This window comes from Dromiciops gliroides, chromosome 4, assembly GCF_019393635.1.
Source record: "Dromiciops gliroides isolate mDroGli1 chromosome 4, mDroGli1.pri, whole genome shotgun sequence".
Lineage (NCBI taxonomy): Eukaryota > Metazoa > Chordata > Mammalia > Microbiotheria > Microbiotheriidae > Dromiciops > Dromiciops gliroides.
In genome coordinates, this window is record NC_057864.1 from 492,239,140 (window position 1) to 492,311,024 (window position 71,885).

The following is a 71,885-nucleotide window of genomic DNA, read 5'->3' on the forward strand; positions in this document are numbered from 1 at the left end:
TCCGCTGGGCTCCGGGCAGCGGGCGGATGGCGGGGGGCGGTCTTGGCCCGGGGCCTCGGGGCTGGTGCCCTTTAAGCAGGCGGCGACGGCGGGATCCAGCGAGCCGCCCACTGCCCTTTCCTCCCCCGAGGGATCCTCCCCGGCCGGGCGGTTCCCGGAGGACGCGGCGGCCCGTGCGCTGCGCAGCCTGGGCCCCTCTCGGCGCCGATCGGGCGTGGGGAGGGCTGGGCAGAGGCCGGGCGGGGCGGGCCCGGCTGGCGAGCGGGCGGGGAGGGGCCGCCCGCCATGGCCATGGCCTTGGCCTTGGCCGAGGCTCCCTGGTAGGGGGAGGGGAAGGCTCGGGGCTGGTGCCGCAGCCCGGTGACAGATGGCCGAAGGAAGCTGCCCAGACCGCCACCTTGCTGGCCCCGGGTCCCAGCCGAGGGATCCTGGCGACAGCCTGGACACCCAGCCCTGTGGCTGGAGGGGGGCCCCCTTCGGAGCCACGGATGGCAATGCAGGTAATGTGCCCGGCCAGAGAGCCTCTTCTCTGGGGGTGGGGCGGGGTACGTGAAGGGGCAGGGGGCTCCCAGCTCCGAATCTCGGGGGAAGCGCGCATCTGCAGAGCGCCCCTGCCCAGGGCCTGCCCCGACACCCCGAAGCTCTTCCCAAGCCCAGCTGGGGGAGGGGCCGTTGGCCTGGGCAGGAGCTGCCACCTGTCTCGGGCTGCTCGGCTGCGCTCAGGCCTGGAGGACCGACCCGGAGTCTCTGGCTCTGGGTGCAGGGGCCGCAGCGGCCGCAAGAGGTCCCCCAGGCCCCCAGGCCCCCAGGCCCCGGCAGCAGATCTCTGGGCCCTTCTGATCCGGGATCTGCAGACAATCGAGGAGAGGCTCCGCCACGCTCGGAAGCAGAAATGCCAGCTATTGTTGCTGGCACTGAGCAGGCTCGGGCCAGTCCGATTCAGAGAGCTCTCCGAGGTTGGGGGGAAATGGAGTCAGGGGACTAGAGGTCGCACCCCTGCTCTGCCTGACACTCCCTGGCCTGTGACATGGGCCTGGCCAGTCAGAGCTTCTGAGCCTCAGGGTTTTCCTCCACCAAAGGGGGCTATGTACAAGGCTCCAAAGATACTTTGGGAATACTCCCCAGTGGACATGCTACTCCCCCCACAGAACTGAGGCAGGGGCTGTTTCACTTGTATCTTTGTATTCCCAGGGCCTCACTAAGCACCTGGAGCTAGCCAGGTGATGCTCTGGGAGGAGCGCTGGATCTGCACTCAGAAAGAGATGAGTTCAAATTCTACCTCAAATACTTGCAAGCCGTGTTCCCCTGTACCTCTCTCAACCTCACTTTCTTTTCTGGCTATTAATAGGCCCTTCTTCCCAGAGTTGCTGGGAGGATAAACACGTTTATCGATCAGTTGATTGGAGATCATGATGCTTCCACTCACTGCCTCCCTATCAGATTGTTGGGCAAATTCTTCAAGCACTGCAGGAATAGGGAGCAATGTAGCAATGGGGTGAGAACAGAGCAGAGAGACAACATTCTTATCATGGAAGATGAGGGGGCGGAGGATGGTCAGAAGGCATGGGTTCTAGGCCTGGCTCTGTTACCCGCTGTCTGTGCCATTTGCCTTCTCTGGTCCTCAGTCTCCCCATCTGAGTTGGCCCTTCCAGCTCTGCCATTTCAGGTGTGCTTCTGTCTCTGTCCAGCCATCTTCTGTTGTCTTCACCTCTATGATCCAGACAAGTGGAAGGAGCGTGAGGCTGGAAGGTGGAGGAACTAAGCTGTGTAACCTTGGGGCTGTTGACTTCCTTCTCTAGCCTTCTGAAATGAAGAGGGGGGGCCAGATGAGCATTAATCACCGCTGCCTTCCGGGTTTGCATTTATTATGACTCTGTGGTCCTGCAGGTCACTTTGTTTTCCTGAGTCTCAATTTCCTCAACTGTGAAATGGGAGGATTTGACTAGATCAGAATTTCTAGAGTAACCTTTCTCTTGTGTCATAGATCTCTTCAGCAGTCTGAGCAATCCCATAGATCCTTTCTAAGCATCATGTTTTTAAATGCATAAAATACCATCTAGGATTACAAAAGAAATCAATTATATTGAAATATAATTATTTAAAAATCTATTCCTGGGTGTCAGGTTAAGAATCCTTGAATGAAACAATTGCTAACGTCTCTTCCCATTCTTAATCTATAATCCTATTGAAGGGATCATATTTTTAAGGCCAAAAAAAAAAGAAAAAAGAAGGAAATCAGCATAATTTATCAATACATTGAAAAAGTCTGCAAAGAGGCGCCATGTGGCACATTCATGGACTCCTCCTGCAGAGGGAATGGGACCAGCATGCCTTCCCACAGCTCTTCCTTTGAGCCATTCAGTAACTTTCACTTCTGATTTTTTGGGTGTGTGATTGTTCTTTCCATTTGCATCATTGGAGCCATTGAGTCTCTTGTTCCTTTGGCTCTGCTGACTTCACTTGCATCAGTGCATATGAGTCGTTCCATGCTTCTCTCTAGTCACCACATTCCTCATTTCTTACAGGATGATAATATCTACCACATTCATGAACCACAATTTTCTTAGCCGTTTTTGGGGTGAGGGGGTAGATTTTATGGTTTTCTTTCAGTTTTATTCAGTCCAAGTCATGGCAGACAGCTTTAGTTTGTATTCTGATCAGATCTTTGAGAAGAGATTTTTTTTTGGAGGGCGGTGGGGTGGGAGGGGGAAAGGGCGGTAAACATTGGATTAGGGACAAGGCTTGTCCCTGTGACTGCATTGATGGAGGGACCTCCCAGGGGAGGACACTCACCTTCGCATCATTTGGAGTCTTAGAGAATTGCCTGGAACCTGGAGAGTCCAGATGACTTGTCCAGGGTCACACAGCTAGTAGGTAAGAGGGTCAGGACCTAAGCCCTGCTGGCTTCCAGCCAGGAGGCTGCTCCCCTCACACCGAAGTAAAATTCCATTCAAGTCAGCAGCCATCCTTCAAGCCCCACCCCTGTCAGGCTTTGTGTTTTGTGCCGGTGTGACCACAACAATCATTCAATCAAATAACAACCAGGAAGTGAGGGAGGAGGAGAGCTGCGTGTGCTGAGAAATAGACACAATGGTACCAAGTGACTTGGAGGCCTGGCCAACAGCGAGGGAGTGGGGAACCCAAGGGAAGGAGAGGCTGCCTCCGGTAGGGAGGATCCCTTGAGCCGAGGCCCAGATTCCAAGGAGTAGAGGTGAGCCCTGGAGAAGAGCCTCAAAAGTCGTCTCCTTGGATCCCTTCCTTTGATTGCTGGGGAGCCCAAGCCCAGAAAGGTCAGGTGAATTTGCCCTGGACACACAGCAGGATACTGGTGGCTGGGGGACTAGGCTCCAGGGCCCGGCTTGAGGCCTGCACTCATGACGGCCATCTTTCTGGGCTCCAGTGCCCATCCTGTGTGAGAGTGGCAATTTCCTGTTCCTCCACAGGGTAGAATTAGAATTTCGGGGGCAGGTTTTGAGTCGGGCTGCTGTGAATCTAGTTCTTGTGATCTTGTTGCTTCCTTCAAGGGGAGGATCTCCCTGGGAAGGCAGCTGCCGTTTGGTTTTCCTGCTGCCCTGGGCCTAGCTGGGCCCCCCCCCCCCCCCCCCCCCCCCCCCCCGTTGCAGTTCATTCAGTTCATGCTGTGGCCTGAGCTTCCAGCCAGTTAACTTTCTCTAGGCATAGTTGTGTGTGTCCCCCCCTCCCCCCCACCCCAGGCCCCAGCCTCCCAGGCCAGGCCCAGGTCCACCTTGCCCCTTAAAGTCCCCCGTATTAGGTGAGAGAGAATGGAGTCACTAAGGAGGGTGGGGATGGCCTCTTTGGGGCTCCTGCCAATGTTTCTACCGGCGCCATCAGCTCAGTCTCCACAGTCCCAGCTGGGAGAGTCAGGAACAAATGGTGGAGCTGAAGGAGGCCTGAGCCTGGCCAGCCCTCGATACTCCAGAGGACGAGGATCCTTGGTTGGGTTTTGTACTAATCCAGGCATCAAGGGCCAAGGGCCTGTCCAGGGCAGTGGAGGACCATGGGAGCTGGAGGGGGTCTTGGAGGTCAGTAGTCCACTTCCCTCATTTGACATTTGTAGAAACTGAGACCCAGAGACCTTGGGTGTCTTTTCCAAGGTCACATGGAGGGTAATCAGGATTCGAATGTAGGTCCTCAGACACCAAAACCAGAGAGGGCTGTTGGATGGAGATGGAAGGCTGGTTGCTAAGACATGAGGATTCGTGTCTTAAAGGAAGTTATTGAGTGATCAGCAATGAGCTTCCTGGCCATTGGGGAAGAGCCATGAGGCGCCCCCTGCCCAGGTAACAGGAGCCCCTCTCTCCAGTGCAGGTCCGAATCTGAAGGAGTGGCTGCGCGAGCAGTTCTGTGACCACCCCATTGAGCACTGTGAGGACACCCGACTGCACGACGCGGCCTACGTGGGCGACCTACAGACCATCCGCAGCCTACTGCAGGAGGAGAGCTTCCAGAGGTGAGTGCTCACCTCCCTTCCCACCCTGGGCTGCACCTGCCCCCCAAAAACCTGAGTGATGCCCCCCAGGCCTGGTGAGAGGCTGGCCTGGGGCTGTCTGGAACTTTCACCTTGTTTGTGGGAAGAACAAGCAGAATGAGGATTAAAGTGAGTGATGGGCTTAGAGATGGAGAGATGTGGGCTCAAATCCTTCTCTGTCACTCTCTGAGCCATCAGACTACAGATGACAGACAGCTGACCACCTGCATCAGAGAGTGAGTTTGCACACTGGGAGTTTTTACCCCAGTGAGATCACAGGTCCTAGACATGTATTACCCACCTAATGTAAGATAATACATCTGGAGTGCAAGGAACCTTGGCCATTATCTGCTCCAACATGTCATCTTACAGATAAGGGAACTGAGGTCTAGAGAAGCTAACTTACTAGCTGTGTGATTGGGCAAGGAAGTGTCAAAAGCAAGATTTGAACTCAGGTCTTCTTTTTTTTTTTTGGTGGGGCAATGAGGGTTAAGTGACTTGCCCAGGGTCACACAGCTAGTAAATGTCAAGTGTCTGAGGTTGGATTTGAACTCAGGTTCTCCTGAATCCAGGGCCGGTGCTTTGTCCACTGTGCCACCTAGCTGCCCCCGAACTCAGGTCTTCTTGATTCTAAATGCAGTGCTCTGTCAATTATATCACACATTATGCCACCTCGTCTGATAGGACCCCACATCTAGAGCTGGAGGGCATGGAGAGGGCATCATTTAACAAATGAGGAAAGAGAAGGCTTGGTGACACTGGGAGTACACCATGTCCTGATCCCCCCTGGCAAGTAAAAATAAAGATGGGGGTGATTCCCTTTTCATATGAATCCTTGTTCTTGGATGTGGAAGAGGGGTACCCTGAGCTACATGAGCAGCACCTAAGGGAGGCTGGGAAATCTAAGAGGCGGAAATAAGGAGGGGACAACCTCCGGGACAGTGTGAGAGCACTGAGGAGGGAGGAGGAGACTGAGCTCAGAGTGCATCCCCGGAAAGTATTTGAATTCAGCTGGGGATGGGGGGGGAGGGTATAGACTGGAATTGGATGGGTCGGGTATGTGTGTGTGTATGGGGGCGGGGGGGGGGGTAACGCTTTAAATACCAGCTGGGGTTTTTGAGTTTGATCCTAGAGGCATGAGGAGCTTCTGAAGATCTTTGAGCAGGGCAGTCAAATGAATGCTTAGACAAACCTGTGTTTTAGAGAGATCATTTTGTTGGAAATGGAGGGAATGCCCATTGATAGGGGAATGGCTGGAAAAGTTGTTGTATATGATCATGTGCTATGAAGAATGATGAGCAGGATGTTCTCAGAAAAATCTGGGAAGACTTACATGAATCGACACAAAGTGAAGTGAGCAGAACCAAGAGTACATTGTGCACAGTGATAGTAATATTGTACAATGTGAATCACTTATCTACTCCCAGCAATACAATGATCCAAGATAATTCCAAAGGGCTCATGATGAAAAATGTTATACACCTCCAGAGATAGAACTAATGGAGTCTGAATGCAGATTGAAGAAGACTTTTTTTTTGCTTTCTTTATTTTTCTTCCTCTTTTTTTTGTCTGTATTTTCTTTTATGACATGACTAACATGGAAATGTTCTACATGACTCCATATGTTTAACCTATATAAAATTGCTTGCCTTCTTAAGGAGGTGGGAGGGAGAAAATTTGGAACTCAATTTAAAAAAATTAATGTTCAAATTGTTTTACATGTAATTGGGGGAAAATAAAATATTTTTAAATTAAAATGAAGATTATTTTGGTAGCTGTGTGGAAGATGGATTGGAGTGAGGAGAGACTAGAAAGAAGCTAGGAGACCAATTTATCATGTCCATATATCGAGTCGTGTTATTCACATGCTGCAGTCTCCTAGTCTAATCTTCCACTGTACGTTTCTTGTGGGCAGTGGTCTTTTACCCCTTCTGTCCTGTCTTTTCCCCAAATCTGCCACTTGGCTGATGAGCATGTAAAAAGTTGCAACATGGAGCATGAGGAACTTTAGAAATGACCAATCCAAATCCCTCATTTTACAGATGAGGAAACTGAGGCATAGAGAGAAGAAATTTTCCAAAGGTCTTGCACTGATTAATTAAGAGATGATCCAAACCCAGTTGATTGAATGCCAGAGAGAATTACATTTTTTCCTTTAGATCTCCAGATTTTAGTACCATGCCTGACACCTACTGCAAAATTAATCTGTGTTGAATTAAATTCTGAATCCAAATGCGGTATTCTCTCTGTTCCACCTCAACTCTCAGGACTTTTTTTTAAACAGGGGAGGAAACTAAGGCCCAGAAGAGTTAATTGGGGGGGGGGGCACCTAGGTGGTTCAGTGGATAAAGCGCCAGTCCTGAATTCAGGAGGAGATGAGTTCAAATCCGGCCTCAGGCACTTGACACTTACTAGCTGGGTGACCCTGGGCAAGTCACAACCCTCATGGTCTCAAAAAAAAAAAAAAAGGAAAAAAGAGTTAAGTGACTTTTCTTGTTATAAGGTCACACAGTTTTTAATTAATTGAGTTATAGGTGACCCATTCCAATGTCGTGTCTCTGCAGCTGGTTCCCATTTCCTTTCCTCATGGATCACTGTTATTGTCCCTTCAGTAGGTGCAGCATCAGGCAGAGCTCAGTCCCAGAAAGGTGATCATCACCCAGCCCTACCAAAGGAATTATTCTCCCATGCCCATAGGATATGAGCTCAGGCCAAAGTCAACTCCAGTGAGCTTCGGCTGCAGCTGGGCCTGGACGTCATGTAACCTGAGAGGAAGACCTACTTCAGGCCATCTTGCAGCCAAAGCTTTCCTAGTGTTTGCTCTTCCTTGTTTGTCCCACCCAGAATCAGGCTGGGAGGTGCATTAGTTGCTGTTGTTCTCACCTCTGGAAGCCGGAACAGGGTGGGGGTGTCTTATCATGGCCTCCCTGCTAACTAGCCACGTGACCTCTGGCCCACAGGGTCCTTCTCTGTAAAAAGAAGGGGCCAGCCCGGAGGCAGGGCATGATCCTCCAGGGTTGTGCCCAGTGCCTATTTCAGGGGTCACTGCTTTGGTTCGAGAAACTCCTGATTGGATCTTGTTTTCCCTCCTCATCCCAAGACAGATGACTGATGAATTTGTCAATGAAATGTGAGAAAGGACAAGTGGATCGCGAGCTCTCCAGACCCCAGCTGTCCTCCCTTGCCTACAATGTGTCACAAAGATTTTTTTTCCATCCCCAGACCTTGTTTTCAGGCACTGTTCATGGTGTTCTGATTCTGAGCCATGCTGGGGGAGATAGAAGGAGGTGCAGTGTGGAAGCGTGTAGGCAAAAGGGCCTCTCCTACTAGGAGTTGAAAATACCCTGGACTCTGGGTCACAATCTAACCAGCAGTGAAGTGACCTTGAGTAGATCATCCACCCTTCATTACCTCAACTTCCCCAGCTGCCAAATATGCAGAGTATTTGCTTCTCACATTGTGCCTTGTGGCCGAGGGACCTCCAGAAGAGAGACTCAAGGTTAACAGACTTGACCAGCATGTGACCATGAACCCAGCACTTAACTGTCTGTGCTTCTGTTTCTTTATCTATAAAATGTTGTGCCCTGGGGCCTCAGGGCTCTCATGGACTAGGTGTCTCTAGGGAACTTGATCCCAGCTGGTTATTTTTTCCTCCTTTGTCCACTGAACCCACTTGGATTGTTCTGAGAAAGTCTCGAAGACAAAAACGAGGGTGGCCAGGTCTCCAGATCCTTCCCAAGTGGACATCTGAGCTGAGTCTTAGATGGAGCTAAGGTTCAATCTCCAGTTGACTCCTGAGCGCCATTTCCTACCTGTGCATATTTGGGTGACTTTCTCATGCTCTCTGAGCCTCAGATTCCTCAACTCTGACTTGAGGGAGTTGGAGCAGATGCCTTTAGAGGTCTCTTCTTGTTCCCAATCTATGCTCCTCTGGGTCTGAGATAGAGATAAGAAGGCAGAATATTCTGGTCATGGGCAGCTCTTTATGCAAAGGCACGTAGTGGGGAGATGAAATATGTGCAGGGCATAGCAAAGAGGTCAGCTCAGCTGGAACAGAGTGTGGGAGGGGGAGTCAATGGAAATGAGCCTAGAAAGATAGTTCGGAGCCAGATTCTGAAAGCTTTCAAAGCCAAATAGAGGGTTTTGTATTTGGTCCGAGAGGAAATAGGCAAGTGCCTTTATCTCTCTGAGGGAGCCTCCTCCAGTTTCCTCCTTTGTAAGATGAGGGGGCTGGGTCAAATGGTCTCTAACATCCCTTCCAGCTCTGGTTGATGCCCCACCTCCGACCTATCACGCCACAGCTACTCTGCCCCTTTTCAAGCTTTAAGGGTAGATTTATTGTTAATATCTGTAGAAAAAAAAAAGACTCAGTTTCCCTATCTGTCCAATGAGAGGACTAGGTGATCATTAAAGTTCTTCCCGCTGAGTTCTTTCTGCCTGGAACTCGTCTGTGTCTGTGTCTTCGTCTGTTTCTAGCCCTGGCCAAATCTTTGTCCAGTCTGGTTCCTCTCTCATTTTCAGGGCTCTCTCTGACAAAGCTAAACTCTGTGTCCACTCTCTTCTCAGCCGGATCAATGAGAAATCAGTCTGGTGCTGTGGCTGGCTTCCCTGTACCCCTCTGCGCATCGCAGCCACTGCAGGCCACGGAAACTGTGTGGATTTCCTGATTCAGAAGGGGGCTGAGATTGACCTTGTGGACGTGAAGGGACAGACTGCCTTGTACGTGGCGGTGGTGAATGGGCATCTGGAGTGCGCCCAGATCCTCTTGGAAGCTGGAGCCGACCCCAATGGCAGCCGGCATCACCGCAGCACCCCTGTGTACCATGCTTCCCGCGTGGGGAGGGCTGACATTCTGAAGGAGCTGATCAGGTAGGTGAAGAGGAGACTGAGGCTCGGCTCAGTGACTAGCCCAGGTCAGGTCAGAAGCTGGACCTGAACCCAGGTCTCTTCTAAATTAAAATGATTCTATAAATCTATTCATTTTAGCTAACCCAAGCAGAGTCCAGGGAGACTGGACCATTACTTGGCTCTCCCTGTCCCCAAGTGACAGCCTTGTGAACCATGAGGTTTCTTTGCCATGATAACTGACTCCATCTTTGTGACTTAAGATCTCTATAGCTTATACTTTATTAAGTCCTACACCACCTTAGAGAATGCTATAATGATAATAACAATAATATCTATTGAGCACTGAATATATGCCAGGCACTGTGCTAAGCATTTTACAAGTCCTCACAACCTCCTGGGGAGATAGGCACTATTATTATCTTCATCTACAGTTGAGGAACCTGAGGCAAATGGCACTTAAATGATTTGCCCAAAGTCACAGAGCTATGTATCCAAGGCAGGATTTGAACTCAGGTCTTCCTGACTCTAGGACCATAAATCCAAGTTGACTAGAAACTTTGAACTAAATAAGGATGCCACATTCAGACCCTTTGCCTTCTCCAGAAGGAAAATGAAGAAGTTGAACCAGATGGCGGAGAGTTTACCAAGAACTTACTTTGTCCCAGGGAAGGGATTTCATGGGACTCATGGCTTTAGAGCCAGAAGGGACGTTAGCACACCCTGTGCACACTTTCAGGCCATAATTAGTGAATAATAAGAGTGAGCTCCAGGAGCTCACGCTATTGAAGGGAAAAGCAGAGACTCCAGACATGGAACACATCTGGGCTCTTTGGGACAAGTCGCTCACCTCTCGGGCCCTCTCCTCCTCTCGGTGAAGTGAAAGGGTTGGCCCCAAGGCCTCTGAAATCCCTTCCTGCCCTGTGATTCTCCCTGGTACCCTTGGGCAGATCACTTTCTTTCTGTGGACCTGGGCTCTAGCCTGTGAAAGAAGTGGGGGTGGACAGGATGGCTAACCTGAGTCTGAGGTCCTATAACCCTGCCCCCGCTGGGGCCTCAGTTTCCCTATCTATAAAATGGAAGGGTATTGCAGGCTAATATTTAAGGTCCCATTTAACTCCAAATGTGCGATTCTTTGACCCCCGAGATCCATTCTCCCTTCTCATCTGTGCTCTTGTGATCTCCCACCACCTCTCCTTTCCATCCGATGGGGTAAGGCTCTCTTCTGTCACCGTCATCCTTGAGGTTGGCTCAGTGGGACTGCTTTCCTCGATTCCCTAGGAATAATAGCATGAACACAAGACTCCATAACAAGTGGCGCTCCTGTGCGTGCGTGCGAGGCATTGATTTATGCTGTTCTCCCCAGTGACAGTTTGCCAGCAATATTAAAAACAAGAAGGGAATTTTGGAAAATATTCAGGATTAAAATGAACTGGCCCCCAGCCAGTGTCTTTTTATGAGGGGATGAAGGGATGTCTCTTCCACAGCTCAGCTAATACCAGATTGTCATGTTGCCCAAACATACAAAGATCTTGGAGGATGCTTTGCTCTGAACCAGCCACCACGAGTTAGTTGGAAACCACGTCCCCTCCTTTCCCCCTTTGTGTAGGTCCCCTTTTAAAAATGAGTTTAATATGTGAGGTCAATGGAGAGATGTGTGTTTGTTTTCTGCCCTGGGTTGGGATGGTATTGAAGATTTCTAGAGACAGAAGGGAGGCGGGCTTTGAGTGCAAGGGCTTGGACCGAAGTTTCATCTAGGACACTTAGAGTCCACGTGACCCTAGTCAAGTGGCTTAACTTCTCAGTGCCTCCAGCTGCCTTATCTGTAAAATAGTGGTGACCTTTGCGGTGCCTTCCAGCTCTGGATCCCAGAAGCCCATTCTTCTCCAAATCACGGTGAGAACACAGGGAATAAGCTGCCACACATGGGCAGGGCTCAAGAGGGAAGACCGCGCCTTCGTTTTAACAGGGACACTTCATGCTTACCCAGATGAATGAGGGTGGGTGGGAGGGGGTGGAGGACCATGTCTTACTGGCTTTAATAACCGGGGCCTGGCAGCTGTGGTTACAATTCCTTGCTCTCCCCAAGGGGAGGCACTTTTGGAAGAGGCTTTGAATAGTGCAGAAGAGATCATAAAAGTGGATTGCATTCTGGAACTGTTGGCTTCCCCACTCCCATCCCCCATGCCTCACAAAAGCCCCAACTGAAAAGAAACAAAAATCTCTTTTGATGTGTGTGCTGAGCCTCTGAAGGCCTCATGCTCTGACTGTGCTGCACATGCATGCACACATGCTCCCACATGCACACACATGTGCACATGCACACGGATGCTCTCCTTCCGGCCACCATTTGCTGTTACAAAGGAAGTCCAGAGACAAGATGAAAAACAAACGCCCCACATTTTGGTCTTGCTGGGCGGGTCTAGCCTCTGCCTTTGCCGTCGCTGTTGTATTTGCTTAGGGCTTGAAGACAGGGCTTAGCTTTTGCCCTTTGAGAGCACGGAACGGTGTAGGCAGGGACACAAGCTTCCGAGCTTTCCTGCACCAGCTGTCACCAGATGTACAGTTTGGGATGGAGAGAAAGGACGCCTAATCCAAGCACTTTGCATATGTGTGCTCCCGCAGCCGGGCTGAGTGTGGCCGGGAGCCTCGGGCTTGGACTCGCTCTTGGCTCTGGCCCTTCCCTGGCTGTGGGCAAGCCTCTGTCCATACAGTGTAGACAACTCCCCTCTCTTGGTTGTCTGTGCCACACGCTGGAGCAGTTGCATCAGACTGAGGAGGAGACAGACTGAGATTCTCCTCCTGCCCTCCAGGAAGGGGGATCTTCCTATGTCCCCAGGCATCTCAGTCTGCTTTGGCTCATCTGAACCAGCAGGAAGCTTTCCCCACACCCATTGAAAGTAGCCTCTGGAAATTCCCCCAGGTGCTTTTAGCTCTTTTCTGGCTTCTGGGCACTTCAAGTATCTTTTGGTACCATTGCCCCTAAGTGTTCTCTTCTCCAACCTAAGTGTTGCCAGTCCCTTTCATGGATCACCCAATGAACTTGGTCAGAAACAGTGAATTCCACAGAATTAACCCCAGAAGGCTACAAATCATCCAGCATTTATTAGGCACCTACTATGTGCCAGGCACTGTGCTCAGTGCTGAGGATGAAAAGATAGGCAGCTGGGTGGTGTAGTGGATAGAGCAGTGGACTTGGACTTGGGAAGATCTGAATTCCAATCCAACCTCGAGCACTGAACAAGCTGTGCGACCTTGGGTGAGTCATCTAAGTTCTCTCTGACTCAGTTTCTTCACCTGTAAAATGAGGGTAATAATCGTACCTACCTGACAGGATCAAATGAGCTAATATAGGTTAGGAACATTGCGAATCTGAAAGCACTGGGTAAATGCTAGGCACTATTGCTATTACTGTTGTTTATAATGACGATGGTGCTCTGGAGGAAGAAAAACGAATGAGACGCAGGAACCGACGGGCAACAGAGGGTGGGCAACAGAGGGCGAAGTTTTCCGATGTCCTCGTTGTGGCAGGAGCTGCGGCTCCCGTATCGGACTGCACAGCCACACTGTGGCCTGTGGCTCTTCAAGGCGCTGATCCATGGTCGTCCGTGACTGGCGGAAGCCTACTATGGTGGCGGTGATTATGATCATGAAAAACAGTCCCTGTTCTCAAGAAACTCACAGCCTAATAGGGGAGACAGCACATCAATGATGATCTACCCATAAGTTATGGACAGCATAAATTGGGGATAACCTCAGGGGGAAGGCACTAAGTTTAAGGAGAAACGGGAAGGGCTTTTTGCAGATGTTCTTGTTGTTCGGTTGTTTCAATTGTGTCTGACCCTTCATGATCCCATTTGGAGTTTTCTTGGCAACGATACTGCAGGTGTCTGCTGTTTTCTTTTCCAGCTCATTTTGTAAATAATGAAACTGAGGCAAACAGGGTTAAGTGACTTGTCCAGGGTCACCAAGCTAGTGAGTGTCTGAGGTGGGATTTGAACTCATGAACTCTTCCTTGACTTCAGCCCCAGTGGTCTCTACACTGCTGAGACCTGAAGGAAGAAAAGCCAGGAGGCAGAGATGGGGAGGGAGAAAGTCCAGGCATGGTGGACAATGCAGATCCTCCGAGGTGGGAGACAGAGTGTCCTGTGCAAGGAACAACAAGGGAGCTGTTGTCACTAGAGCACAAGGCTCTGACTGTGAAGGGGAGTGAGGTGTGAGAGGAGGGAACGGGAGGGAGGATTCAGATGATGAAGGGCTTTAAGGGCCAAACAGGGTCACCTGATCGATCTTGAAGGTGATAGCGGGTCACTGGAGGTCATTGAGCCAGGGCAGCAGTGACCTAGTCAGACCTTTCAGCAAGATCTGACCCGGCAGATGTGAGGAGGAGGGATCGCAGTGGGGAGAGACTCGTGCAGGGCAGGCCACCGTCTGCAGGCTGGAGATGTGAGGGCCTGCACAGAGGTTGTGGCCGTGTCTGAGGAGGGGAGATGAATGTAGAAGGAACCTCATGGAGGTAAGGTCTGCAAGCCTTGGCAACTGACTGTGTGTGGGTGGTGAGAGGGAGGGGTGGAGTGAGCAAGACGTCGGGGCTGGGGAGCCCTCGATAGTAACAGGGAGAGAGGAGGGGGTGGATTGGAGGGACAGCTAGTGAGTCTGATGTGGCCAGGAGGCAATTGGAGGTGAGACTGCAGGACAGGAGAGAGGTTAGGGCTGCACAAATAGAGAATCCTCTTCATGGAGGTGATGATTACATCCATGGGCTGATGAGATCACCATGTGAGGCAGTGTAGAGGGAGAAGTAGAGAGAGGATGGCCCGGCTAAGAGCCTCCACCCTCCACCCTTGCAGGCTTCTCCTTGTCAGAGCAGGGACTCTTCAAAATGCTGATCTACGTTCTTGAAGACACATTCTTTGCCGTGGCTAGTGTCTGTCATGTCATCCCCTCCTGGTTTTTCTTCCCTAGTGGTGTGATCTTAGAGTCATTCATTTAGTATGGGTATATCCAAAGCTGATTGAGGCCAGAGTCAACCAAAATGGCTCCCGGGATCCTGGGCCACCACGGCAGCCTTGCTAATGGCGGCATGGATGGGGGGTGATGTGAAGATGGCCTCCTTGCTTGGTCTGCGTCCTTGGCAGAATAAGGGCCTCCATCAGGCACATGAGGACTTGTGACCTTGCTTCTGCTTCTCTCGTAGGTATGGGGCAGACGTGGATGTCAACCACTACCTGGCTCCGGGGATGCCGCCCCCTTCTTCCCGACGCCTCACGTCCCTGGTGGTCTGCCCCCTGTACATCAGCGCGGCCTACCACAACCTCCAGTGCTTCAAGCTACTTCTTCAGGCCGGAGCCAACCCCGACTTCAACTGCCACGGCCCTGTCAACGTCCAGGGCTTCTGCAGGGGCTCCCCTGTCTGCGTCATGGATGCCGTTCTGCGTCATGGCTGTGAGGCCGCATTCGTCAGCCTGCTGGTCGACTTCGGTGCCGACCTGAGTCTGGTGAAGTGGGAGGCCTTGAATACTGAGTCAAGAGGCAGAGTGAAAGTGAACCCAGAAGCTTTGCAGGTTTTCAAGGAAGCCAGGAGTAAGTACAGTGAGCCTAAAACCTACTGTTGCCTTTATGTCCTTTCATTTATTGAGCACCTACTGTGTGCATACTGTGCCTGGGGCTGGGATAAAAATGTGTATGACAGAGAAGCTGTCCTCAAGGGGCTACATTCTACTGGTTAGGGAATGAAGGACGGAGGCGGGAGACGCAGTCACATATAACTAGGATTCAAAGTTAGGTAAGATAAATCAATGCAATTCAACAAGCATCTACCATATATACCCAGTGATGTTCTGAGTCAGGTCAATGCAAGAGAACAGTCCAGGTAAAACACAAATACAGATCTGAGAAGGGAGACACTGGGGAAGGAAGGGCAAGATGCTGGCAGAGATAGGGTCATTCATATACAGTGGATGGACGCAGAGAAGGGGGAAGGAGGAGGAGAATGGGAAATGGGGAGTCACCCAACTGGCTGGAATATAGAGCCTGTGATGAAGAGAAATGTGAGCAAAGGCTAGGAAAAGAGGCACCTAGAGAGAGCATCCCCCTGCCCCCTACAAGCAGCCCTCTGCCTCTGACCCTGGAGTGCTGGGCTCTGATTGGTCAGAGTGCACCAGATAGAGCTGGCCCCGTCCCCAACACATCACTGCTCTGTGCCTATCTTCATGGGAGCCACCCCCCGCCCCAGCCCGTGCACCCTCCCCCCTCCCCTTGCTTTCAACCTTGACCTCTGCAAACAACAATGGAAATGACATCACTATTTCTTTCTTTCTTTCTTTTTTTTAGTGAGGCAATTGGGGTTAAGTGACTTGCCCAGGGTCACACAGCTAGTAAGTGTTAAGTGTCTGAGGCCGGATTTGAACTCAGGTCCTCCTGACTCCAGGGCCGGTGCTCTATCCACTGTGCCACCTAGCTGCCCCATCACTATTTCTTGAAAAGGTGGTTCAGTTGCCATTTGTCTGCACTCGTCATCCTCGTGACTTCCCTGATCCCATGGCATCCACTCCCTCAGCTGAGTTGGGTTTTCCTGTTAATAAATTGGATTGAGCTTCTGTCCTCAGGGAGCTTATATTCTTTGGGCAGGACAGCTGTATTTATCCCAATAAATAGAGACAAATGAACACAACATTATATTAAATGAACACAACATTATATTATATTTAGGGCTTGCGAGCTCATTAGTCTCTGGGGTGATCCAGAATAACTGGGAGTGGGACCCTGAGCTGTGCTTAGAAGGATGCCAAAGATTTTGTGTGAGTGAATAGGAGGTGCTTCCCAATACGGGGGGACAGGTTGAGCAAAAGCTCAGAGGTGGAAAACAGGTGTCGTATCCTGAACTCCAGATCGCTTTGTGCTCCAGCCTTGAGCTGCTTGTTACCATGCTCAGACAAATCGGATGCTGCCATCTTGGAAATGTGCCCCCTGCCAACCTTTGGATCTTTGGGATTCCTTGATGACTCCAGCTCTCTCCCCCATGTCCAGCGCATCCTCTGTCCTCCGCATGCCCATACCTATTGCCCCAGTCTTTTCCCTCCTCTATGGCTTCTCCTGCTTGCATTGCTTTCCTTGTCCACATGGCCAGCCAGCTTATCATGCAGGGCTAGGGATGCCCAAGCATCCTTGGCCCTGCTGGCCTATCACCACCATCACCAGTTTTGGCCCGTGAGGCACCAGCGCCATCCCCTTTGCTCTAGCTCTGGGTTACTGGGGCATTTAACAAAAACAACAAACAAAAACCTCTCTGACTTGGCTCCCAATGTGTTCATTAGCTTCAGCTGCACCTAGTCTCTGCCTTTATCAACTCCCTGCCTCATTTCCCCTAGAACCTCCTTTCTTCTGTAACCCTGTACTCCTTATCCTGTAACTCCAAGGCACCCTGATCCCACTACTTGTCACCGAGAAGATCAAGGCATCCAAAGGAGGCTCTCCACACTCTCTTCTTCCTGTCCCAAAGTCACAGCAGCATCTTTAAGTCCTCCGCCTTTCCCCTTCTGTCACAGAAGAAGAGGGAGCCTCGTCCTCCCCAAGGCTAATATCTCTCTTCCTTCCGCCCCTTTGAGGCCATTGCCTCCACCCTCCTCAAGGACCCTTCTCTAGCAGCCACACCCCGTCTTTCACTCATCTTCCCTCTTTATCTGCCCAATTCCCATCCATCCTTTAAAGTCCAGCACAGGTACCATCTTCTCTTTGAAACTTCCCTCCATCCATTAGTTGGTACCAGCCTTCCCACCCTGGCTTTTCTAGCATGGAAGCCCCCAGTTTGTAGATGCTCTTGGCATGTAATTTCCATATCATGGTCACTGGGGTCATGAACATTGGAGCTGGAGGGGTCAGAGAGGCCATCAGGTGCAAACCCCTCATTCCACAAATGAGGAAACAGAAGTTTGGGGAAGTCTAGTGACTTGCTCAAGGTGCTACAGATACATCCAGAGCCAGACCTTGAATCAGGTGTCCTGATCCCAAATCCTAGACTCTTTCACTGAACCATCTTGTTCCATGAGGGCAGGACCAGGTGTCCTCTAAACTTTCCTCCTATATTTAGTAATACATAATCATGATAAATATGTAATAAATATGATAAATATGTAATAAACGTTTATTAAGAACTGATAAAATATGCATGTTTCCTGAATGAATGGCCTGGAGAAGACCTCGAATGCCAGGACCGGCATTATAAAACGGAACCGGATGCAACAAGATTTTCTTTACAAAACATCGCCAAGCAGAGACATTGACAATGGAAACAAAACCCTTTCTTTGTTCAGCACAGGACCCTCACACTGAGGTTTCCATGAGGCCTTCTCACCTGCAGGCCCTAAGGATTGAGGAGGTGGGGAGACTGTGCTTGCTACAATCTCCCCAGTTTCTAGAGAGGCTTATGTATGAAATGGCTTTTTTTGTCCCCCAAAGATAGACTGTTTTGCAGAAGGGGTCTCCTTCACCAAAACGTGTTTGTCTTTCTAAATTATTTTTAATTAATTCTTTAAATTTTTCTGTTCCAAATTCTCTCACTCCAACCCCTTCCCCACCCTAATTTATTATTTTTCAAAGGTCACCGTGAACTGGCTTTGTGTGGTAGCCCTCCTTCCCACTGGTTCTGAGGTTCAGAGATGTATGAGGAGCGGCCCTGGGTTGGGCTCGTCAGCCTTTGTAGTAGTTAGGCCAGAGTCTGTTATTCAGGTCAATAAGGCAGCTGGGCTGACCCCAGAGGCCTTTGCTATGTTTGTGCATCAGCAACTCCACAAGGGATTCTCCTTTGCCTTGGCTAATAGGGCTGTGACCACCCACCCAAGTGGAGCCCATCAATTCCTGCTTAAAGCTGACCCTGCTGGTCCTTCACTTGGAAATCCTTGGGTTATTGGGGAGCCAGAGGTCATTCTATGTATTTGCAAGTCCGCAAGTGCATATTTTTTTAAGCGAGTGCATTTCTTGACAAATATTCTACAAGTCTAGTTAATTCCTTCAGCTTCCCACCTCAGTCCCCCTCCCCCTCCAGTCGTTCACATTCATCTGACTCTTTTGGAATAAGAACCAAATCCCCTCAAGGTCTCCTCCTAACGGCACAATGTGAGCCATGCTGTAGACATGGAATTGATCTCCGGGGGGATGATGGAGGTGGGGGTTGGTGTAGGATTCTCTCTGTGAATGAGTGACGCCTACAAGTGAAGTGGATCTGGAAGGTCATAGAGGAAGGGGCAGGAAGCAGAGAGTGACAGAAGCAGGCCTTGCTCCTCATGCTAACCAAGACGCAGAATTCTTCTCTGACTGTTGGGCATTTGATTGGCTCCTTTCTTCCTACAATAATCACAATCGTGATCACACCACCACGTTCTCCAAAGTCCTATGATCTCACCAGTGCCGGTTTTCCTTCTTGTGACACAGATTGCGGACCCGCTCACCCCACAGCTCCATCAGTGATCTTGTAAGGTTTGTGTTGTTGAAGAATTCATTCTGGGGCACACCCTCCTGAGCTGCACCTTGCACAACAGACCTTAGGGCCTCTGTCATTGGACCTTTGCTTGAAGCCTTCCTGGCTTGTCCAGGCCTTCCAGAACATGTATCTTTTGATCTAGGTTTTCTTCTATCCCATGATGAGGGGCTGGAAGGTGACTTTAATAATATGAATCACATTTACCATTGAAAGTTTGCAAAGTACTTGACATGAATTATCTCCTATAATCCTTATGACAAAGCCCCTGAGAGGTAGTTGCTATTGTTATCACGATTTTACAGATGAGGACCTGAGGCAAACAGGGTTAAGTGACACAGCTAGTAAGTGTCTGATGCTGGATTTGAACTCAGGTCTTCCTGACTCCTGCCCCAGCTCTCTCTATCTGCTGTCCAGTTGTATCTAACCACAAGCCATTGAACTTTAGTGCTGCAACAATAACAACAATTTTATCCAACAATATAATTACAAAGAAGCCTTGAAGAAATGGCTATCTTCCTAGTGCTTGGCACATAGTAGGTGCTTAATAAATGCTTGTGCATGAGTGGATTAAATCATGAATATTTGTTTGTGGAATGGTGATTCATGATTATGTCATTGCCACCAACATTCACAGAGGAGTCATCCCATCCTTCTGTGGGCCAGACTCATCAATCAGTGCAGATTGTGCAATAAAGTGGTGGAAACTATGCAGGAGGTCACAGACATTTTTCATCTATTGGATACACAGAAGACACTGGAAGCTTGGTGTCCTCGGGACACTGACAGACAACAAAGCTCCACCACACAAAGACAAAAGCCCAAACAGTCTTAAAAACTCAGTAAATAAATGGCCCAAATGGAACAAGACAATCATGACCATTGGAATTGTTGCTCACAGCTGCTCAGACAGAACTTAGGGCCAGAAAAACCAGGAGCAGCGTTCTTAATAGATGTCATCACAGGAAAGACTCTGAATTTCTTTCTTTTTTCCTTAAAATTCCATTTTATTTTATTTTCCATTCAAAAGTCTCTCCTCCCCTCTTCTCTTCCTCTACCCCACCCACTGAGAAGACAAGAAAAATAAAGCCCATTTCAGAAAGGTATAGTCATGCTGAATACATTCTTGAATTAGCCATGTTTGGAAGAGAGAGAGAGAGAGAGAGAGAGAGAGAGAGAGAGAGAGAGAGAGAGAGAGAGAGAGAGAGAGAGAGAGAGAGAAAGAAAAGGAGGAAAGAAGGAAAATTAATGGAAGGAAGGGAAAAAGAAAGAAGGAAGGAAGGGGGAAGTAGAGAGGGAGAGAGTAAGAAAGGAAGGAAGGAAGGAAGGGGGAAGAAACAAAGGGAAGGAGGGAGGAAGGAAAGAAAGAAAGGAAGAAGGAAAGGAAGGAAGGAAAAGGAAGAAGGCAAGAAAGAAAGAGGAAGGAAGGGAATAAGGAGGGAAGGAAGGAGGGAAGGAAGGAGGGAAGGGGAATAATAAGCAGAGTCTGTGCTCCAGTCTGATCTGGTCACATCAATGCTCCCTTGGGAGGTAGACGACACACCTCATCACAAGTCCTTTGGAATTGTGGTGGGTCATGGTGGTGTTCATAGTTCTTCAGTCTTTCAAAGGCTTTTAAGACCCATGGTTTCGTCCTCACACAGAATGAAGAGCTTTCAAAATAATAGAGGCCTAGTTGAAGACCTTGGAGCCCTGTGAAGATGGGCCTGGGCCCCTGGGCCCTCCCTGGTGCCTTGTTGGCCCCTGTAGTTGTCCTAAAGGCACTTTCAAGGAGCCTCTGACCACCTCCTTCTTCCATTACTCAGAGTCGGTTTCTCCCCTCCATCACAGTTCATAGAACACTGCATATAAAAAGAATACTAACAGATTAAAGACTTGTCCTCAGACCATTCTATTGGAACTGTTTTAAAAAAAATAAACTATGATAAAATAATCACCACTTATCAGTATTATCATTAATAACTAAAATCATTGTTAAAATCTAACATTGTGTATATTAATTAGTATTTTATATATATCAACATATACATGTCAACATATCACTTTTGAGAGGCAGCTTGGCACAGTAACTAGAGCATTTAGGTTGTAGTCAGTAAGACTTGGGCAGACAGGGGCACAGTGGGTAGAGCCCTGGGCCTGGAGTCAGAAAGACTCCTCTTCCTAAGTTCAAACCTGGCCTCAGACACTTCCTAGCTGGGTGACCCTGGGCAAGTCACTTCACCCTGTTTGCCTCAGTTTCCTCATCTGTCAAATGAGCTGGAGAAGGCCATGACCAACCACTCCCGTATCTTTGCCAAGAAAACCCCAAATGGAGTCACAGAGAGCAGACATGACTAAAGATGACTGAACAGTAAGACCTGGGTTCAAGGACTGCTTCTGTCATTTCCTAATTGTGTGACTCCGGGACAGTCACTGCACCCTTTTGATGCTCAGGAAACTTACTTGTTAAGCCTCAGGTAAGGATGCTTTGCAGTCGATGTTCAGGGACATAGTGATAATAATAAAAACAATGCCCAAAATGGAAAGACGTAATTACAACTAGGAAATTCCAAAGCTTGGGGATGTTGGCTGGGGATCTTAGCACATGCCTAGATTTAAGTCTTCAGTAGCAAAGCAAGGCTTGCAGTCGGTTTTTCTTTTCCTTTGACCAGCACAGCACCTCAGTCAGTCAGCAAGCATTTCTTTTTTTTTTTTTTTTTTTACGGGGCAACGGGGATTAAGTGACTTGCCCAGGGTCACACAGCTAGCAAGTGTCAAGTGTCTGAGGCCGGATTTGAACTCAGGTACTCCTGAATTGAGGGCCGGTGCTTTATCCACTGTGCCACCTAGCTGCCCCCCAGCAAGCATTTCTTAAATGCTGGCTGTGTGCTGGGCTCTGTGACAAGTACTGGGATACAAACAAAAGGCATAGAGCGGTCCATGCTCACCAGGAGCTCACATTCTAATGAGAAGATGGCCCATCTCCCCTTCATTCTTCCCAAGACACTACCCAAGGTAGGGCTGTGGCTCTGGGAGGTCAGGGCTGCCAAATGCCTGGATTCCATCTCATGGGAAGGAGATGGCTCAGTTGAGTGACATTTTTTTCTCTTTCCTTTTGCTCCTTTCTAGGTGCCCCCAGGACCTTGCTATGTTTGTGCCGGGTGTCCGTGAGGAGGGCTCTCGGCAAGTGTCGTTTGTATCTTATACCCTCTCTGCCCCTCCCTGATGCCATCAAACAGTTTTTACTTTATGAGCAGAGTTAAGATCCAGGATACGATCATGGGGATGCTTCTCAAGGAGAAAAGCAGGTGATCTAAAGAACCAAACGGTGTCTATTCATTACTCTCCATCTCACACCCTGAACTGTTAAGAAATGTCCCAAGTAGCTGTTGGTACAGAAACTGCCTTGGTATTGCTGAAGCTGCCCCACTCCGGTGCTTCTGTTGGTGTGGGCTGTGTTTTGTAAAGGATCTCTCCATGGACTTTGGTCTAGCCTTGGCTTATTTTCAGTGGTGGGGCTATTGCAATGTAGTGTATCCTTTTCCCTTGATACCCATATGTGGGATTTTCATAGCTACAGGTAATCAAAATTGGGGATGGAATGGTTATCAAGGGTATAGGTCAGGTTCCAGAGTTCAGCTAATGTCTCGATAAGGACAGCACGATTAGCAGCCTCATGACCTATATACTTCTGTGTATATATATTTATATTTCCACAGTGAAATATTTACTTCAACATCTGATGGATGCAAATAATTAATTTGGGGAAAATATATTTAACCAAAGGTGATGTTAGTCAACAAGAATTTATTAAATATCTACTACAAGTCAGGCACTGTGTTAAGTGTTGGGAATACCAAGAAAGGGAAAAACATTGTCTTTGCCCTCTAGGCATTCACCTTCTAATGAAGGAGATAACAGGGACAGATATAGGCAGAATAGGTCAAAGGTTGCTTTAGAGGGGAGGAATCAATAGGGCCTATTGATGTTCATTGTCCTTTCTTGAGAGATTGGTTGACATTTGGTATTTAGAGGTGGGATATATCACAAAATCACAGAATTTGAGAGTTGTCAGGAACCTCAGTGGTCATCTGGTGGGTCATCCAACCCCTATCTGAAAGGAATCCCTACTATTACATACTCAACCAATATGCGTATTTGTCTGCTCACATAGTCATCTGTACACACACAATTGGATTGCTTATCATGGCTGCCAAAGATGCCAAGGTGACCATGGCCCAGATTAAGGGAGACCAAGGTCCAGAATAAGAATGATGACATTTCCCTTTAGCTCAGGCCCGCTCAGATCCAATAGGGAAGACTGGGTTCAGTTCTTGGGGAAATATTTTAGGAACAAGATTGACAGAGTGGGGTGTATTCAAAGGAAGGCCACCAAGATGGAGAGGGCATATACCATTTGTCGACTATTTTAAGGAATTGAGGATGTACAGCCTGGAAAAGAGAGCCCTTAGGGAGGACATGGGAACTGTCTTCAAGTATTGGAACAGTCTCCACATGGAAGAAAAAATGGACCCGTTCTATTTGTCCAAACCAGGCATGATGGGTGGTAGTTGAAGAGGCAAAGTTACCCTCAATTTAAGGGAAACTTTCCTGATTGGAAGGGACTGTATGGAAGGTAGAGGACTTCATCTCACTAGAGGTCTTCATGTAGATCCGAATGGTCACTTTGGGGTCATGTTGTAAATGGATTTTCAGACATGGGTTGGATTAAACATCCTCTCTAGCTCCTTCCAACGCTGACGTTTGCTCCTTCTGCAGTCCTTCTTTTCCTTCCTTAGTGAGTCAGACTTACTTTCTTGGGTCACATCTTATGTCCCTTTCTCAACTGTATTTATGTAGAGTTGAACCTTGACCTTGGTCTCCCCTGAATTCACACATGGAATAGTCACAAACACTGAAATGTCAGTGCAGGTGTGGGAGCCTGGAGCACCTCCTGATTCCTCCACTTTCCATCCCCTAGACAAGGCAGCTCCCCCAAAGGATGGGGAATCGATATTCAAGCATCTATTAGGCACCCACTGTATACTAGGCATTGTGCTATGTGCCGAGAATACAGAGACCCCCAAATTGAACGATGCCTGCCCTCTAGGGCTTTATGTTATGTTGGGATTAGCCAATATACGCCGGTCTACAGGTGAAACACGTGGTAACACCAATAGCATTCACTGCCATCACATACGGGACAATCAGCCAAGGAACGATCTTTGATTAAGCACTTACTACATGTCCGTACTGGGTCAGCATTGGGGCTGCAAAGGCAGAAGTGAGAGTCCTTGTTCTCAAGGAGCACACCTTCTGTTGGGGCTGGGGGGTGGGGGAGATGGAAGGTCCAATGCTCTGCTGCAGAAGCACCACACCCAGGCTTGGTCATTTCAGGCAGAGGTGTGGATGCTTCCAAATGACTAGAGGCTCGGTGCTAGACACGCAAATACTTCTGGATGGCATTTGGTTTTTGGCTCTGACATCTTGGTGCCCTGAGAGACTGACTCTAGAGCTGGCAGAGACCTCTGAGGTCTTCTACTAGGTCCAGCTCCTCATTTTACCAATGGAGGAAACAGACTGAGAGGGGAGAAGGGATTGGCCCTGAGTCACACAGTATGACAGCAGTGACATTGCTATAGTCCTCTTAGGTACCGTTTACAAAGCACTTCCTATACACTGGCCCACGTGATGATCACATCAGCACCTATGTTGTCCATATGAGGAAACTGAAATTCAGAGAACATAAGTGACATGCTTAAGGTCACACAAGGAACAAGTGTCAGGGGCAGGATGTGAATGTGAGCCTTTCTCCCTCTGAATCCCAGACTCAACAGTCACACTCTTTGGGCTTTACTGATAAGCAGATTGTTGTTCAGGGATGGGCTTTGAGATCCAGATATTCTCTGACCTCCATTGTTGTCCATGGATTCCTAAGTATCCTGTGTCCTTGGGCACCTTTGAGTCTCTGAGGGTGGGATTGCTCAGCACTAAAGCAAACAGTGATTGATTCACTCAATCCAGAGAGAGAGAGAGAGGGAGGGAGACGGAGGGAGGGATGGGGTGGGGGAGAGAGAGAGACAGAGCCCAGAGTGCCTGTGTGCTCTCAGAGGGTACATGGCTCAGCTGGGCCACTGGCCCGTCATCTTGAGGGGAATCTGGAGACCTTCTGAGTGCATGATGGGCACTATAAATGTACTGGGCAATGATGGAGATGCTTGGAATTTGGATTTTGCAAACTTGGGGTTTTACTGTTGTTGACTAATGAAAGTGGGCACAGTCAACTTCTCTTTATTATATAATTGTGCAGTGGAGAGGGAGCCAGCCTCAAAGCCGGGAATTCCTCAGTTCAAGTCCACCTCTGACATATACAGGACCAGATGGCCCTGGGCAAGTCACCTCATGTGTCCATGCTCTAAGCATCCCTCTAAGACAAGGAGTGGTAGGAAAAATACCAACCTGCATTGGCAGAGTTTCCTCACGCAGGAGTCCCTAAGAACTTTAGAACCAGAGATTTGGTTTCTGGCTCTGTCCCTGTATTAGTGTTGGTCTGCACCTATGGTTCAATTGATGTAGGGAATTCCTGGTGTAGACACCTCCTCCCGGATACAGACCAACCTCTCATCTGAAATCTATAGTCCAAGAGAAGAGTCTGGGGCACCGAGAGACACAGTGACTTGTCTGGGTTCATTCAGTAACTAGAGTCAGAGGGAGGAGGCTGGCCCTCTCTTGTTGACATCAAACTATATTGGATTTGCTTCTATTTTCCCCAAATTCATTCATTCATATTCTTTCAACAGTCTTTTATTAAAGCCCACCAACTCTCAATCCCTGGGGGCCCACAAGCATGAATGGCCCAGTCTCTGCCTTCAGGCTATTTTAATCTTATAAAAGGTCCCAGGCTTTGGGTGGCCAGGAGCCCAGCATCTCCTGCTCCCTTGGGGTCATTAACACCTTGTTACCAGTTCGGACATTAGGGGAATTTAATTAAAATGTTGATTCTTCTAAAATGGGGACTTTTGCAAACCTGCCCAGACCCCAGTTTTTCCCTAGGTCTGTAATGTTTGGTGCCAGATATGACCAGCCTCTGTTGTTGAGCTAAATGCAAACTTTTAAAGGTGTTTTACCCCCTCACAGCTTATGAGTTTTTGAAGTTGACAGAATGAAAGGGTGATGTTGAGAGATGAAGGAACGAAGCATGCAGTGGGTGACATGGCTGAGGAACCCCCAGACAGACCCAGAGACCATCTGATCCATGCCAGGCTTGAACAAGGGGCCTGTCTGCCTCACCCCAGCAAGGAATCCTCTAACCCCTGAGTTTGAATTCACGGTCTATCAATCCGATGCATGCTCTGGGACTTTGGCAAAATCGTCTTCCCTTGTTGACACTCAGTTTTCTTATGGGCATAACAATACTCATGGAGATAAAGGTTGTGGTGTGTGCATAAAATCTGCGACCTGGAAATAGTCAGGAGGGTGTCGGGCGTGGCTATCAGGGGGCATTGTGGCCTTTTCTGTGGGGAGATCAAAGCACCAGAAATAACTTGTGTGTTTCAGGAATACAAAGTGCTCACTTGTGCCTCAGTAGGACCCAGGCCATGGAGTCTCTGTGGATGGAGCATGCTTGTTGTTGTAGAATGATAAGCTTTAGAAATGGAAGGTTCCCGAGGGGGCAAACCTGAGGCCAGCTCTCTACCACCCCATACTGCTTCTTCATGATTACTAGTATTACTATTTTTTTTTTTTAGTGAGGCAATTGGGGTTAAGTGACTTGCCCAGGGTCACACAGCTAGTAAGTGTTAAGTGTCTGAGGTCGGATTTGAACTCAGGTCCTCCTGACTCCAGGGCCGGTGCTCTATCCACTGCACCATCTAGCTGCCCCACTAGTATTACTATTACTGAACCTCACAACAACCCTAGGAGCTGGGCACTGCTATTATCCCCTTTTACAGGTTAGGAGACTGAGGCTCAGAGACGTTGAGCGCTTTCCCAGGACCACACAGCTAGTCAGGGTCAAAGTCAGATTGAATGCAAGACTCTGCTTTCTAAGCCTGATAAACCACGTACGACACACTGCCCCTCCTAGCTAATGAAGAAGTGAAGAACTAAGGAAAGTGTAGACCATCCATGCTATGGGACTTTTCTCAAATGGATCTCAGCTAATCCATGGGAGTCCCCAATGTGACAATGCTTCATTTTCTCCTCTTCTGATGGGGATTGAATCTTACAAACCATGAACTCTTTGCAGCTGATGAGAGAGATCTCTGATGCTCCTCCTCTACGGTGAGACAGGCTCTATCCTTTGGAACAGTAAGTAGTCTTTCCTGGGAATGCAGCCCAAGGGCCTCTGTCTCTTGAGACTGTGGGGTGAGGACAATCACAGGAGCCTACACTGGGGGGCTGGAGAGAACTCAGAGGCCACCTAGTCCAACCCCCTCATTTTTCAGAGAGGGAAACAGATCTATCCACTGGTGTACAGGCTGAGTTTATAATCTTGCCCACTCTTGCTACTAACTTGATTTGAGCATCAATGCCACACAAGGATCCCAGTCTGGCCCAAGAGGTGGTTTTTAGTGGTGTCCTGGCTGCCACCAGGGTCTTCGGCCAAACCAGAAGGCTGGCACAGTTTTTGAACTGTGCTGCAGAACTAAGGTGGGGCATGTGGCGCTTTACCCAGGGTGCCTAAATTTAGAGGGTGCCAGTGACACTTGAATTCCTTCAGGAGGCAGAAGCGATTGAGCTGAGGCTTTATTTAGCAAGAATCCTTCAGCTAGCAAGCTCTCCAGGGGTGAGCTGCCAGGCTTTGGCTCACTCTGTGCTTCACCCAATCTGTTTTACCCCAGGATTTCCACCTGTGGGGTCCAGTGTCCTGGGCTCTCCCTCCACCCAGCACCTGAGTTCTTCTGTCTGAGTCCCCCATGTGAGGTCTCTCCTTCCACAGCTAAGTTTTTAACAACATTGATGGGAGAGCTGTTGGCCCAGGGCCCACTTTATAGTTCTTGTCCAGGCCCCAGTAATGGAGTTGTGGTTTTGCCCCCTTCCCACTTCTCCTCCAGCGCCCAGCCCCCAATGCTCCCTTCTGCTCATCCTCCCTCATATCCTCCCTTCCCTAAAGTGCCCTGGTTTCCATCATTGACCTTTCCTGGTCCTTTGCTCCTGATCGAAGCTCCCAGGGCTGGAGGGCAGCTGCCCTCTCCTATGTGTGAGCCTCATTAAGAGGCCTCAATCCAGTCCGATTCAGCTGTATCAGCCCCCCTCAGAGGCTGGGGGGAGAGGGGATAGAAGCAGCTTCACAGAGGGGGCAAGTGAGCTGAGGCCTGAGGGAAAGCAAAGATCCCCCAAGGCATGTCAATGACCAAGCATTGATTAAGCACCTACTATGCGCTGCTGTGCTGGGCCCTGGAATGCATCTGTGCCTGCCCCCAAGGAGCTTCTGTTCCAGTGGAGAAATAAGTAAATACAAGTTGTGTGCCAAAGGCATGGAGACAGAAACCAATATGGCGATCCCCTAGCAGTCTGTGGGGAGCAAGGGGAGGGGGTACCGGAGTCTCGGAGTCTGGGAAGCGAAGGTTTTCCTGCTGGCTTGTGATTGCCTTAAAAGTAAATGTACCAGACTTACTTCCTTTCCATTAAGGGTCTGATCTGAAGGAATCTTAAGGGGGCAGCTTCTGGAAGTGAGATTGGGGATGTGCACCTAAATACATCTTCATCTTATAGCATAGATCGTAGTAATTTATTATAGCAGTTATTGCCTCTGTCTGAACGCACCCTCTGCCCACTCCTATTTATGCAGCCTTGGGAGTGCTGGCTCTGACATATTCCCTGGTAAATGTTGAGCTCCCAAACCAAGACAAGGTCAAAATGAATGACCCTTGGGTCAATGTTTCCCCTCCATTCTCCTGATTAACCTGCATCTCCTGGGCCTTCATCCTCAATATTTCTTGCACCCAGTTCAGAAGGGTGAGTCTGACCATCCTGTGTGTTAATGTGATGTCACTTGAATAAAGGTTGTGTTTCCCTGACTATGGCTTGCTGAACTCTTTTCTGGGAACTATTCATTTAGGCAGGGAGCCATGCTTATGCATGTGCTTGGTGAACACATTTCATCTAGAAGAGACGTCTGAGAAAGCTCCAATTCAAAAGGAGAAGGACTTTAATGTACTTAGGCCTGGTATTTAACTGAGCTTATTTTGGGGGAAAAGGCAGTCTTCAGTTAGGCATGGTGATGTAATCCCAGCTATGTGGGGAGACTCATGGATCACTTGAGCTGGGGGCCTCAGTGTTAGAGTTCTGCCAAATGCAGGACTGAGCTAAAGCTGGCATGATGATGGAGAGAGCCACCAAACTACCTAAGGAAGGATGAACCATTCCAGGTAAGACCCAGAGTGGGTCAAATCTCTTCTGATGAAGAGCCCACAAGCGGCCATTGCCTTTCCAGTGAGATGGGGGAAATTCAATCTCCAAAAACAAAGAAACAAAAAAGACCAGTTTTCAGCTAGTAGAGAAGATTCCTTTTGCTAGGGCTGGATTGGTGATTCTTAACTTGGGGTCCATGGAGTATGTGGACTGAGATGAGAAAAAATTACATCTTTACTAACCTTCAACTGAAATTTAGCATTTATTTCAATTATTTCAAGACATTCTTCTGAGAAGGGATCCCTAGTCTTCATCAGATTGACTGCCAGAGGGGCTCAAGATGCAAAAAACTAAGAACTTCTGGGGTAGGTGACAGTAGAGAGAACTCTGTGATTAAGGCAGGAAGATGTTAGCCAAAAAGAACATTTGCATGCAAGGAAATGCTGCTTAATTAAGGGAGCCATGGTCTAATGATGAATGCTACAATTTGTTGTGGGTAAGCTATCTGGAGTGAATGACTCAGTGCTAGGTTTGAAGGAATATATATATATATATATATATATATATACACACATACATACACACACGCATATACATGTGTGTATACATATACGTGTATGTATGTATGTATGTATACACACACAAGCATTTATTAAGCTCTTACTATTCTCTAGAGACTGTACTAAGCAGAGGGTAGGGAGGAGAAGGTACCTGTGCAGGTACATGGTGGCTAAGTCTGGCAAGTCAGAAGTAGAACATGGAGAGGTGTGAAGGATATCTGACCTGGACTTTTTCTCAAAATGGAGGTTCTAGGAGGAACTCACAAATAAGAAGAGAATGTTGTTGGGGTTGGGCATTCTTCCAGAGTGAGAAGGAAGTTGAGGTATGAGGATGAGGTTTGGGGAGTCCGGAATAGAACCTGGAGAGGCATGGATGGATGGATGGATGGATGGATGGATGGATGAATCAGTCAATAACCATTTATTGCTATGTGGTAGGCACTGAGAATACAAGTACAAAAAAGATCTTGCGGTCTAACAGGAGGGACAATAAGTAGTGACAGACATGCAAACATACATATATGTATGTATATATAACTACTCTGTATACATATATATATATATTTAACTGCTCTGTAGATATTTACCTTTATTAAACTTATAGTTATGTACTATATATAATCATAAATATAAATTTAATAAAGGCAAATATCTACAGAATAATTAAATTTATATTTATGCTCTATATAAATACAGTACATACACTGCATATATATACACATGTACACACATATACATGCATACAGGCATATATGTATGTATATATTGTGTACATGTGTATATACACGTATATGTGTGTGTATACACATACATGCACACACAATCATATATGGTGGAGGTAGGGAAGGAGGGCACCAGCAGTGGAAACATCTAAAAGGCAATGTTTGAGTTGTGTTTTAAAACAACTCTCTGGACTTGTGTTTTGTACCTATTTAAACTCCAACCAAATCTGGGCCAGGGTAAATGAGGCAGAAGGACAGGGAAGATGGACAAACTAAATATAAATAACTAATAGCAAATTGTCTGGAGGTAAGAGCAGGAAGCCATGCCTCTGACTAGCCATTTCGAGATTTTTGTGCATAGGGAGCATCCTGGCCCCAAGGATGGGACTCTGGCTGAATGAATTGTCTGAATTCTTGGATTCCAGACCTAGTCTATTATAGGTACAGGGGCAGCTGGGTGGCATAATGGATAGAGCACTGGCCCTGAAGTTGGGAGGACCTGAATTCAAATCTCACCTCAGACACTTACTAGCTGTGTGACCCTGGGCAAGTCACCTAAACTCAATTGCCTTAAACATCCTGGGCCATCTCCAGTCTTCCTGATATATACCTTGCCACTGGACCTAGAAGGCTCTGGAGGAGAGAGTGAAGTTGGTGACCTTGCACAGTCCTTCCTCTCTTAAATTCAATTTACTGAAAGTCATGACATCACCCTGATGCCATGGTCCTCTTCGAGAATGAAGGACAAACAACAAAACAAACAAATTATAGGTAGGTACAAGAAATGCCTGGGGGAAGCCATGCTAGAGTGTTCTTTGTTGAGACAGATGGATGGAACAGTGGGTAGAGCATTAGAATCAGGAAGACCTGAGTTCAAATCTTGTCTCAGACACTTACTAGATATGTGACTCTTTGTGATACTTCATCTCTGTGTGCCTTAGTTTTCACATCTGTCAAATGAGGATAATAATAGCATCTACCTACCATGATTGTTGTGAAGATAAATGAGAAAAAAAATTGTAAAGTACTTAGCACAGAGTCAGTGCAAACAGTAGGTGCTATATAAATGTTTGATGATGAGTGGGAAAAGCCAATGACGTGGCTAAATATTTCAATAGACAAGGACTCTAGGACATGAGATGGAAGAAATCCAAGGGATCCCAGTCCCTTGTGCACAGGGGAAGCTGAAAAAAAGTGCTTGAGAATTGATCTTTGGATTGACTTGTTCACATCATCCAAGAAGTTGAGAGGAGGAAAGGACCTCAGTAACCAGTCAGTCTAACCCTAACCTGAACAAGAATCCCCACAATAATATCCCAACAATGGGCACCCACTTTCTGCTTCATGACCTCTGGGGACAGGGAGCTCACTACTTAACCAAAGAGCTCATTCCTCTTTGGGACATTTAATGGTTAAAACATGTTCTCTCCAAACTAAAGTCCTCGTTTTTAGAGGATGGAGGCATAGAGATGCAGTGGCTTGGGGCAGCTAGATGGCGCAGTGGTTAAAGCACCGGCCCTGGATTCAGGAGTACCTGAGTTCAAATCCAGCCTCAGACATTTGACACTTACTAGCTGTGTGACCCTGGGCAAGTCACTTAACCCCCATTGCCTGAAAAAAAAAAGAGAGAGATGCAGTGGCTTTTAGGTGGCAGAGTGGCTCTGGAGCTAGGAATTTGCCTAAGTGGGAATCCTGTCTCAAGCTCTTACTACCTGTGTGACCCTGCACAAATCACATAACTGCTCTGGCCTCATCTTCCCCAAATAAAAAATGGAGATCCTAATGGCACCTACCTCCCAGGGCTTTGTAAAACTCGCTGGAGATAACTCTGTAAAGCACTTTGCAAACCTTAAAATGCTATATAAACACCATGATCATTATTCTTCAAGGCCACAGGCCAAGACCCAAACCGAAGTTTTGCCTGTTTGAGGTCTCATATTAACATACTAGGTTATGATCCAGTATCCCTCCCACCACACTCCTGGTCTCCCATTGAGTTAGTTTAATAGGTTTTATTTTATGAATCCTCACCTTCCTCCAGGTGTGAGATTAACGATCTTTAATGTAACAGTAAAATGATATTCAGCTCATTAATAGTAAAGTAGCCCCGGGTTGCCTGTGAAACGGGTCCCCTTCCACATTGTGTGAGCTGCTGTCCAGAGACTCATTCACCTACATACACTCTTTAGGACGCTCTCTGCTTCCTCCTCCCTCCCTCTCTCCCTCCCCACACTATTCCTGTTCCCTGGGAGGCTGAACTTGAGAGAATCTGAGAAAATGACCCCATTTGGGGTCACACATGGTGTGTGTGTATGCATGTGCATGTGTGTGTGTATAGGTGTATGTGTGCATGTGTGTGTATGTGTATGTGTACGGAGGCAGGGATACTGGCATTTTTTTATCTTTGCCTTGAGTACCTAGGCCAGTGCCTGACACAGTAGGAACTAAATGAATGCTTAGGGATAGAGTGCTAGGTCCAGTGCCTGGAACATCGTAGGGGCTTTAGGTGACCGTTGATTGATAAATGAATTGAAGATGACCATTCTGGGCTTTCCAGAAGGAGTGGTGGCCGGTGGGAAGTGTGTGCTCATTTTGCAAAGAGCTGGTCTTGTCTCAAGGAAAAGAGAATGCTGTCCACAGGGAGAAACCTCATTGGACTAGAAGTCCAGGGCAGCATTTCTTGTCTTGGCCCTCTCCCTGTCCCTAGAAGACTGGGGAGGTCATTCTGGTCCAACCCACTCTGTCTGGAGATGAACAATCAGAGGCTCAAAGAGGTTGATTGATGTGCTGTTGTGAGAATTAGAACCAGGATTTGAAGCCAGTTCCTTGGTCTTCCAAGTCAGGGTTCTTCCCGCTACCTCAAGTCCCTCCATCTTCCTGGGTCTCAGTTTTGTAGGACCATGGATAGAGAACACTAATCCAGTTTTCTCATTGTACAGATAAGGACTCTGAAGCCTAGAGAGGAGATGTGGCTGGTCTAAAGTCTCTCAGGTGGCAAACCTGGAACTCAAACCCTGGGCCTTTGGCCCTTTCCACTGGATCAGTTTCTCCACATGTCCAATGAGGCTTTTGGAATAAATGATTTCTAAGGTTCTTTTCAGTCAATCACCAAGCATTTATTAAGCATTTACTATGAGTGAGGCACTTTGCTAGGCATGGGAGATGCACTGATCAATTCAGTTAAACGTCCCTGTCTGCAAGGAACTTACATTCTACTGGAAAAGTCAACATAGTTAGGTCTATGAAAAGTACATTAACTATATGGTAATTTGTGGGGAGGCTTCCCAAGTCTAGAGAGATGCGAGAAGCTTCATGCAGAAGGTAGCACTTGAGGGGAAAGTCTTTCAATTTAAACGTTCTGTGATGATCTGATGACTGTGAATGGGAAATTAGAAACCCCACAGCCCTGCCACCAAATAGCTGCCTGGCTTTGGAAGTCTTTCCTTTACCTCCATGGCCTTTAGTCTCCTTCCTCGGAAAGCGATAGACCTTGGACCAGGTGACTCCAGGATCCCTGGGGGGAAGACAACTACTACTTTAGGGGAAGGCACCTGAAAGGCTTTTGTTCTCTGTGATGACAAGGTCCCTCAGCTTGCCAGACTGCCTATGAGGAAGAAGAAGAGTCATTCACTAGAACAGAGTTTTGACCTTGACTTTGGACTTGCTCAACCCTAGGTTTTATCTAATTTATTGGCTTGCTTAGTCAGCCTCGGTTTGGTGTTCAGGCTGTAGATAGTGCAATGTAAGCTCCTTGAGGGTAGGTAATGTCCTGAAGAGTGTCAAATTTCTGTCTCTTTAGCCCCAGTGCTTGACATATAATCGATGCTTAATAAATGCTTGTTGGATTGAGTTGAACAGACAAGGCCTCTCCCTGTTATTTTCAATGTTTCGTTCTATCACTCCTTCTACTCAAAGACTTTTCTGTCCCCTGAGACAATTAAAAAATAGAGACATAGTTTCTGGGTAATTTAATCATTTTATGAATAGACCAATGGGTTATTAATAAAAGGATAGTCTATGACCATTTATCTCAGACCAAAGACTCCCAATGGTGGTGGGAGGTCACATTTTTGTACCCTTTTAACTATAAGAGATCCATCACATGGCAATCTAATCTAATTGGCTGACATGATTGGAGGTGAGTTATATTAAGATAAAGTCTGGGGACATGTGACTTAGATCAGTCAAATCTTGGTCTAAATGACATCAGAGAAAGAATAAAGACCCCACCCAAGCTGATCAGAGCACGATAGTTTTCACTGGGGTATGGCTTGGACAGGTTTGATCAAGATGAATCTTACTTTCAAGAAGAGGAGGTCCTTGTAGTGAGGGAAGAGAGGACCAAGAAAGAAGGAGAGAACACTGGGTACCCCAACAAGATAATTATTTCTCACACCCCCACCAGTTGCTAATGCCCTCCCCCAAATCATCTTATATCTATTATGTGTGTACATGTACAGACACATGCACATATTTTGTCTCCTCCAGCTAGATGTAACCTCCCTAAGAGTAGGGACTATTTCAACCTTTTCCTTTGTGTTTGCCAGTGCCTCGAACTCTGGCTAGCACATAATAATTGCTTAATGACTAATGATTTTTTTTTCTTGTGGCACTTTTCAAGGTCAGGGAGAATTATCAACAGCCTACATGTGAAAGTTCCATAAAATGTTTGAGGCCCTTAAATCATTGTCTGCCTTCTCTACTTATTACTACACTGGGTTCCCTCTAATAAAAGCATGTACTCCTTTATCTCTTCTCTACTTTAATTCTCCTGAGCCTAAAAGTAGATCAATTTCCACCTGAAAAATCATGCTCATTTTAGAAGCCCTCTCTCTTATTCAGAGGAAAGCAAACTCTTGGGGGGGGAGGGTTGTTGTCATCAAGGTGTGAACCCTGCTTGCATTACTGAGCTGGGCTAATTCAAACATTTCCCTTTCTTGAAGGCTGAGTGGGCTGCATCCTATCAGGCTGAAAAGTATGTGGGTTTACCCTGGCTAATTAGATAGAAATCTACAGTTGTCAATTGCCTTTAATTTTTCTTCCAGAGCTGCTTATTTATACCCTATTCATCTTGGAAAGGTCTATGCATTAAATTAGTTTATATGAGAATATTTTTTGTGTCCAAGGTCAGGGAGTCCCATTCACAAAGGATTGGTGCATGTTTCAAAATGAAACCAGATTTTGTTTCTCAAATATATTTAGAGAGACCTGAGTCAAATTTATAAGACTATGAGACATTACTCAATTGGTAAGTGGTCAAGAAATGAAGGCTATATCTATAGTCATATGAAAAAGAATGTTCTAAATCACTATTTATTCTAGAAACATGAATTAAAATAACTCTGAGGTACCACCTCATACATAGCAAATTGGCTTAAATAACAAAAAAAGAAAATGTTGTTAGAGATGTGGGAAAATAGGGACATTGAAGCACTATTGGTGGAGTTGTGAACTGGTCCAACCATTCTGGAGAGCAATTTGGAACAATGCCCAAAGGTATGAAAGAAAAAGGAAAAGGACTTAAACATACAAAAATATTTATAGCAGCTTTTTGTGGTGGCAAAGAACTGAAAATTGAGGGGATACCCATCAGTTGTGGAATGGCTCAACAAAGTGGTGGTATATGATTGTGATGGAATACTACTGTGTTATAAGAAATTACAAACCCAATGCTTTCAGAAAAATCTGGGAATAATCATAAGAACTAATGCAATGTGAAATGAGCAGAATCAGAATGTTGTACACAGTAACAACAAAATTGTCTAATGATCAACTGTGAATCACTTGGCTATTCTCAGTAATACAAAGATCCAAGACAATTCCAAAGGACTTAATGATGAAAAATGCTATCTGCCTCCAGTAAAAAGAACAGATGGAGTCTGAATGTAGACTGAAGCATACTTAAAAAAAAACCTTTATTTTTTGTCTGTTTTCTTTTACAACACAGTTTAAATGGAATTATTTTTGCATGACTGCACATGTATAACCTCTAGCAAATTGCTTGCCATCTCAGATGGAGGGGAGGGAAGTGAGGGAGAGAATTCAGAACTCAAATTTTTAGGACAATGATGTTAAAATTGTTGTTTACAAGTAGTTGAGAAAAAATAAAATAAAAATTACACGTAAAAATTCAACCAGAGCTACCAGAGCAGATTTTATTTCCAGCTTCATTCCAACAAGCCTGAGGGAATATCTCCTAAACGAGTCTTGTTCAGAAACTTCAAGGAAGATGGCTGGTATCGTAGAGGGAGGTATGGGTTTGGAGTCAGCATTTCTGGGTTCAAATCATGGCTTGGTTATGTTCTACCCTGTGAACCCGAGTCACTCATCTGGCCTTTCTTGGCGTTCAGTTTCCTCATCTGTAGAAACAAATGACCACAAAAACAACTCTGGACTAAGCTTTGAAGAGTGCTTCCAGGTCTGGACCTGCACTTTCATGACCGTAGGTGACCTCTAAGGCAACTTCCAGCTCTCAGTATGAGCTCCTCTGAACCACCATGAAATCCTGGCCTTCTCTTCCTTTGCCACCAGCTGCTCTGCCTGGCTTCAACTCCACCATCAACATCATGCCCCATGTCTGCTCCCCTCTGCCCCGGTTTCTTCTTACTCATTGCCTTCCCCCATTACATTATAAGCTTTTGAGGGAAATGACAGTTGTTCTTTTTTCTTATTTGTATGCCTAGTGCTTATTAAGCACATAATAAGTGCTTAATAAATGCTTATCATATTGTATCATTGGAGAAGACAGTGGTGGAGACTAAGATGGAATCAATGGAAAGTCAGGTATGACAATTGTTTTCAGCATTGTAAATTGTGTAATAAAGTAGATGCCAGAAGATAAGACTCACATTGGACCTATTAGTGGTTCTGGAAGTGTCTGGCTATTTTTTATTATTTTTTTTTTTTTAGTGAGGCAATTGGGGTTAAGTGACTTGCCCAGGGTCACACAGCTAGTAAGTGTTAAGTGTCTGAGGCCGGATTTGAACTCAGGTACTCCTGACTCCATGGCCGGTGCTTTATCCACTGTGCCACCTAGCTGCCCCCTGGCTATTTTTTAAAAATCTGACTTGGGCAAGGTGGAACTCAATTATGGAGGACATACTTCCAATGAGCCTGCACGAGAGCATGGGATCACAGACTGAATGCTGGAAGGGGCCCCGAAGTCCATTTCATCCAACACCTTATGAATTACATGACAAGAAGCCCTGGGAGACAGTGATCCCACTATAGCTGCTTGTAAGAAAGATCTTCCAAAGGCTCCTGGGCATAGAAACCCAAAGGATTTCAGCATGGTTGGGGGCAAGAGATTTGAGTCTGCCATCACTGTGATCAATGAATTTCAGACCTTCAGCTTCCTCTAATAAACTAGTCACTTAGCTCTGGTGAGAACTGATGCTTTCCCAAAGTTGTGCCCCCTCAGCATATTCTATGATGCGGCAGCAGGCATCTCGTTACCTGTAGCGTGAGTATCTTTACAGGACAAGATGGAGATTTATCCACTGAGTCTCTGGCCCACAGAAGCTGCCTTTAGAAAGCTTGGTGAATCCCCATGCTGTTTCCAGGTGGAACTCAGTCAACATTCCAGAGAACTACAGACTCCTCTCAACCTGCATTTCAGTATTATGGTTCTGGTTCTTTAATATGAGATTTGACCTGATGCAGGGCTGAGAAAACGCATTATCTTATTTCAACCCTGACATTTTTATGGCAGAGAATTTCCCAAGCTGTGGGAAAGGCTGTTCAGGTCGTTTCTTTGGGAAACACTTTAAGGAATGCAGGTCAGCTACTTGGAAGAGGGAAGAAAAGATGGAAAAATCATGAGAGAGGGGTAATAAGAAAGGAAGACGAGAGAAACGAAATGACAGAATAGAAGGGAAGATGATAAGAGTAAAGAAAAACAGGGAATATGAATTCTAACCATAAAAGATCACTTATGTCTACCATGAGTCTGTTGATTGTCTTCTATATCATGCACAATTTGGGTTCTTCAGTGATTAAGTGATTCACGAGGGTGGGAGGGGGGAGGTGTATGGATTTGATAACACCTAAGGTCCCTCTATGATTCTGCCAATACTAAAACCTATGATCATGCATCACCAAGAAAAAAACTCCACACACTTAGCTACTCTAATTCTCAGGCAAGGGAAAGAGTCCATCTACGGACCAGCCAAAGCTCATTACAGAAGGATTTGGCTTTGGCACAGCATCAGAGAAGTGACTGGAAGGCCCACTGTTTGTAGCCTTTGTCCATGACATCCCAAGGCAGGTGAGTGGCTGAATGAACTATGAGGGGGTCTCTCCCAACATTTCCCATGAAATGGATCTTTTATTTGCATGAGGAGCTCTCTGTTTTCCTTCGCTGCTGTGTTGGCTGGCTCAGTGTCCTCTCTATGCCCAGCCGCAGAATCGTGTTTATCCAGCTGGGGGTGGGGGATGCAGGGATGTCAATTTTCCGGTACTTCAGGCCCGATGTGGTGCTGTGTTGCTATCCATGCTGATCTGAGGTCTCCTTCCTGTTTCACTTAGAGCCTCTCAAAGAATAGTTGGGCCTGATTCTTAATCCTGCTCAGCGCTCCCAATCTGGAGAAGCTCGGCCCCCTGCTCCCCCTTATGTTTCAGAGAAAGCAAACACCACCTTGCTGAGTCAACCAGTTCTATTCCCCCTGAATAAAGGAAGTTCACACTGACAAAGCCACTAAGGAGCTGAGATCTCTGCTCCATCTTTGTAGCAGCTGAGGGCAGACTACAGTCTGATTCCCTGGGAGATTCATGGGAAGGGCCCTCATCCTGGAATCTCAGAAGAGGGGGCCCCAGGGCTGGATGTCCCTGGATGCACAACCTGCTAGTTCTCATCTGACAGCTTCCTTTCAGCCTCCCAAAACACTCTGAAGGGAACCTTCCTCTCTCCTTTTCATTTCCCCCTTTCTTTTCCAAAATCATAACACTCTTTGGCATTTGTGTCATGCTTAAATTGTTTTCACATCCATTATTCCATTGGATAATTGGGAGGTAGAAGGCTAAGTCTTGGTTTACTATTTTACATCTCAGGAAATAGAAATGAAATGACCAGCTCAAACTCACATAATTAAGTGAAGAGTTGAGATTGGATTTCAACTAACATGATGTATCTGAGTTCAAATCATCATCATCATTATAATAGCTAACATTGGTATAGTGCCCTATGTCACACAGCTTATACTTTCTATCCCATTTGAGCCTCACAACAGCCCTGGGAGATGGGTGCTATTGTCATCACCTCCACTTTACAGATGAGAAAACTAAGGCAAATAGAAGTTAGATGATTTTCCTAGGACCACATTGTTAGGGCATGTCTGAAGCTGGATTTGAACTCAGGTCTTCTTGACTCCAGACCCAGTACATCCACTGCGTCCTTTAGTTCCCTTCTCTCTGTCATGCTGCTTTCCCCTAAAGGAGCAGGACACTGGAGCTAGGGTGAAGGGGCAGTTGGAATTCAGAGAACTGATTCTACACCAAGTCTCACCACTCAGATCATGGCTCCCCTCATATACCTGGTGCTCTAAGAGCATCATGGGACAATTCAGAGAGTGCTGGATTGGAAGTCAGAGGACATAGATTTGAACCCCATTTCTACTACTTTCTTCCTGTCTGAATTTGGGCAGGCCACTTCCTTTCTCTGGGCCTTGGCTTCTTCCTTCCAAAAATGAAGAGGTAGGACTAGAAGGATATAAAGAACTCTGAATGCCAAACAAAGGCATTTTTACTTGATCCTGAAGGTGACGGGGGTCACTGGAGTTTATTGAGAGAGAGAGAAAGAGACAGAGACAGAGAGAGAGACACACACACACACACACACACAGAAACAGAGACATAGAGACAGAGACACAGAGAGAGACAGAGAGAGAGACAAAGACACAGAGACAGAGAGAGACAGAGACAGAGAGAGAAACAAAGAGACAGAGACAGAAAGAGAAACAGAGACAGAGAGAGAAACAAAGAGACAGAGACAGAGAGACAGAGAAAGAGAAGCAGAAAGACAGAAATAGAGAGACAGCAACAGATACAGAGACACAGAGACAGAGAAAGAAACAGAGACACAGAGACAGAGAGGCAGAGATAGAGATAGACAGACAGAGACAGAGAGAGACAGAGACACAGAGACACAGAGAGACAGGGACAGAGAGACAGAGATGGGGGGAGTGACATGGTCAGACCTGGGCTTTAGGAAAATCACTTTAATGGCTGAATGGAGGATGGATGCGAGGGCGACAAGACATGGGGCAGGCAGACCCCCCCCCTCCTCCCCGTAGCTATTGCCATAGTCTAAGTAGAAGGTGGTGAGGGCTGCACCAGGGTGGGTGTGTATATGAGAGAGATCGTGAAGGTCGATGAGAGGCCCTGGCACCAGCTTGGGACTGGGGACTGGGGGGGGGGTAAGACAGAGCGAGAAGTTCAGAATGACTTCTGGGTTGGGAGCCTGAGTGACCAGGAGGACAGTGGTGCCCTCTACAGTGATGGGGAAGGTAGGGGAGGTGGAGGGTTTAGGGTGAGAGATAACGAGTTTACATTTCAACTGCAAATGCTTGGATATTATGAAGAGAAGAAGTCAATAACTCTTTAGCCATCTCAGTGGCTTGGAATGGAGTCAAAGCGATCCACCCCTGGCTTGTAATCTCTGCCATTACAATGGAATAAAATCTGTCCCAGCACCCATCACGACAGCATGTGCCCCCAGCACTGGTTTATGGCTGACTCTGATGTTCACAGACTCCCCAAATAAGAAGAGCCATTAGAGTTCATCCTTATCAACCCAGACCTGAGTCAGAATTTTCTTCAGCAACATAACTGAGAGGTGGGCACGGGGCTCTGGCTGAAAGATCCCCAAAAGGAAGGAGAAGCCTTTTCTTGCCAAAGCAGTCCATTCCCCTGTTGACTTGTTCGGAAGGTCGTCCTTTCCTTGAGATGAAATCGACTACATTTCACCTTTCTGGGGTATGGGGAGAACTGGAGATTTTCCCCATAAGGATGGTTTGAAGGAACTGGGGATATTTGGAGAGGCTGGGGAGCAGGTGCAGTCCTCACATGGAAGGGAGCAGATCCTGATTTCAGAAGGGCTCATGGAAGGTCCCTGTGCCTCTAGTTGGAGCTTACACAGACTTTCTGTGACTGGTTTCAGTCTGCCAGGCACATGATGAAGAGACAGATTGTGGAGATGGAAATAGGGTGTATTCAAAAGACAGTAACTAGCCAAAGCAAGGGAGTGTGGGGATCCTTCCCTTCTGGGAGTGAGAAGAGGCCTCAGGGTTCATCTCCTACCGGGGCTTCCACCATGTAGCCCATGAACTCATACTGGCCATTGCCTCAGTCTCTCTTTTATTTCTTCTTTATTGTTTTAAGTCACAGGAGATTGGATATAGGGATGACTCAGTTCTTCCTGATTCCAGGCCTGGAACTCTATCCACTGTGCCACCTGGCTGCCCCACCCTGCTCTGTGTGTGTGTGTGTGTGTGTCTATCTCTCAGTCTTTCTGTGTCTCTGTCTGTCTCTGTCTCTGTGTGTCTCTTTCTGTGTCTCTCTGTCTCTGTCTCTCTCTCTCCTACAAACCATGTGTGAATGGGGGTGTGAGTCAATAGCCTTTGAGAAAGATGCCATCAGTCTCTCTGGGGCATTCCTAGAACTCTGAGGGGAAGATGCTGTTCTATCCCTGGGAAAACAAGTCTAGAGTATTCTATACAAAAGCAAACTCCTTGAAGGAAGTGACTTTTTAGCTGACTATCAGCTCTGAGCCTGATACCAGTGCTTAATAAATGCATGTCAAATTGCCTCAAACTGAGAGAGACCGTAGAACTTAGAATCCGAGTCAGAAGTAGAGATATACTATAAAGTCATGGAGGGCAGAGACTGCCTCCTTTTTGTCATTGTGACCTCAACATTGAACATAGTATTTTGTACCCCACAGGTGCTTAATAAATGCTTGTGGATCATGGAACACAGAGCATAGCATGTCTGATGAACACAGACTGTAAGACCCTGGAGGGCAGAGGCTATGGAGTGTTGATCTTTCTATTCCCAGCATGGATTCCAACATTTGGCTCATTATAAATGCTTAATAAATGTGTTAAGTTGGCTCAAGGGGCACAGGCCATAGGATGTCTGAGCTGGGAGAGCCTCTAGATATCCCTTATCCAAGGGCCTCCTCATACAGCATGTCCAATGATCTCTGCCCAAGGAGAGCTGGGCTGTCCCATCTTGGCCGCAGCAGTCTGCCTGCACCTTCACCTCCCTCAGTCACTGCAGAACCCTCCTGGGTTTCTTTGGGTGCTAATCTTTGGCAGATGTAACTCGAGCCCTTTTCCTGGCTTTCATCTTGACAGCCTCGCATGCAGGGCCCAGAGCACAGCCCGTATCCAGCTTCCCACCAGCTTTGCACAAACTTTCACACACTTTTCCAGCCTCACACACTGAGTCTCACAGGGGTAAAGGTATGTCCAGCTCAGCATCCTTCAGCATACGAGTAACATTTCAATTCAATACTTGGCTCTCTTTTAAAAATGAAAAATGACCTGGTCTTAATGCATCCTTCTCCCCAGCTTATTTAATGCTTTCTGTTACTCTGTTTTCATCCAGTGCTGAGCTTAACTCCCAGAAAAAAGGCAGCTGATTCTCCTTGTTGTGCAAGGAAAATGAAGCATGCAACATTACCACCAACTGACATTTTTGTTAATATCTTATTAAGCACACCTTCTCAGAACCATTCCCTCAAAAGGAAAATTGGTGTGGGAATTCCCTTCACCTGCTCCATCAATCAGCCAACCAAACAACAGGCATTCATTAATGTTATGTACTATACCAGATTCTAGGGATACAAAGCTAGAGATGAAACCATTCCTAACTTCAAGAAGCTTATATTCTAGCAGGGAAACAACATGAACCCAGATATAAGAAGATACAAATTAGGTACAAAGTAAATACAAGATGAGTAAATAGAAAATGATGACAAAGATACCATGTTGCCATACTGTGCAAAGCAATGAATAAACAAGTATGGGTTACAATCTTGTCTTATTTATAAATGAAAGCTCCTGCTAGTCTTAGGAAGTTGCTTAAGGCACGTAAAGTTTAGTGAATTGTCCTGCCTGGTCACACAGCTAGTAGGAACATTGTATGGTGGACGACCCTTGGCTCAGGAGTCAGAGGATATGATCTAAGAGGCCAATCAGATACTTACTGTCTGGGTAACCCTGGGCACTTAAGCTACCTCATTTCCTGGGCTTCATGTTTCTCCTTTGTAAAATGCGGGGAGAGGTTTGGACAAAGCAGCCTCTGGGGTCTCCCCAAGCTCTCAATCCACATTCCTCTTTTCTTAAGTGTCAGAGGCAGAACATGGAGCCCTGTCTTCTTGACTCCCTTCACCCACTAGCCATTAAGGCTCATCTTCATACCCACAGGACAGATAGTCACAGTTCCCTTGTGATTTATAGTAGATCAAGTAGAGGTAGTTCAAGGATTGTTATTGCCCTCCCCCCATTACAATTGAGGTAACTGAGGCTCTGAAAGCTAGACTGACTTGTCCAGGATCACGTGGCTGGTAAATATCAGAAGAAAGAGTTGAACCCAGGTTTCTCACCTCCAAGTCCATCTAGATCCCCCTTACAACATCCTGCTTCTACTATCTATCTATCTATCTATACACACACATATGTGTGTATAGATAGCAAACTCCTTGAAGGAAGTGACTTTTTAGCTGACTATCAGCTATATATATGTATATATATATGTACATGTGTGTGTACAGAGATTTACTTTATTACATCAAGGATCCATGATTTCCTCAGGGTGGATGTTCCTTTCACTGCTGCAGATCACATACCCATTACACCCTAATGGACTGTCTTGGAGAGTTACTAGTGCTAAGCCTTTCCAAGCTTAGCCAGGCTAGGACAGAAGAGTAGATCCATTCTCATTCCCACCCTCCTCCTTGTTAGAACTTGTGAAGGATCACTAGCTTGATTCTTGCTAGCAAAGGCTTCAGGAGCCCACAGTCAGTTCTGTTCAATAAACAATTCAATCAGATTTGGCAAACATTTATTAAGCAGCTTCTATAGACAAGGCACTGTGCATGGACCTGGGACAACAAGGACCACAAGACAATGATTTCTTCTCTTTAGGAATTCTCCTGGGAGATCAGTCTGAGTGGGGGAGGAGGAGGAGGTGCAGCTTGCAGAGCAAAAAGCCAACATAAGGTACTTTGAGGAAGGTGAGAATGTTAACAGTGTGTGTGTGTGTGGGGGGGGTTCAGAGAAGACTCCAGAGAGGAGGTGACATCAGAGTTGGGCCTTAAAGGAGGAGAAGGGCTCTGAAAGGTACAGATGAAGAGAGGGGCATTCTGGACACCACAAATGGCTGCTCTGCTGTATTAGGGGGAGAGTGTAGTCTGGTTGGCCTGGAATAGAGAGTGTATGAAACAGGTTTCAAGAAGTGAGTTGGACCTCAACTGTGAAGGGTCTTCAGGGCCCGTCAGAAGAATTTGTATTTTATCCTAGAGGTGACAGGAATGGCAGAAGGCTTTGGAGTTGTAACATGGCCAGTTCTGTTGTAGGAAAATCACTTTGGTAGCTCCATGGAAGGTGTGAGAGAGAAGTGAGATACAGTTTGGGGAGACCAAGCAGAAGGATACTGGCATATCTTGGGGAGAGGAGATACAAGGTCGGACTAGGGGGTTGGCTATAGGAGTGGCGAAAAAGAAACAGATATGAGAGTTGTGGAAGTGGAATTGAAACAGATCTGGGCATTTGGTTGGATATGGAGATTAAAGGTGTGAGAAATTAGTTTTGTAATTAATATCTTGGAGATATAATCCTGACTCCTCCCCCCCATTCCAAAGTTTGGGTTTTTTGTTTTGTTTTGTTTTGGGTTTTGCGGGGCAATGGGGGTTAAGTGACTTGCCCAGGGTCACACAGCTAGTAAGTGTCAAGTGTCTGAGGCCAGATTTGAACTCAGGTCCTCCAGAATCCAGGGCTGGTGCTTTATCCCCTGTGCCATCGAGCTGCTCCCTAAAGTCTTTCTTGATAAACTAAAGTCAACTCTCCTTGGTCCCAGTCAGGGCTATAAACTTTTAGAATCTGGATAAGATAAGGATGACCCTTCCAAATTCTTGTTAGGGTAATACAAATTTGATGTGGGGTGAAGATTCCTAGTTAACCGCAGATTGAGAGGTGGTCTGTGATAGGCCCTTCATTCCAAATTAAGCTGACCAATCAGAAGTGATTAGGCATCCCTCAGGAACAACTCCTCTTTGAATGGCATATAGTCTGTGATTCCATCGCCGTTAGGGCTCTTTGGTCTCCAAGTGACCATCCTTTCATTCATATCTTGCTGGCTTATTAATAATATTATTAAATTACCCAGAAACTATGTCTTTCCTATTTTAAGTCATCACAAAGGAGACGCAAAAGTCTGGGAAGAAACTGGGGGCCAAAGCCATAACAGAATGAGTTTCCTTGTGGACATTCTAGATTTGAGATGCAGATTGGACATCCTGGTGGAGTCATCCAGCAGACATCTGGCAAAGTAGGACTGAAGGTTAAGAGAGAGACTAGGATAGGATACTGAGATCTGGATGTCATCTATCTAGGGGTGAACATTCAATCCATGGAAGATGAGAAGGTCACCAAGAAAGAGTGGAGAGTGAAAAGAAATATGATCCCAAGACAGAGCCTTGAGGGACATCTACCCTAAAGGACAAGGACTTGGATGAAGTTCCAGCAAAAGAGAAATGGCCAGGAGTATCATGGAAGACTGGGGCAGAGTGTATCCGGGAAAGGTCTACGCAGTCAAAAGGAAGATGGTCTACACAATCAAAAAGTTGAAAACTGAAGACTTCTCTGATGATGGAGCCTGGGAAACGTCAATTGGTTTAAGCAACTAAGGGATTACTGATATAGAAGAGAGGTGACTATTAAATCCAACCCCAATCTGAGTAGGCAATGAGTGTAATCAGTGCATGTAGGAGACTGGTGTTTGAGGGTGAAAGCGGTGGAAGTTAGAGAGGGACAGCAAGGTCAAGTGAAAGTGGTTTTTGTTTTCAGGATGAGGGAGATCTAGTCTTGTTTGCAGGTCATACAGAAAGTGTCATGAAAGTGAGTTATATAGGGGATGATAGATGGGGAAAGATCCTAGAAAATAGAGGAAGGAATAGAATCCCAGGCTTGGTGAAAAGGTGGATCACCTCTTGCCTAGAGATTAGAGCAAAGTAGAAGAGAGGACATTATGATATGAAGGAGTTTTTTAGTTATGGCATATGGGAGGTGAGGAAATGTGTGATAAGTGGCCTTAATTTTTCTTAGCAAAGTAGGGGGTAGAGTCATCCACTGAAATACAGATGGGTTATGGAGAGTTTAGGGACTTGAGCAGAGTGGAGAAAGTTAGGAATGGCTGCTAGGAGGAATGATAGAGACTCGACCAGAGGAGAATAAAAGAATTGCTGTTCATCAGTGCTGGTTGGATAATGTGTATCTGCCCTGCATCTAGTTGGTTTGCTTGTGTGATTTACTCTAGAGGTGAATGTGAGAGCAGGACCAGAAATTTGGGTGATGTGTGGTGGTCTCAGGGATGAGTAGTGGCAGGGGAGGGGGATGGGGCAACTCCCACTTGTCATCCTCATTGGAATCATTTCTCTTTGCCTTACTAATTTCCTTCCTTCGAGATTCCATTTCTTCTGAGTTGACTTCCCTCATCAAATTTTAGTCAATTATTATCTGCCCTCCTAAGATCTTGAATATATGTCAGACTACCTCTGGATTTCTCCTCCTTTTCTGTCATGAATTCCACAGTAGATTGTTCACTTGCCCCCACCATTCCAATAATTTCTCCTGAAGAAACCAATCCCTTTCTGCTGGTGAAAAGCAGGTCCAGGCTAGAAGGTCTATTTTCACTTCTACCACCATCTGAAGGATGAAATTATGATTAAGTCAAGAAATTGTTGGTTGCTCTTTTTACTCTGTGAGAGTGAGTGAGTGAATGAAGCATTTATTAAGCACTTACTTTGTATAAAACCCTGCCAAGGTCTTGGGATACAAACATCAAAGCTAGACAGTCCCTGCCCTCAAGCAGTTTATGTTTTAATTCACCTCACTTGTTACCCATACTTTGTGCATTTGTGTAGAAGATAATGGACTTTCTTGCTAGTTTCTTCCTTGAATTTTGTCTTCTGTGAATTTCTCAGTGTTTATGTGCTGGCCTTCTTCCTACATGGGAGGCTCTCTCTAAGATTTCTGACGTGGTGGGTGTACAGGGCACTTTCCTCTCACTCTCTTCTGTTTGTTTTGATTTGTCGGAGTAGGCCCATCCATTTTTATTGGCCTTTGTTCAGTGGATTCCATCTCTGGACAAGAGCATGGTATTCACATACCTTAAACCATCGCCCAGCAATCCCAATTCTTGATTCTCAGACACTGTTTTCATACATTGCTGCATAAATTGCCATTACCTTCCTGGTGGTCTTCTTTCAAACACTCATCATGAACACTGCAATATGAGATGACCATCAATTCCATGAAATGTTGCTTCTTTTTACCCTTGAATGCATGAGAAAACCAACTCTACCATTGCCTTCATTTGCCTTTCCAAGGAGAACTAATGAGTCATATTTCCTGTTAGCTGTAATTTTTCATGTATTCTAATTTTATGAATACCTTCTTCAAGAACAAAGATGAGAGTCAATGGGTATGCTGAGCACAGAATGGCATCACAAAGAATGAAACTGACCATATCTAACAGAAGGGAAATGAGTAGTTACCACTGTGGAAGTCAGTTCTCCACCAGAAATGATCAGAGTCTCAACTTAACTGATCTTACAGTTTAGCTGTCCTGTCAAAAAAGGTCATACAGTGAATTTTACGTGACTCATTCTGAGTGACTTCAATTTGTATCAGTGATTACTACAGTGATTTCTAAATGCTTAAAAAAGCCCCACACATTTTCTTTTTTTTTCCTTAAAGAACACTTAATTAAAAAACACATTTTAATTTAAAGTTTTGAATTCTAAATTTTATACATCCTTTCTTTCTTCTCCTTCCCTCTCCCTCCCTGAGGCAATAAGCAGTTACAGGTTATACATGTGCAATTATGCAAAACATTACCATATTAGTCATTTTGTATAAGAAAACTTTTACAAAAGAAAAAAATGAAATTAAGTAAAAAAGCAGCATGCTTCAGTCTATGTTCAATCAATATCAGTTCTTACTTTGGAGGTGGATAGTATGTTTCACCAATAGTCCTTTGGGATTGTCTTAGATCATTGTATTGTTGAGAATAGTCAAGTCATTCACAGTTCTTCATCAAACAATACTGCTATCTTTGTGCACAACATTCTGTTCGTTCTGCTCTCTTCACTATACACCAGTCCATACAAGTCTTTCCAAGCTTTTCTGAAGTCATCCTGCTCATAATTTTTTTTTTCGAGGCAATGAGGGTTAAGTGACTTGCCCAGGGTCACACAGCTAGTAATATGTCAAGTGACTGAGGCCGGATTTGAACTCAGGTCCTCCTGAATCCAGGGCTGGTGCTTTATCCACTGCACCACCTAGCTGCCCCTGCTCATCATTTTTTATAGCACAGAAATATTCTATCACAATCCTATACCACAGCTTGGTTATCCATTCCCCAATGGATGGGCATTCCTTTGATTTCCAACTCTTAGCCACCACAAAAAGAGCTGCTAGAAATATTTTTGTACAAATAGGTTTTTTTCTCTTTTTTGGGGGGGTGATGTCTTTGGGCTATAAACCTCACAGTGGTATTGCTGGATCAAAGGGCATGCATAGTTCTATAGCCCTTTGGGCAGAGTTCCAAATTGTTCTCCAGAATGGGTAGATCTTTTCACAATTCCGCCAACAGTGGATTAGCGTCCCAGAAAAAGAAATATTTCTACAGTTTTCTTGGTCTGCAATATCAGACTTTTACTGGTCTACAACCTTACCTTTGTTATATTTCTAATGCTTAGCATGGTGCTTGGCACATGCTGAACATTTAAGAAATACTTGTTGACTGTGGATATTTTTTGTGGGATCCATCTTTTGACATTTTTAGAAAATTAGGTAGGTCACTTTCATTTCCTCAGTCTTTTGACACATCTCCCTTTGGTTATCTCCTATGTCTGGAAAATAGTAGGTACTTAATAAATTCTCACTGAATTGAATTGTGTTCTCAAAGATTACAGGCAGTGGCTTTGGGATTGTGCCTCCATGTTTCCAGCTTCTGGTCTCTTTGGTTTTGTATATGAACACTTTGAAAATTCAACTCAATCAGTTTAGTGCATTTACGTTTCATCAGGGGAAATAACACACATGCATGTGAATACATGGAGGAAATGCACAAAATAAGTAGGAGGGCATTGGGGTGGGGAGGAGTGGGAGCAGCTGGAAGGCCTCCTGGAGGAGGTGGCCAACGGGCCCAGCTGGGGAGGGAGCCGGGGAAAAGCAGAGATAAGAGACACTGAATATTGAGGTTATGAGAAGTCATGTGACTTCCATTATGTGACAGACCACAGCAGAATGGAAATAGTCTCTTTACCATCTCTGGTCTGGCACCTTTCCCGCTGTATCCTGCTGCTTCCCCAAACAAAGATTTATTGAGCCCCTGTCCTGTCCCTAGCTCTTGTGGAGGCACAATGGAGGGCACCAAACAGGCCCTGCCTTCCATCCCATGCCTGTCAACACACATTAATTAAGTGTGTGCCTCGGCTGAGTCGGGGGCTAATGGACTTTCCATTCCTATTTGGGAGAGGAGGCTTGCAGACTCAGAGCAACTGGAGAATGGGACAACACCTTCACCAACGACGAGAGGAATGGCCAGAGTAACTCCTACTGGGGTGGCGTGTGGAGGTTTGCAAAGCACCTTCTTGTTTTACAAAATTAAGTGATAGATTGAAAAGAGTAAGATCTAGTGCCTGTACAGTGGAGAGCAGTGGGAGGAGCTCTGGAAATGGAGTAAGAAGGCTTGAATTCAAATCTTTCCTTTGACTATGCCACAGGACTCAGGATGGAAGACGCTCTTCCCCTCCAGAACTCATGAGAACCCATGAGCTCTGAGTGCAGACTGAAGCAGACTTCTTTCTTGAATGTTCTTATTTTATTTTTTGTCTGTTTTCTTTTGCAATATGGCTAATATGAAAATATGTTTTGTATGACTTCACATGTAAAATTGAGATTAAATTCCTTGTTTTCTCAAAGACAAAGAGGGAGGGAGAGAATCTGGAACTCACAAATTTTTAATTGTTAATTTTTTTACATGCAATTGGGAAATATTTAATGAAGATATATATATATATATATATATATATATATATATATACCCAATCTTTCTTTTCATATTTATCAGCTGTGTGACCTTAAGAAAATAATTTTTCTCTCTGGTCCTCAGTTTCTCCATACTGACTGCTGAGGTTTTTTCTACATATATGATGCAGAGAGAGGGTGATCATTGTTGACTTGTTGGGGGAGGCAGGAATGGTTCATATGACTCTGGATGTGGGCATTGGAGAGCTCCCATTTCCAGGGTGCTTTGGGGTTAACAAAGTTCTTCTCTCCCCCCCCCATCAAAAAAACCCAAAAACCTGTGAGTTCTTATCCCCATCATTTGACAGGTGAGAGAACTGAGTATCAGAGGGGCAAAGTGACTAGTGCAGGGTCACACAGCCAGTAAGTGTCTGAGACCAGATTTAAACTTCAGTTGTCCTGAGCCCGAGTCCAGTGTCCCAACCCTGGTACCATTTGGCTGCTTCTAAGCAGTGGACAGTAAACTTGAGGCAGCTGGTGGTGCAGGGGATCGAGCCTTGGGTCTGGAGTCAGGAAGAACTAAATTCCAATAAGAAGCTGTGTGACCCAGGGCTGGTCACTTAGCCTCTGCCGGCTCCCATTTTTCAGTTGTCAAATTGGGATCATAAAAGCACCTTCTAGGGGTGGCTAGATAGCACAGTGGATAAAGCACCGGCCCTGGATTCAGGAGTACCTGAGTTCAAATGCGGCCTTGGACACTTGACACTTACTAGCTGTGTGACCCTGGGCAAGTCACTTAACCCCCATTGCCCCGCCAAAAAAAAAAAAAAAAAAAGAGCACCTTCTTCCCAGGGTTGTGAGGCTCAGATGAGGCCATGTTTGTAAAATGTTTAGCACTGTGCTTGGAGCCTACCAGGTGCTTCATAGATGCCCAAGCCCTTCCTCTCTTATCAGGGCCAACCCTGGTCATTTTAATGACACAGTCTACAATAATACTCCACTGCATTTCCATGCTGCCAGTTGCTCAGCTAGTCCCTGATTAATGGGCATCCACACTGACCACTGACCACTGACCACAGGTGAAGCCCCAATCCCTTCAGGAGCCCTTTCTTCCCCTCTCAAGCCCCTCTTGGAAGCAGGACAAACATATTGGCTTCTTGTTTCCCACCAGTGTTCAGAATGTAAATGACAAAACCCCCATTGCTTCTATTCAATAACTGTAAGTCTTTGGAAAGCTGGACAGCAGGGAAGCATTTAGAGGGAAGAGAAGGCCCAGGGCCACTTGTTTTCTTGGCTCTGGAAAGAGCTTAACAAAGGCTGAGTCTTTGCTTTGCTGAGCAGAGCCAACAGAAACACCGTTAAGCTTTTAATAACTTGTGAGTTGTTCTGTCATCAATGAAATAACACAAACAGGGGAGGAACTGAAAAGCGAGGAACATTCCTGCTGAAGACTGTAAGAGATATTTTCTTGGTTCCCTGTAGAATTATGTAGCCTGCAAATTCCTCCCGGCAGGTCCTACAGGGAAATCATATTTTTCAGCTGTCTCCACTGTAGGTATGTGTTAAAATAGGAAAAGAGAGAGAGAGAGAGAGAGAGAGAGAGAGAGAGAGAGAGAGAGAGAGAGAGAGAGAACATATGGAAATGTCTGTCTAATCAAAAAACAAACTGAGACCTGAAAACCAAATTCAACTGTTATTGACATCACTCACCTGGAAACAGACCTGCTAGGAGAGGAAATCTTGTAAAAGTAGCAGGGGGGGGGGGTGGTGCCATTGTGAGGAGCCATTTTTAAAAATCTCCAGTCTCCAAACAAAGTCTGCCTGCAGGAATAGCAATTCTGCCAACTGTGCCCCCTGTACAAAAGGAAGAGGGTGGAAGAATGGATCCTGGGTACTGCACCAGGGAAGGTAGAATAAAGACTGCCCTCCTTTGCTCCTTCCCCACCTGGTTTTCCTCTTGCCCCCTCTCTCCCACCCTCTTTCCTTTCCTCCCTCTCTTCCTTCCTTCCTCCCTCCCTTCCTTCCTCCCTCCCTCCCTTCCTTCCTCCCTCCCTCCCTCCTCCCTTCCCTCCTTCCCTTTCTCCCTTCCTTCCTTCCTTCCTTCCTTCCTTCCTTCCTTCCTTCCTTCCTTCCTTCCTTCCTTCCTTCCTCCCTTCCTTCCTCCCTCCCTCCCTTCCTTCCTCCCTCCCTCCCTCCTCCCTTCCCTCCTTCCCTTTCTCCCTTCCTTCCTTCCTTCCTTCCTTCCTTCCTTCCTTCCTTCCTTCCTCCCTCCCTCCCTCCCTCCCTCCCTCCCTTCCTTCTTTCCTCCTTCCCTCCCTCTCTTCCTTCCTTCCTCAATTCCTCCCTCCCTCCCTCCCTCCCTCCCTTCCTTCCTTCCTTCCTTCCTTCCTTCCTTCCTTCCTTCCTCCCTCCCTCCCTCCCTCCCTTCCTTCTTTCCTCCCTCCCTCCCTTCCTTCCTTCCTCCCTCCCTCCCTCCCTCCCTTCCTTCTTTCCTCCCTCCCTCCCTTCCTTCTTTCCTCCCTCCCTCCCTCTCTTCCTTCCTCAATTCCTCCCTCCCTCCCTTCCTTCCTTCCTTCCTTCCCTCCTTTTCTTTCTTCCTCTATATCTCAGGCTTTCAGAGTTGCAAATCAAACCAAAGGCTTCCATGATTGCTTATCCTTGTCCCCAGTCAGCCAGGGTCTATGCTACCCTCACTTGCAGGCCAGTCAGCCAATCAGTATACATTTACTCATCATCAGCTATCCTCTCAACACTGATATGACCCACTGCTAGAGAGCCCCTCTCCCCAGCAATCTGGAAATGGGTCAACCTGGTGCTTCTGGGTCATTTCCTTTAAGATTATTTTTGTTTCCAGGAATCTTCTGTAGTCAACAACATAATTATAGCCAGCCTTTATGTAGCATTGAAAGATCAGCTATGTGGCACAGTGGATAGTATTGGAGCTGGAGTCAGGAAGACCTGAGTTCAAATCCAACCTCAGACCCTTACTACCTGTGTGACCCTAAGCAAATCACTTCACCCTGTTTGCCTCAGTTTTCTCATCTGTAAAATGAGATGGAGAAGGGAATGGCAAACCCCTACAATGTCTTTGGCAAGAAAACCTGAAATGGGGTCATGGAGAGGCTGACATGACTGAAACAACTGAACAACAACAAGAATATAGCATTGTAAAGTTCATAAAGGGTTTTGCTTTAGGGGCAATAGCAGAACTGACCAGGCAGAGCAGATGACTGAGATAAAAGGTTCAAATGAAACCTGGTGGCAATGGAGGGGCTTAGAGCTTAGCAGGCCAGTGGGGACTCTAGGATCTGTGGCCCCGGACATCCTTGGGAGACTGAAAAATGATTCTGAGGTAACCTATAAAAGAAGTCCCCTGTACAGACTCAACCTGCCTCCTCTCTCCCCTCCCCCAGCCCAGCAGCCAGAGCTGCAGAAAGAGGAGGAGGAGGAGCGCCAGTGTCTATGGGGGAATGTCTATCAGAGTGTGTGCTTGGGGGAAGTGGGTTTTCAGCCATTTTTGGTGTAACAGCCCCAGAGCAACTGCTCCAGTGCAGCTCCTCCAGTGCAGCCGCTCCAGTGCAGTTTGCTCCAGTGCAGCCGCTCCATGACTCTCCTTTCCTCTTCCCTTTCCAGCTCCTTAGTAAGGCACCGCATCTGCAGGGATAGTATTCACAGCCCTAAATCAATGCTCTCAATGGCTTTTGCAGAGAGCTCCCATCTCGAATCCTGGAATAACACAGGGATTCTTTCTACATCATCACACTCTGGACCATGGTGAGGCTTTGAGGGCTGCAGGGATGGGACCAGGACAGGACAGGAAGGGGTTAGGGAGAATGACCTATTCCCTTTTTAATTGAATTTCAGTCCCACACTTGAGTGCCACAGGGAGGGAAATGGAAAGGCTAGTGCTTGGTTTTCCCAGACTCCCCTTGGGCTCTCTCTTCCCCAAAGTCATTCCCCTTGAAAGGCTTCATGGCTGGAAGGGGAGTCAGAATGCATCTGCTCCGCTGCTCACACCAGAGGAAGATAACCCTTCGCCTATGACAGGCTGGCAGAAAGCAGACAATAGAAAACCATATTTACAGTCTAAATGCTCTGGGGGCAGGGGGATAGGAAGGAACTCACATAGAAGGTGGTGTTTGAGGCAGAAGTGACAAGGGATGCACTCTGGGATTGTCCCCAGGATTTTTCCCCTGGGAATCCCCGCCAAGAAAATGGCGATTCCCATTGTTCCTTTTCTGACCCTGATGGGAGAGAACTCCACCGGTTTGACCCCACAGGTTGGAGTAAGGCTGCGGTCCTGGACAGCCACTGTTTTGGAATTAAATTCTGGACAACTTGGCCTTGAGGCTGCAGCATCACGGAGTCTAAGCTCAATGGGGAGTCCTTTGTCAATGCCTTGTGACTGAGGAGCTTGGACTGTATAACAGTGACTCGGCCTTGCTGAGTCACAACGCAGTGAGAGGACAAAGGAGGCTCCCAGCCCTTCCTTGCTCTCCTCCCGGCTTCCAGAGGGCAAGGTAGCGGCCGATTGGAGGAGCAGCCTCAGAGGGGAAGCTAAATTGGTCCTGAGCATCAGTTAGGAGAGGGGGGACCCCCTGTTCCCCACCTGGCCATAGTAGTTGTGATGGTATGGCCACCTCAGTCCTCGGGGTTGTATTCTGTCCCAATGTTAGGTGAATAAGTACTATGAGATGCAAGGGCCCAGGGGAATCTGTGAGTTTGGGAGGACCTGAGGTCCCAACAAAGGTCCCATTCGAGATGAACAGATGTGGTCTTCATAGTCACTGGAGCAGCAGTGGCCACTCACAGTGGAATGAAGACAGTTTTGGGTAGTGTAACCCTCAAAAGTCATCAGCTATAGCTTCAAGAGGCATGGATCCTCAGAGGCCAGCTGGGGTACTTATCTAGCAGGGAGGACACACAGATAGTAAGTGTCAAGTGTCTGAGGCTGGGTTTGAACTCAGGTCCTCCTGACTCCAGGGCTGGTGCTTTATCCACTGTGCCACCTAGCTGTCACTGCTTGTGTTCTTAAGGGAGGAGTGGGGAGGGAGGAAGAGAATTTAGAACAAAAGTTCTAATACATTTTAATAAATCCCTAAAAGCCTTAACTCTTGCTGAATTTATCAGTAAATCTTAGTCAATTTACCCCCCAAAACTGGGGGGGAAGGCAGATTAGGACCCACATTAGATTTTAGACCTCACATATCCAAAGAACATCCTTGGTTCCTCCAACCAAATTTCATATGGCACGAACTCTTGTCCCTCCACCTTCTTTTGGACACTTTCTAGCTTATTGGTGTCCTTTCTAAAACATGGTGGTCAGAATGGAACTACTTCAAGAGTGGCCTTCCCAGTGCCTGGTGGAATCATATGAACTTTTACATCCACCTTGGTCCTCCAGGGTTTTACTATAAGTCACATTGATACAGTCAAAACCACCTGGATGCCATTGACATCCCTCAAGCATCTGGACCTTCCTAGTTATGCACATGCTAGACATGGCACTCAAGGTCTATACGGTTTGTTAGTGTGGACACTTACACAAGTGGTGTTGAAGTTTCCTCAGCCTGTGATTTATCTGGGACTGGTGCATAGTCTTACTGTCCTGGTTCCCAGTCCAACTCAGTCACTTCTTGTTGGCCACATCTCAGAATTTCCAGAAGACTTGAAGGGTTTTTTGGGACAATGGGGCAGAATGCTTGAAGGCCTGGGCTAAAAACATAGAACATACCAAGTTCCTGTTTCATATGGGATTTAATCCCATTTGTTTCATAATATGGTGAGTTTTTAGTCACTGGGTTTTGTCTTGGAGTAGACTCATGCTTTTATCTGCATAAGGAACTCCCAGTGTGGAAACCCCTATGCATACAGATAACTCTCAGGCCTGATTTAAAGTCAGAGAGTTGCCTGGGGCACTAACAAAATAAATGACTCCCCCAGGGTCACCCAGCCAGTGACTGTCCCAAGCCGGATGTGAATCTAGATTTCTTACTCCTATAGCCACCCTACCCTGCTGCCTCTCCCCGGCTGTTGTCATGTCTAAATCAGATCCAAATTAAGGTCATTAAGAGTCATTATTAAAGGATAATTGATTGATTGGAGGCGTAGAAAATGACCTGGACTGACATTCAGGAAAAACTTGACTGTGGGTCCCACCTCTGGCACTTTGTGGCTGGGAACAATTCAGCCCACCTCTCTGTGACTCAGTGTCACAGAGGCGCTTTTCTGTGTCTGAAGCTGGTCCTCCCCACCTCTCTTCCAAACTCACCTGGGGAGCTCTGAGCTCTGCAAGGCTGCCTGGCATGTGACAGGTGGCTTTGCCCAGGCAGCCTCCAATTAGCCCTCCCCTCTGCCCGGCTGCCTCAGCCACCCAGAGTGGTCCAACTCGTTAAGCTGCTCCACGAGTTGAACATTCCATCCTGGCCCCTTGCAGCCTTGGTGAGTGGCCACCTTCCCCTACCCTCATCCCTTCTGCACTGAAGAAGGCAGGAGGCTGAAGCAATAGCCTCCAGGGAGGCAGAGCCTCCTGTCCTGAGGCTAGGGATCATTGACTTCCACAGGGAAGAGAGAAGTAAACATATCTTCCCACAGATGGCCTGGAATTTCAAGCAAGGATAAACAACTGCGAACTGGCATTGTCTGCCGGCTGTGCTCATTCTGCAAGAGGTACCAGAGAAAAAGGGCGCTAGGGGGCGCCATAGTGCACGAAGCCCTGGGCTTGGAATCCGAAAGATTTGGAGTTCAAATCCATCCTCAGACTCTTACTAGCTGTGTGACCCTGAGTAAGTCACTTAATCCTGTCTGTCTCAGTTCTTCATCTGTAAAAGTGAGCTGGAGAAGGAAATCTGCCAAGAAAACTCCAAATGGGGTCACGAAGAGTCAGACGTGACTCGAACGACTGAATAGGAACCACAAATGAGAAGAAAAATAGCAGCTGCCTCAGACCTGGGGGTGCTTCAGCAGGTTCCGATGGAAAGACCACGGGGTTTGGAATCAGAGGAGCTGAGTTCAAACTCCCCCTCTCCTTAATTAAAGAATGACAACTGACTTATTGGAGGCAGTTTAGTAGGATCCTTTGTCAGATGAGGGGCCAGGACCCACTGACCTCTCAGGTCCTGTTCAGCCGGATGCTGAGAGGACACTCCGGCCGGTGGACCAGGATTCCCCAGCATCCTTTAGAAAGGTCCCTCTGGTCCTTGGCTGGGGTCAAAGGGCTTAGCTTAAGCCCGGCTCCGTTGGAGCTGAGCCCCTGCTGCTTTTCCAAGGGAACAACGTTAATTTCCACTTTTACTAACTCTCCCTTTGGCAAACACTCCTCCCTTGAGCCTGATTTTAGAGCTGCTCTGGTTCCCCTCAAAGGAAAAGGGAATAAATTGCAAGCAGCGTTTTATGGATAGGCTCCGAATCAAGGAATGCCTTTGCCCCAGGATCTGCTTCCCTGCAATGGGGAGCCCATCAATCTTGGGTGGGACCCACATTCCAACCGTGGCTGTAAGGTCTGCGATGGAAATATAGCCTTCTCTAGAGCTGCGGTCCCGGAATGTTGTCCAAGTCCCCGGCCCTAAATTTATCCCCTTGGACTCCTGCCTGTGCCTCCCATGAACATATACAGGGCACTTTCTGTGGCCCAGATATGGAACTCTACCCAGGGGACACTGCGACACAAAATAGGTCCTACCTTGAAGGAGTTTTACTTACATGTTGGGGCGGGGGGAGGGGGTAGGAGGAGGGAGGTTTTCCAATTTGTACACAGGTAAGTAAATAAAAAGTAATTTCAAGAGGGCGAGATCCTAGCAGATGGAGAGGTCAAGAGAGGCTACGCGTAGGTAGGAGTTTCTGAGCTGAGCGAAGGATTCTAAGAAGGAATGAGTTCCAAGAATGGATAACGGCATGTACAAAGGCACGGAGGTGGGAGGTGATGTATTGTGTTCCCAAAATAGCTCGTAGGCCATTTTGGCTGAAGTCCAGATGCATGAAGTAAAGGAAAATAAAATGTTTGGAAAGGTCAGCAAAATCTTGGCTGTGAAGGGTTTTAAATACTAGGCTGAGGGAATATTCCTTTCCTCCCCCCAGAGGCAAAAAGGGAGCCCCTGTAGATGCTTTGACCAAGATAGTAACATTTTTGTTGCTGTTCAGTCATTTCTGACTGTGGCCCCATTTATGGTTTTCTTGGCAAAGGTACTGGAGTAACTTGTCATTTCCTTCTCCAGCTCATTTTACAGATGAGGAAACTGAGGCAAACAGAATTAAGTGATTTGCCCTGGGTCACACAGCTAGTAAGTGTCTGATGCTGGATTTGAATTCAGGTTTTCCTGACTCTGGGCTGGTGTCCTATCTACTACACCACTTAACTGCCCTAAATAGTAACCCTTTACACTTTTGTTTTGGAAATTTAAATTTGACATTTGTTTGGAGGATGTTGGAGGACAGAGGAGCAGTAGGGACCTCAGTTTGGAGGCTATTATAGGAATCCAGGTAACAAAAGATGACACCTGAACAAGGACTGGTGGCTCAATGAATGGAGAAAAGAGGATGCATGTGAGAGATGGTGAGGAGAGATTTCAAAGAGATTTGCCAACTGATTGGAAATAGAAGGGAAGGGGAGGAATTGAGGATGACTCCCAGGTGACAAAGCAGAGTGACTAGAAGCATGGTGGCCCTGATAATATAGGTGAGGAAGTCTGGAAGGAGAATATAGAGGGGCAGAGATAACAAACTCTCTTAGAAATGTTGAATTTGAGATGCCCAAGGGACATGGAGGTCCAGATGCTGATACAACATTGACGTGGCAGAACTGCTACGGAGCTTGGAATTCAGGAGAGAGAAGAGAGCTGAATCTGGGAGTCACCAGAGTGCAGAGCTCAAAGGAACCTCTGAAGCTATTTCAGGTAACTCCTATGTTTACATATGAGGAAATTCATCCCCTAGGAAGTGAAATGACTTTCCCAAGGTCAAACAGCATTAGAAGTATTAGAAGTAGGGCAGCTAGGTAGCGCAGTGGATAGAGCACCGGCCCTGGAATCAGGAGTACCTGAGTTCAAGTCCAGCCTCAGATACTTAACACTTACTAGTTGTGTGACCCTGGGCAAGTCACTTAACCCCAATTGCCTCACTAAAAAAAAAAAAAAAAAAGAAGTATTAGAAGTGGGATTTGAATCCAGTTTCCCCAACTCATCTACATAGAGATGATGATGATAGCTAGAATTTCTATAATATTTTAAGGTTTACCAAGGGTTTTATACATGTTATCTAATTTGATTCTCAAAAAAACCCTGTGAAATAGATGCTATTATTATCTTGATTTTACCCATGAGAAAACTGAGGCTGAATGAAGTGACTTACCCAGGATCATACAGCTGGGAATTGTGCGGATTCAAATTCATCTTCCTGATCACTCTATCCATTAAAGCATTTCACTGCCAGAAATGAGAGCTGAACCCATGTGAGCTGGTGGCATCATGAAGAGAGAGGACCTAGGAAAGAAACAAGCAAAGTCTTGAGCTTACTGAATGAGAGCAGGTGACAGTCTAGCAAAAGAGACTGAGAACAAGCAGTCACAGCTGGGAGAAGCAAAAGAAGACAGTCACAGAAGCCAAGGGAGGAGGAAACATCCAGGATCAAGGGGTGGTAATCAGCCTCAAAAGACACAGAGAGATCAAATAGAAAGAGGAGGAAGGGGAGGGTGTGCTCATGTGTGGTATAATCCCTACTGACACTTGGTACATGAACAGTTTGGTTGCTGAGAAGGGAAGAAAGACACAGTTTCTTCTGAAGACCAGAGAGAAAACATCCTCTTGGGTGAATGGACTGAAAGGATCTGTTTAAAGGCGGAGGAAAAATAACAAAATGGCAACTGCAGGGAGCTGTGAGGTATCAGGTCTTTTACATGTGACTGACCTTAGAGTTTGATGTTAATAACTGAGAAAATTATAAAACAAATATTTATTTGAGAACACTATAAGATGAGTTTCTGAAGACTATCTGGCAGTGATGGTAATATATTGGTCTTTTGACTATTTACAGAGAAAGATAAGAGACTGGGGTGGGGAAGGGAGTTGCACATGTTATCAAGGGGAGAGAGTAAGATGTTGATGGTGGGCTGGCTTCAATGTGAAGAATGGTCTAGATGTAATAGGCTGAAGGAAGGAGAATGGATGACAGAAACATGAAGGAAATTGAATCTGCACAATTTGGCAACTGATTCACTGTGAGGGGAGTGAACGAGAGCAAAGAAATGAGGATGATTTCATGGCTAAGTACCCAAAAGATAATGGCACCTTCAAAAGAAGCAAAGAAGTTGCTGGGGTGATTTTAAGACAAAAAGGATGTTGATTTCCATTTTGGACATTCTGTGTTTGAGATGCTCATGGGATGTCCAAGTGAAGATGGCTAGAAGTCAGTTGAATATGCACGACTGGAGCCCAGGCAAAAGATAACAGCAGAAAGTCATTTTCACCAAAATGACAGTTAAATTCATGAATCTGACTCTGTCACTGAAAAGGAATGCAAAAAGAAGAGAGAAAATGGCAAAGAACAGAGGCAGGGCATTGACTGTGATGTGGATGATAAATTAGCAAAGGACCCTAGGGATTTGTCCAGGAGACAAAAAGAGAGGAATGTGTGTGTATGTGTGGTACAAGCCACAGAGAATTCATGTTGAGAGTAGACAGAAGAACTGGATAGTCAACAGTGAGAAATGTGACAAAGAGCTGAAAAGGGATGAGGATAAAGGGGGGGGGGGGAAGCAGTGGACTGAGCCACACAATAGGACCTAAAGCAGTTCCTCTCATTCAGAGCCCTGGGAAGGTAGGCATAAAGAGGAGAGTGGGTAGTGACCAGCAAGGCCAGCCCCATAGGAGTGTTGGGAGACCATCTGTGTGTGCATGCCTGTGTGTGTGTATAGTGAGGAGAGACTGCACTAGCTTTCCTGCCAGAAGCACCCACAAGCTTCCTGCCCTTCTTGCTCAATAACTCATCTTCTCTGTGATCCACCTTCAAATTTCTCATCTGGCTTCACCATAATTCAGAATCTTGAACCAGGGCTTCCTTCCTGCTCTACTTGGCATTCTCTTCTTGATTCTGCCATTGCATAGATTTGGACTCCGGTCCTTGGCTAGATTTGTTGACTTCCTTTTTCTCCCACACCTCTATCCCCCTACTCCCCAATGACTCCAATTAGGATCCTTGGTTATCCTCCCCTGCCCATGGGTCTGGGACTTGCTCATGCTGCTTCCTCAGCTGACTACAGGGATGGCTAAAGATGGACCTATGGGTGTTCTGGGCTTGGCTGACCTTTGTTGCATCTATACTTGTTGTGGCCAGATCTTGAGATCCTTAACTGCAGGACTGTGATAAACAAGAGAAAAGAGGTGGAATTAATTAAATAGCTTTACATCCATTCATCACTGCACAGCATCTTCAAAGTAAGAGAGGGTATGGAGGTATAAGCAATAGATACAAAACATGCATATAATAATAATACCTGGTGTTTATATGTTTTATACTATATTTTATACAGGATAATTAAACAGATTTATCTGTGTGTGTATATGTATATGTATGTGTATACATATGTGTATACATATGTGTATACATATATACATTTTGTAAGCCTTACAACAAGGTGTTATTTTCATTTTACAAATGAAGAAACTGAGGATGAGATTGAGTGACTTGCCAAGAGTCACACAACTACAAAATGTGTCTGAATCAGAATTTGTATTCTCTCTCTTTAATTCTTTTAATTTCCTTAGGGAAAAAAAAATCTATGGGGTCAGAGCACAGAGGAGTTGGATATGAAAGATAGTGTTTGGGGCAGCTAGGTAGTACAGTGGATCAAGCACTGGCCCTGGATTCAGGAGGACCTGAGTTTAAATCCAGCCTCAGACACTTGATACTAGCTGTGTGACCCTGGGCAAGTCACTTAGCCCTCATTGCTTCACCAAAAAAAGAAAAAAAAAAAGAAAGATAGTGTTTGCTCACAGACTATTTTTTCATTGACCTTCAATTCTTCAAATACCTATTATTTATATACAATGTGTAAGGAACTATAGTAATTTCTGGGGATACAAAGGGAAAGATAAAATCTTAATGGATGTGTGTTCTGTTTGCTGGAGGGATACAGGATGAACAGAGATAAGTCAACAGAGTGTGTACAGAGTGAATTAAAAGGAATTTCATAAGAACTGGTAGAAATGAGAAAATCTCTCATGAAGAAAGTAGCAGCTGAACTGGGTTTTCATCTTAAAAGGCAATGGAGAGTCCCCCTCTGACCAGTGCTTGTATTACCTACGTGACCTTGGTTAAATTACTTTACTGCCTTGGATTTCACTCTCCTTCCTCCTATGTAAAATGGGAGAGATAAACTGGACTGAGGTCCCTTTCATCTTTAAAAATATAATCCTAGTATAATGGGGAGAGTGACCAATGAGGGCCTCAGAGCATGCTCATTTTTGTCCTTCCTAGTGGGTTATAGAGAGCATTTGTAGATGGTACCTGACAAGACCCAATCCAAGAGCTTAGGAAGTCTGTTCCTATCCATGAGTCAATGAAGAGCTGGTAATATATGGTGAGAAAGAATCTTTAGGATGGCTAAGAGGCCATAAGGAATGGAGGAAGTGACCTTTCCTTCTTCTGACCCTGTTGCTTCTTTTCTTTGCTGTTGATGAGTGAGGCAGAATGTATCAAGGGAGCCCATTTGCCCCATTACATTCCTACATGCTGCGTGCCTTTGAACACGTGTTACCTTTGTTTCTCTTGTGTTTATTCTTGCCTCATCTTAGACAGATGACCATTCCTGTAGGGGAGTGCCCAAGTGACCAGTAGGTCCACCAGAACCATCAGAGGTCCCACTGGCAACCAGAGTCAGTATGAGAGTCCACTGGAGACTGACAGAGAGAGAGAGAGAGAGACAGACAGACAGACAGACAGACAGACAGACAGACAGACAGACAGACAGACAGACTTTCAAGGGAGGTAGGCAGACAGTCTTCCAAGAATGGTGACAGCTTCATGGACCATGATCCCTCATAACGGGAAGAAATTCTGGCCATGGATGCTAAAAATGACCAAAAGATAGATATATTATATATCATTACCAGAATATAGTAAAGAGCTGTACTTAATGAGAACTTCATGAAGGCTTCAGGAAGGACTTCTAGGGCCAAGAACCCCTTTGCTACATATGTTCCCTACACATGATCCTCAGTATTTGACTTTAGATTTGAGCCTAGTCTCTTCAGGGAACTTGTGGTGCAAGGGGAAAGTGCATTGCAATGGAGGAGGGTTGTGACCACCAGTCTTACTATACCTACTCAGTAAATCCCTTTTCTACAAGCTAATTGAGTTCTCCTGGTTGATTGATTGTGAAAATCATGCTGGATGGGGGCTAAGAAGCTTTGCATTAGAAATCCCAAAGCAACTTCCTATAAATAATAGCCCTAGAGTTCTGAGGAGGCTAGCAGGTGTCCTGAGGGAACCCATCTCAATTGGGAAAGTGAGCTTGTGGCCTGAGAGAAGCTACAGGAGGGACCTGTTTGTTTCTTTGTTTTATTTGTTTTTTATGTCCACAAGTGAAGGAAAAGGAAGTCCCCTGATTCCAGGAGAGAGCAGGTGGTGGCTCCTCTCATTTAGTAACCTTGATGACTGAGAAGTTAAGCTCTTCACGTATTTGCACAGTCTCCTCTCTCACTTCTTCTCCTTCTAGAATTGACCTGGACCATCTATTTTGCTTTCAGAAGTCTCTTGAAAAGGGTCTTGAAGAAAACCTCCCTTAAGTGTTACACCAGCATGGGTGAAGGCCAACACCAGTTTGTGGGAGCAAATGGGAGAAAGCCTGGCCTGGAGATTTCCATTTGAAATTTTGCCCAGAGGCCTTTCTTTTTTTCTCTTCAGAGCCTTGCAAAGGCTGATGGCAAATCGTTATGACTCCAGCCTTCCCAGTTTCCACGCTAATTTAACTCAGGCCATTTCCTCTGCTCTGAAAGGGAAGGAGGGATGGAGTTTCCAGAGCCCAAACAAGGGAGGCTGAAAATGATATCAGTCTGTTTATGGGCCTTCCTCCCCTTGGCAGCCGAGGTGAGAAGCAGAATTCAGTGGGAATGGGCGGCAGGAGGCGAAAAGTGCAAAGCCCTCATCCCTGCCCTGCTTCCCACCTCTTTTTTAACCTCCCTGTTCTCGGGATCTTTGGGGACAGGAGCACTGTCAGATTTGATTACATTTGGGCTTGCCACAGTTGAAGCCCTTTGCTCTGAGATAAGAGATGCGATGTATAAGAAGATGGCTCTTTGGGGGCAGCAAAACCTATTCTGGAGTTGTTGCCAGGGGCCTCCCCTAGATACCGCCACCTACCACCTGTGTGCCCTTGGGCAAAGGCATTCTCTTCTGGGCAGTGGCACCAGGTAGTCCTTTGCGGCTGTGAACCTGCCATTTTATGATCCACTAGAGGTCTCCCTCTCTCCCTCCCCCAAGTAATGGAGAAATTCCAAAAGATACTCTGGGTTCTGTGTAGTGATACTGCCCCTCTTCCACGGGAGAATTCGATGCAATTCAATTCAACACACACTTATTAATCTCCTGGCATTGTATCACAACCCAAGGATTAAAAACAAAAGACAAACATGGGATATTCACTGTCTTCAAAGACCGTGCACACTACTGGGTGGAGAATACTAATTGGGGAACACAGGGGCTTACATACAATTATATACAAATCAGCAGAAAACATGTAGGGGATGGGGAGGAAGGTACTGACAACTGGGAGTATCAGGAAAGGCCTCTTGTAAGAGGTAACTGTTTGAGTTAAACTTTAGAAAGACTTGAGGTCCCCTGTCCCCCCCCCAAAATCCCTTTGCAACCTAATAGTCATCTCTCAAGGGAAGGTGAAGGAGTCTATGACACTCTTCCTAGCCAAAGCAATCATCCCAAAGTTAATTACCCAGAAAAAATGAAGAAGATGTGTGTTTTGTTTATGATTCTGAAATTTTTCTTGACGCTTGTTTTTCAAGGTTTCCATTAGTTCTTTAATTCAGAGTCTGTTTAGATCTGGCTTTTTTTGGAAAGTGGGGGGTGGGAGGGAATCAAGGTGATTCATGCCACCTAATCAGGACATATTTCACAACATAAAAGCAAAACCAAACAAAAACCTTATTCCATTGGGAAAATGATATTAAATTATCTTGTTAACAATTGTAATCGATTAGGTTTTCTGGGACTAAATTGAGTCCTCAATGCATTGTACTTCCTGAGAGACTGACCGCTATTCAAACTGACAGAAGTTCATTAATATGGGTTCTTTGGGCTAGGTGGATGGTCTCCAAAATGGCATGGAAAGAACACCCATTTTATTACAACTGAAGGTACAACTCTATCAAAGGCTTCATTTCCCCCTGTTGTTATAAGCCAAGACAAGGCTTATAATTGGCACCTAGAGAAAGGTATTTCTATGGGACAAGGAGGCTTCCCAATGTCATATTATTATCACCAGTAGAATACGGGTTATTATCACATAGAATACAGAAAACACATGGTCACATGGTGTTCATGACTAGTCAGCACCTGTTGGGGTATGGGATTGTTGTTTGTGTTTTAGGGGAGGGGAGACAGAGACTTTCTGATCTGTTGATCTATCCGAGTTAGATCAGACCCTTTGCTTTTCATTGTGCAAGACCTGTGGGAAAGAAGGGCTTAGATGTTTAATGCTGAAATGAAGACATTCTAAAATGGTGGAACTCTATCGAAAGAAGGAGAGCACAGCTCCCTATGCCCCTTGTCCTGCCCCCAGTTATTACAAAGACATTCCAGTGACATTATCATCTGTGGCCCATCTGACAATGAGCTTTTTCTTCTTTCATCACCCAAACCCCAGAACTTGGGAAAAAGAAACTCTGTTCCCCTCACCCCACATAGGATGTACTAGACAAAGTATCCAACGATCCAGGTCCTAGTCCAGATTCTGCCATTAGTCAGCTGTGTCACCTTGGGGAAGTAATTTCCCTTCTTTGGGCCTCAGTTTCTGCATATGTAAAATGAGAGGTTTCATGAGGTGACTTTAATGTGCCAACGATTCATCATCACAGAATCTCAGAGTTGGAACTCTGGAGCCATTTAGTCCAACTGAACCTGGCCAGAAATCTCTGCTACAATCCAGGAAAAATGATGACCCAGAGGCTACTTTAAGACCTGCCACAATGGGAAACTTACTAGTCTAAGTTAGCCAACCCCACCATTTCCCTTGGAAACATTTCCAATTATTGGAATGTTTTTCATTACAAGAAGGTGAAATCGGCCGATTTGCAATTTCCATTGAATGCCCCTAGCTCTGCTCTCTAGGGACGAGCAAAACAAGTCTAATTTTTCTTGATGTGAGAGTTTTTCAAGTACTTGAAGGCATCTGTAAGGGAGGGGTGATTCCTGCCCCCCCCATTAGTAGATGTAGTTGTCATTAGATGTTGGCGTTTAATACAGTAACAAGGCATTAAACTAGATTTGTATCACCTGAAAATATACTTAACATGTTACATGTGCCTCTATCTATTCTGTATGGACCATAGATGCATGTGCTGAATGTAGATATACATGTGTGTGTGTGTGTGTGTGTGTGTGTGTATTAGCTAGGGAAAGGAGGGAATAAGCACTTCTGAAGTATTTCATATTCAACACGTACTGGGTTTTTTGGTTTTTTTTGGTGGGGCAATGGGGATTAAGTGACTTGCCCAGGGTCACACAGCTAGTAAGTGTCAAGTGTCTGATGTCTAATTTGAACTCAGGTCCTTCTGACTCCAGGGCCGGTGCTCTATTCACCGTGCCACCTAGCTGCCCCAACACGTACTGTTCTAAGGGCTTTACAAATATTATCTTATTTGATTTTCACAACAACCCTGGGAGATACAGTTCTTATTAGCTCCATCTTACAGATTAGGAAACTGAGAAAGACAGAGGTTAAGTGATTTGCCAGGTCACACAGCTACTAAGTATCTGAAGCTGGATTTGAACTCAACTTGACTCCAGGCAGGCCCAATACTCTGTCTACTACCTGGCTGCTGAAAGATAAATGATGGATGGATGGATGGATAGATTGATATAAATGGTGTTGTCTCCCCCATTTACAATGGAAGCCCTTTGAGTAAGGGACTCTTTTTGCCTTCCCCTCCCCAAATACATACATAAATACACACACTTAATATGTGTGTGTGTATAATTTTGTTTTTATCTCCATAACAAATGTTTTTTTAAAAAAACAAGGAAGAAGAGAAAAAAAGTTCAACATAAATATATATGTATATACATACATATACGTCTAGAATTATATACAATGTACTACAGCTCTGGATCCCCCACAATGCAAAGGAATTGGATGAGGTGGCTACTCATCTCTTCCTTGGTGCTGAGTTTGCTCTTTATAATTTTGTCAAATTAATTTTTGTTTATTTTCTGTTGATTTTTTTTCTATTTCCATCATCATACTCATTGTGTAGATTGTTCCCTGGCCTTGCTTACCTAGTTTTTGCTTCAGAACATGTAAGTTTTCCCAGGATTCCCTGTATTCATATTTGTCATTTCTTATAGCAATATTTCATTTCATTCTTGTACTTTGTTTAGCTAAATCAGTGAAGATTTATTCAGTTTCCATATATTTATTACCACCAAAACAAAAACAAAACAAAACAAAAAGCAAAAACTACAACAAAAAAATGTTGCTACAAATATTTTGGTATATATAAAGCTTTTCTTTTTGTAGATGACCTCCTTGGGGGCATAGTCTTATCAGTGAAATCCCTGGGTCAGAGGGAATAGATATTTTAATCACTTCATTTGCATAATTCCAAATTGATTTCTGGAGTAGTCATACTAATTCACAACTCCACCAACAATGCATCAGGATGCCCGTCTTTCTACAACCTGTCCTACATTGATTCTTCCCAACTTTTGTTGTCTTTACCAGTTCAGCAGGCATCAATGTTGTTTTGATTTACATTTCCATAATTTGGAGCATTCTTCAAATCATAGCATTTGTGTGGTTTGGGGCACTCTTTTTATGGTTAAGAAGATACATTTTTTTCCTCTTGAGAATGGTTTGTTCATATCCTTTGACCATTTTCTATTGGAAAATGACTTTTGGTGTTATATATTTCTATTAAGCATTTTATTTGTGTCCTGATCACTTAGCACAATTCCTGGCACATAGTTAAGAGCTCAGCAAATGGTTATTGATTGATTGATATTATTGACAAAAATTTTCAACAGAACCTGGCCAAAGACAAATTCCCCCTAAGGTATGTCCTGGCTTTGTGATCCTAGGTGTGTCAAGATAATGGAATGTGGTAGATGAGATTTAGCAGATACTCAGGGGCCCACCTGGAGACTGATTTAAACTGATTGAATTGGATAAGGCAACTGACTGGTGACTGACTTACTGGCTTACTTCCAGTTAACTAGGTTGTAAGCACATCTGGGTGGTACTTAAGAGGGCACTTAAGAAGGTATTGTTCTCAGAAGCTAAAAACATTGAACTTTACATCGAGACCACCTTTGGGTCCAGTGAACCAATGAATTTGAATGATGCTAGCCAATCAGCTTGAAGAACCTCCCATTTCTGGGAGGGGAACAGGAAGGAGGAATCGGACATTGGTGAGGGAGTTCTTCCTCTTTTGGTGTGAAACTTCGGCATGGTGCCATAGGACTTCACAAGTGAGAGGCTTAGGAAGGCGAGGATTTCCAGGCTATAAGAAATCTGTTCTCAATCTTTCTCTTTCTTTTACTATCTTTCAATAAACCCTTAAAAAACCTAAACTCATTTATCACTGATTTTAGTCAGTTTCCCCCCAAAACTGGGGGGACAGATTAGAACACACATTTAGAATTTTAAATTACACATAGGCAATTTACTTAACTTCTCTGACACTGTCTTCTCATCTATAAATTGGAATAATAATAATAATAATAATATCATCAATAATAATAATACCTGTGCTATCTACCTCAGAGGGATGCTGCCAAGCTCCAAAAAGATCTCAGGAAATCACCGGGCAAATCTGAAAGCTGTAGATAAATGTTAGTTGCTTCTCTGCTGACCCCCAAGGTTGGCCTTCACTCTCCTTAACAAAGTTCACAATAGGTATTATTATCCCTGTTTTGTACAAAAGGAAATTGAGATAAAGAGGCTAAGTGAGTTGTCTGTGTTTACACAGGCAGTCACTATCAAAGGCAGGATTCACATCCAGGACTTCTTGACTCCAAGCCCATTGCTCTAACCACCACACCACCCTGCCTATGATGCTGTTAGATTTGTCCATTTCAACTTCACAGCACTCTTTCCAGGAGAGTCAGAGAGGATTGACCCTGGGGGATGGCGGGGGTTATTCATCCTGAGAGGCACTGGGACCCTTCTAGAAGTCCCACCCTTTGGGTGAGCAACCACTCTAATATCTCATGAATTCTCTCCCATATTAGAGGAAAGAAGTCTAACAATGGTGCTATGGAAACTGCAAAATCATGATAAAGCCTTACTCTCTGGAAACCACTTAACGGTACCTGTTTAGGTAATAACAGGCCTTTTGGCAAATTCCTTTTCTTTGCCCCCCAAACCCAAACCTGCTCCATCGTACAACGGAGCCCTGTGGAAGGAAGGAAAGCTCAGCAGTCAGACCCATTAAGGGGCTCGAGCCTTCCTTTCCACAATTCTAGTCTTTCAGCCGGGCCTGCCTCAGGAGTCCTTAAGAGGACTCCAAAGCTTAATGAAACTTCTTTATGGCTGAATTTCTTTAACAGATATACAGTCTTGCTCGCTGGAGCAAGATCATTGTAAAAATGCCTTTCTTACTGGTGCTGCCCAATTGGTTGTCACAGTTCTGCCTTTGTTTATATGTTTGCCTGTGGAATCAAACACATCTTGAATCCCCACATTTGTTCTCTCAGCAGGCTGGACGCATTTCTGCAGAGCACTCCGCTGTGTTCTACGCAGGCACCTGTGACTTTTCATAAGGATCAGAAGTTGAGGGAATTTGCATTTGGAGAGAGTCTTAGAGGGATTTGTATTAAGTAAGAATTTGTTTTGATTATTGAATGAAGTCACATAAGAGACACTAATTACGGGTCGATAGAAATCCTAAACGTTTGTTCAGTGAGCGATGTCATTAAGCCGGCTATGTTGCATAGAAGAGGGAAGCGATTTCTAAAGGGAGAAACAAAGCAACTTTAGTGACTTGTGCAAGATCACACAGATCACTGGGAAAACCTGTCTCCTCAATTCATGGTCTTCACACCTAGATTCTGTGCATCAGTCTTGCAAATAGCACCTGTCCAGGAAGCTCAGGAGTCTAGATTCAGAGCTGGAGAAGGGACTTAGGACCATTGAGTTGATGATTTAGAATTAGAAAGTCCTTTGGACACCATCAAGTCCAAGCCTCTCATTTTACTTATGAGGGAACTGAAGTCCAGGGAGTTCTTTTCACAAAGGGACAAAGCAACTGAGCCTCAGTCCTCTGAGACTAAATACTTTGAAATGTACCATGCCCCCTTTCAGGGACATGTTCATAAAACATGACATCTGATTTCCCTTCTGTTATTGGAAAAGGCAATGCATATGTATTCTATATGTTGCATATTAAATCGTATGGTAACGCGCGCACATGTGCGCGCACGCGCGCGCGCACACACACACACACACACACACACACACTGTAGTGGTCTGCCTCCAGGTCTGGGGCAGCAGTAGCTGTGGGATGGTGGTGGAGGACTCTCTAATAACCCTCTCTGAGCTTTAGCTTCTTCCTCTGTCAAATGAGGGCACTCATTGTGGTGACTGATAGTTCCCAGGGTCCTGCTGAGTCTCAAATGCTAATGGATGTAATGTGCTTTGCTTGTTGCTTTTGTGCTTCATTCTCAAAGGCAGCCATGACATCAGGAGGTGATGTCATGACTTGCAGTGAATTGGATTGAAGTGAGGCGGGGCCGTGCAAGGTCACCAGGCTCAATTTGTCCTTCAGAGCCATATGATCCAGTGGCAAGATAGATATTAGGATAACTGAAAATGGTCCCAGATGTTTGGGGCAATTGGGATTAAGTGACTGACTCGCCCAGGGTCACACAGCTAGTAGGAGTCAAATGTCTGAGGCTAGATTTGAACTCAGGTTCTGCTGACTCCAGGGACAGTGCTCTATCCACTGCACCACCTCACTGCCCCACGTGTTTTGCAAACCTTGG

General features: G+C 46.0%; 1 protein-coding gene across 1 annotated transcript; it reads left to right on the forward strand.

Moving 5' to 3' along the window:
• Positions 1-227: 227 nt before the first annotated feature.
• On the forward strand, positions 228-23,543 carry ASB1 (ankyrin repeat and SOCS box containing 1). Its single transcript, XM_043964032.1, has 5 exons — positions 228-500; positions 4,330-4,471; positions 9,056-9,358; positions 14,532-14,917; positions 21,918-23,543. The coding sequence occupies exons 1-5, from the start codon at positions 368-370 to the stop codon at positions 22,049-22,051; spliced, it is 1,098 nt and encodes a 365-aa protein (XP_043819967.1). The 5' UTR covers positions 228-367; the 3' UTR covers positions 22,052-23,543.
• Positions 23,544-71,885: the final 48,342 nt, after the last annotated feature.

Coding starts and splice junctions, on each gene's coding strand:
- ASB1 (XM_043964032.1), top strand. CDS start 368: ATGGCCGAAGGAAGCTGCCCAGACCGCCACCTTGCTGGCCCCGGGTCC. Junction 9,359..14,531: donor ATTCTGAAGGAGCTGATCAG/GTAGGTGAAGAG, acceptor CTTCTCTCGTAG/GTATGGGGCAGACGTGGATG. Junction 14,918..21,917: donor GGTTTTCAAGGAAGCCAGGA/GTAAGTACAGTG, acceptor GCTCCTTTCTAG/GTGCCCCCAGGACCTTGCTA.